The sequence below is a fragment of the Dromiciops gliroides genome, chromosome 2 (assembly GCF_019393635.1).
Source record: "Dromiciops gliroides isolate mDroGli1 chromosome 2, mDroGli1.pri, whole genome shotgun sequence".
Classification (NCBI taxonomy): Eukaryota; Metazoa; Chordata; class Mammalia; order Microbiotheria; family Microbiotheriidae; genus Dromiciops; species Dromiciops gliroides.
The window spans coordinates 658,043,412-658,114,366 of record NC_057862.1 but is presented as its reverse complement, the minus strand read 5'-3'; the positions used below and the strand labels follow the sequence as shown (position 1 = coordinate 658,114,366).

General features: G+C 44.0%; 2 protein-coding genes across 5 annotated transcripts; both read right to left on the bottom strand.

Annotated features, from left to right (window-relative positions):
- Positions 1–448: 448 nt before the first annotated feature.
- On the bottom strand, positions 449–11,788 carry SLC38A7 (solute carrier family 38 member 7). 4 transcript variants are annotated; one of them, XM_043986564.1, is made up of 12 exons: positions 11,647–11,788; positions 10,340–11,138; positions 8,410–8,832; positions 7,999–8,197; positions 7,593–7,737; positions 6,724–6,822; positions 4,860–4,917; positions 4,623–4,737; positions 4,127–4,274; positions 3,583–3,782; positions 3,145–3,199; positions 449–2,799 (listed from the first exon to the last, which is right to left on the bottom strand). In XM_043986564.1, exons 3-12 carry the CDS (start codon positions 8,680–8,682, stop codon positions 2,697–2,699), a joined length of 1,395 nt encoding a protein of 464 aa, XP_043842499.1. In that variant the 5' UTR covers positions 8,683–8,832; positions 10,340–11,138; positions 11,647–11,788; the 3' UTR covers positions 449–2,696. The 4 variants fall into 4 exon arrangements, with proteins under 4 accessions (XP_043842499.1, XP_043842502.1, XP_043842501.1 ...); XM_043986567.1 differs by having other exon boundaries at positions 10,977–11,138; XM_043986566.1 differs by having other exon boundaries at positions 10,340–11,109; positions 11,647–11,746.
- Positions 11,789–45,556: 33,768 nt separating this feature from the next.
- GOT2 (glutamic-oxaloacetic transaminase 2) lies at positions 45,557–68,256 on the bottom strand. Its single transcript, XM_043983704.1, has 10 exons — positions 68,074–68,256; positions 54,968–55,124; positions 54,002–54,130; positions 51,675–51,734; positions 51,336–51,497; positions 50,938–51,042; positions 49,270–49,420; positions 48,442–48,607; positions 47,271–47,421; positions 45,557–46,784 (listed from the first exon to the last, which is right to left on the bottom strand). Exons 1-10 carry the CDS (start codon positions 68,157–68,159, stop codon positions 46,662–46,664), a joined length of 1,290 nt encoding a protein of 429 aa, XP_043839639.1. The 5' UTR covers positions 68,160–68,256; the 3' UTR covers positions 45,557–46,661.
- Between the last annotated feature and the right edge of the window lie 2,699 nt (positions 68,257–70,955).

The following is a 70,955-nucleotide window of genomic DNA, read 5'->3' as shown; positions in this document are numbered from 1 at the left end:
CCAGTGCTCTATCCACTGCGCCACCTAGCTGCCCCCAACTCTCTCATCTTCTGCTCCATCTCCTGGCTTCTTTCAAGGATCAGCACAAGCCCTACCTTCTTACAAGGAGACTTTCCCAGTCCCCCTGAACCTTAGTGCCTTCCTTCTGAATCACACATGTCCATGTCTGTCTGTTTATCATTTCTCATTTGCACATACACAATAGTCGGTATGTTGTCTCACCCATTAGACTGTAAGTTTGTGGAGAACCAAAGCTAGTTTTACGTTTCTTTGTATTCTCAGGATTTGGCTGAGTGCCTGGCAGATGGTAGAAGCTTAAATACTCTTCACCTTGAAGACCCCACTTGAGGAAGTCAGATTTCCAGGGCACAGTCCCCGCCTTCCCACCTTTCCAATTCAAATAGTAATTGTCCCTTTGCCCACAAAGTTAGAATCACACAAAGACAACTCAGCAGCAAAGTTCCCTTTTATTATATATTTTCATGGCCAAGGGTACAGGGGAAGAAAAAATACCATTAAAAATCACAGATAGGGAGAATATCAGGAGGTATGAACCAGTCTCCCCTCTTTTCCGCTTCACACACTTAATCTGGGGTTGGAATCTCCTCAAAAGCAACTGCTGCTGGCCTCATCTCCAATCTCTCTAAAGGGATGATGGGGTGGCTACAACTGACAACCTCCTCCATTGACAGAGACAAGTGAGAAGATAAACGCCCAGACCTTGGCAAGAAGCTGGGCCTGTATTACCAGTTATGGGCAAGAGGAAACAATGGGGAGAGATCCAAGGCTTGCTATCCAATCTTGGCTTCCCACACAGTTGAACCCTCAAGGTCCTGGTTGTTTACATGGGAAGAGGGAGGGGCCAGGTTCCTAGCTAGACCTCCAAGGACATAGCATCCTTGAGGGAAAGAAATGTACTTCCTATAAACCAGAGCCTCCTTCTGGATCCATCAACTGGTGAGATGGAAAGCTCCTAAGGGTGGAGGCCTTGGCCTAGAAGAAGCAAGATGGTAGACCCATAGTTCTAGTTTATTATCCTTGGTCTTCCTGAGATTGTCCAAAGTGAGCAGGGGCTGCTGAGAGGCTTCATGGAGGTGTGGACACCGTGATGTCGGTGGAGAAATGGAGAACCTTAAGATTCTATGACCTGATACCTGCTTCTGACCCTCTGGGGACCTCATCTTCCATCTCTCATTCCAAAAGAATAAAATATGATGTTCTTGACACAATTTACCTTGTGAGTATGGCATGGGGGATGCCAGACCAGAATCTGTTTGCCACTGGGGCCTGATGGAAGGCAGGGCAGTTGCTTAAAAACTAGTGACTGCCCCTTTTCACCAGGTATAAGAGAAGAAGAAATCAAATGATGTAGGGAAAGAGGATCATGGCACAGGAAGTATCACTAGGCATGGAAAATCACAACTGTCTTGTAATCTGCTAGGCCGCAGAGAGATGGGGTCCAATCCTCTCCTACTCCCCAGTGCTACAGTTTCCATCAATAGTCTAATGCCAGGTGGGTCTTTCCCACCCAGGGACTGAACTCACCCTTAAATGAAAATAGCAAATGGAAGTTTGGACAGAGAACAGCCAGCACAGGCTGGGAGCTTCTGAGAACGTTCAAAAGAAGACAAAACAGCCATCTTGCCATCCTCTCCTCCCCATTTTTAAGGAGGCGCCATTTTGGAAATTGAGAGGGAAGAGGATTCTTAATCTGGAGGTAACAAATGGATACATGAAGCACCGTGACATGTGTTGGTCCCCTCTTGCAGACAGGGAAGCCCAACAGTCTCTGTAAACATTAGACTTAGTGAGATCCTGGGGCCAGCTGAGACCAAAAAGGCTGGCCAAGCCCCACTGGAATGTAGTGAGATGGAGGTGCCTTGGGGCCATGGAGTAGTGGTCTGGACTCTGCATTGGTCCCAGCCAACATGATGCTGGGAGGAAGAGACGAGGTTCCAAATGGCTCTGGGTATAACCAATCATTAGCGGAAACAAAGTGGGACCAAATAGGGTCAAGGGATCCAGGAATCTGGCAACACAACTGGCCTGGGGCTGATCCCTACCATCTGTTGGCCAGAGCTTGCTCGCTCTCCCTGGGCAGGGAAGAGTCCTCCATTTTATAATGGTCATTTGCATGATTTTGGAATAACACTGTGCTTCAGCTACTGCATTCACATCTGAACCACATGCCTGAAGTTCCAAGTGGCTTTAGTTGTTGCATGTAGTGTCCCCAGCAGGAAGACCACCCCAGAAGTGCCGGGCTCTGCTCCCCGCCTAGGGCCAGCTTTCTGTAGAAGGTGTTTCCCAACGGAGGGAGGATTTACCCCTCAGGTGAAAATAGGTCATCTCTTCAGAGCTTTTCCTGCTCCTCTCTACCAATGGGTAAAAGAAATGGGGTCTGAATTTTGAATGTGGAGACAGTGGGAGATCCTTACAAAGATTCAGTGGCAGGTGATGATTCTTTGCCACCATCCACAGCACTGCTGGGGACTGGGGAAGTCCCTGGGCTTGTCCTCTGAGCAGAAGAGCCCCTTGCAGAGGAAGCTCCAACTCCCTGACGAAGGGACACAATCAAATAAGATGCAGACGCTGGGGTCCTCCTGACAATGGCCAGGGCCTAGTGCGTGGATAGGTTTCAAGGTCTCAAGAGAAAAGGCCACTTTTCCCCTTTGGCCGTCCAGTCCCAAACAGAGAGCTTAGGCCACAAGATTCATAAAGATGGCGTTGGTTGTGGTTTGGCCGAAGATGAAGGCTCCAAGGGTGACCAAGAAGACTCCGTAACTGACCAGTGCCCACCAGCTGTAAACAGAGAGGACAGGGGAAGGCCTCTGTCATGGGGTCCCAACCATCTGAGGAAAGAACCCCACTAGCCAGCCCTGACAATAAGTGTCTAGATGGAACACACTTTCCATCTGTAGCCATTCTGTGGTCTTCACCCTCGTACTTTCTGAAGCACTTCTATTCCAAAGTGCGAAAGGACAAGTGCTATTTCCATCTGATAGGTTAGATTGTCAGGCTCCAGGAGGTAAGAGGCTCTGGTAAGAGCCAGCCTTGCACCCCTGGCTTCCTCCTCCTTCCCCTGCCCTGTGTCACATCTCCCAGACAGCCCTGAGAACCAGGGTCATGAGACAAGACTGACTTTACCTGCTGGATTTGACTTCTTCAATTTCAGAAAGTTTGGCTTGAATCAGGCACAGTCCTGGGAGAAACCAAACCTCTGATCAACCAATCGGCCAGCTCAAGCCGAGCAAGAGCCCACTCTTACACATGTGCACACACGTGTACACACATGCACACGCAAACAACACCCCCTGTCCCCCCATGACTCAGGACAGGAGAGCTCAAAAATATTTCCCCTTTCCAAGACTGACCACGTGAGGAAACCTAGATGTGTGCTGCTGCTCCTTCTTATGCCATGGAGTGACCAGGACAGTCTCTCTGTGCTCTGGAGCAGGACTGGAGGCACCTGAGCAATGGGGACTCTCAGGCTGGAGGCCGTGAGGACGAGGAGGGAGGGGCTTTCCCACATAGCAGGGCCCTGTGGGCCTGGTTGGAGGCGGGTGGCAGGGGAGCCCGGGGTACCTGGGAAGACGAAGATGAAGCAGGCCGCCAGGCCGCCGATGATGGAAATGACCTTCCCGATGTCTGGGATGAAGAGGGCCAGGACCAGGGTCAGCAGGAACCAGGCGACCGTCTGCAGCACCCGCCGTCGCCTCTCCCTGGCCACGTCTTCCTCCACCGTCTCCCCCTTGTACCGTAGCCACAAACCCTCCAGGACCGCCCTGCACACAAGCTCACAGCTTAGGAAGGGGGTGTGCAGGGGACGCCCTCAGCCCACCTGCCCTGGAGCCTCCCAAAATGAGGCAGGCGAGAGGCTGGACAGACAGCACGTATAGACAAGTTTGGGGAAAGGAGGAGGGGTAGAGCAGTAGGGGAACAGAGTGGTGAACTGAGGGGTGGGGCTGGGGGTGGGATGGCCCAGTTCTGTGCAGGGAGACTCAGCACCTACACTGCGTGCTCCTCTGGGGCGTGGAGACGTCTCCTCCCTTGGGAAGAGGCATCACTCAGAGGGATGTGGGGCCTCCTCCCCACGGCTGGCCCTGCTCAGCCCAGACCAGAGCCTCACCGTCCACAGAAGTGCAGAATGGGGTAGGAGGTCAGCACACTGATGATGATGAAGACGCGGGCAATGGCGACGAGTATGTCATTGGAGGGGTAGGAGAGGAGCACATCGGGGTTCACACTGACTCCAAAGGTAAGGAAGCCACAGATGCCTGAAGGGCCGGAGGGGAGAAGAAAGGTCAGTGGGAGAAAGGCAGGTTAAAATAGGAAGGTCCTTGGGAGGAGAAATTCGAAGAGCTGTTGGGAATGGCTCTGAGTTGAGGACAAGGCGGCGATGGGGCTGGAGAAGGCTCTAGGGCAGAGGTCACGGGCGCTTGAGTTCTAGCTACTTCTAGCAGGAGCTGCTGAAGAGGCAGAGGGCGTCAGGCCTTGGGCGCCGCCCAGCTCTGCCCAAGAGGGGGTTGTGATGGCACAGGAAGAGCCCTGGCCGATGGGTCTGCCCCAGCTCTTTCCCCCACTGGAGAGGGGATGGACGCTCCGCTCTGCCAGGGCTGCCTTACCTGTGCCCATGTAGACGAAGAGGGCTATGACCATAGCTGCCGTCACCACCCCGCCCCAGGTCTGCACCTTGGGCCGCTGCATGCTGTTGAAGACGGGCACGCTGCTTACGTGGCACTGCCAGAGAGAGAAGAGACGGGTTGCAAAGTGCCACCCGTGGGTGGGCTCACTGGACCCTTTGGCCCACCCCACAATGCGGGTGATCACCGCCACTGTGAACCCCATTTCATAGCTGATACCTGAAATCCAAAGCAGATGGTGGGCATGGCGTTGAACACGGCCATCCAGGAGGTCGGCCTGCAAGGAGAGCACAGCCCCATGGGGGCTCAGGATGAGGGCCAGGGCCAGGGCCAGGGCTCCGAAGCGGGGACCTCCATCTATTCCCCCAACCCTGCCTCACCCAAGAGTCACCATCCTAACATCAGCACATAACCTGAAAGGGTTTGGGGTGTTTTCTGAGGGGGCCTTTCATTTCAGAAGATGTATTGTTTGTTTTTATGTATATAGTCACCAAGAAGAGGGCGGAGAGGATGAAAATGTGTAAGATAAAGAATATTATTTCAGGCTACGCTTAGGCTTTCGAGAAGCCAGATTTGGCCCTTACTCATCCACCTTCCATGGCCCAAATGAAATGACTTTGTCCCAGTATGGTAATGACCCCCGTGGGAGAGCGCTTCATGCTCTTCAAAGGGCTTCCATGGCCACTTTCTCATTCAATCTTCATGGAGAAAAACGAGGTGGCTCTGACCATGAGCAAGCAGAGGGTCTGAGGGGCGATCTGGCTTGGCAAGGACAGCTGGTCCAAGGATTCTGGGCCCGTTTTCCTCTTACTGTTCTATGCAGGCTTCTTTTTATTTTTTTTAGTGAGGCAACTGGGGTTAAGTGACTTGCCCAGGGTCACACAGCTAGTGAGTGTTAAGTGTCTGAGGCCGGATTTGAACTCAGGTCCTCCTGACTCCAGGGCCGGTGCTCTATCCACTGCGCCACCTAGCTGCCCGTCTATGCTGCCTTCTTACTACACTGCCCGCTGCTCCCAGGAGACCCTGGTGGAGATCTAGTGAAACTGGCCACCCTGAATTCACCTCCAACGCTGGCAGAGAGGGACAATCACGTATACAGCTCCGGGCCGCTGATCAGGCGGCCTGGCTTCTCCTTCATCTACTTCTGAGGATTTTGCTGGCCAAGTTTTGTTCTGGGTCTCAATTGGCTCACCTGTAAAGCGGGGATGGGCAGCTAGGTGGCTCAGTGGATAGAGTGGCTGGGCCTGGGGTCAACAAGACATGGGTTCTAATCTGGCCTCAGACACTTATTCGTTGTGTGACCCTAGGTAAGTCACTTAACTCTGTTTGCCTCAGTTTCCTCATCTGTCAAATGAGCTCGGGAAGAAAATAGCAAACCACTCCAGTGTCAGACAAGAAAACCTCAAATAGGGTCACAGAGAGTTAGACACAATTGAAAAACAATAAAAGTGGGCAGCTAGGTGGCACAGTGGATAGAGCACCGGCCCTGGATTCAGGAGGACCTGAGTTCAAATCCAGTCTCAGACACTTGACACTTACTAGCTGTGTGACCCTGGGCAAGTCACTTAACCCTCATTGCCTCACCAAAAAAATTAAAAAAAATGAAAAACAATAAAAGTGGGGATATTCTGGCCTGTTTATCTTTACAAATTCCGAGAAACTAGGTGTATATTTTCCTTGGCAGAAAGGGCACAGGATTAATACAAGGAATCCAGTTAGCAGACCCATCAAAAGGAGGGTAGGATTATGGCTCCTTCGAGGAAGATTTTTTTTTTCCTCTCAAGTGGAACAAACACTGCCTTAGTCCTCCTTACCGCAACTAGCACACGCACAGGTAAACTGAACCCTAACCGTTACAGGTGTCCAATGGAATGGCTTCCTTTGGGAGAAAGTGACCTCCCTGCAAGGAGGGTGTTCACACAGACACCTGCAGGGGATTCACGCTTCAGGGTGGGCTCCGAAGCCCCTCTCAACTCTGTGACTGAATCTGAGATGCTGCGATTCGAAGCAGAAGGACCTGCTGGATGCTCAACCGGATGAGGACAAAGCCCACTGTGAGGGGCTCTCCAAGTCTTTCACCTACCTGGTGGGTACATCCTCAGGGGACATCTCCTTATCCGGCCAGATGTATTTGATAACAATGATGGCTGTGACGTACCAGGTGCCAAGGACACTCAGGGAGCTGCCAGTGAGGAGAGGATTGGGTTTTGATGAGCCATGGCCATGTCTGCCCCCACCCCCAGCCATGTCCTCCTGCCTCCTGTATTAAGAAACAACATCCTGTCTTGTCTCCAGGGATGAGTCTGTCTCTGCGAAAGGAGCTGGGAGCGATAGAGATCATATTTGGCGCCATGAGTCCCCTTCCCACACTCCTTCATCCTCTCTCTCCCCCCAGCCTTTGAATAAAACCAAACTGAACACATGCAGCTAGACATCCAGCATGTCAAGAAAACGCCATCATTGAGGTGGAGAGAAGTTACCGACTGTAATCCAGTGGAGATTCCTCTACTACAGATTAGAGCTTTATCTGAGAGAGTATGAAGGAGTCAGGATAGAGAACGAAGCTTGCTGATGCCATCTAAGCTGGCACAAGGCCAAGAAGAAGTGGGCATCAGGGTCTCCTGCCAGGCCAGGAACAAGTCCCTGCTTATGGGAAGGAGACATTCAGGGAGAAAGAACTTGGAGAAAAATGAGGAAGAGACCCTGAGGCTGACTCTTTGGCAGGTGCTGAGATGCACCATGTTCTCTGCTGTAATTGAGAAAAGTTGTGATTGACCAAAGTGGGACTTTCTACCTTCCCAATTTTTTCTCTAGCCTTTAGGTCCCATTCCCAGAAAGCTAGTGAGCAAGAAAGAGGAGGGGGCTACAAGACCATGGGCCTAGAAGAGGAGCCCTGAGCCCTCCCAGCCCAGGGCATACCCTTGACCTTGAGGACAGGCCTAACTCTCACACCTGGCGTACTTCTGGAAGCCGATCTCCCTGGGGATGGAGAGGGGAAGGATAAAGAGAAAGGCAGTGAGGCTGATGGTGAATTTTCGGTCTGTGTACCAGTGGTTGTCCAGTGCCTCCTCTGAGTCCTTCACCAACACAGCAAGAACTGGGGGGAGAGGCGGGGCAGGGACATCAGAGGGCCATTCAGAGTGGACACCTCCCCTCCTTCCCACAGGCCCATTGTGGCTCACACCTTGTTCTCCATGCCTGTTTCTTGTTCCATAGAACAGACCCAGCACTTCTGATATTATGGGCTTGACTGGTCAATGCCCCAGGGTTGATCACAGACAGTGACAGGAATTCCCTTCTTCCTCCCCTCCTCCTTCACCTCCTTCCCCAAGCCCCACGGGGGATGGGCAGGGCTTACTTTTGTCTTGCTGGTCTCCAATGATGATGAGAAAGGCAATGCAGGTACCGAAAGTGTACACAGCGATGGCAACCTCACACAGTACCCCCGTCAGTTTGCCGCACACTGCCCATATCACCTCCTGGTAAGTGCGCTCGTTACTGGCCTGGGAGCAATATGCCAGGATGACCAACCCACTGATGATGAAGATCAACATGCCCTGTAGCAGAGAGAGGGACACATGCCCGGGGAGGCTTAGGAGGGGATGCCACAAGGCAAGGAAGCAGGTGCTGCCAAGGGAAGTCAGGTTCAAAGCCCCCTCCCTCTGGGCAGTCTAGTACGCCCTTCCACTGCACACACCCAAAGCCCTCTCCTCCTTTGAGACCAAGGGGTCTGCTCCATCCCCCCTCCCCCCAATTCTGCCTCACTCACAATCTGCAGTCCGACTCCAGCGGCTACCCCTCCAGCTGTGCTGAAGGCAGCAGGGAAGTTGAGCAGGCCAGCACCCAGGCAGGCATTCACCACGATAAAGATGGCTCCCAGAGTGGAGGTGGCCCCCCCGTTGGTGGTTCCCCGCTCTTCTTCCTCCTCTTTGGGGGTTCCATCCACGATGGGGCTCTGTAGGAGGCGGGCTCGCTCACCGGCGTCAGAACTCCAACCCCAGTCACCATAGTCACTGTTGATGACCATATTGGTCTGAGCCATGGCCACATGGGATACTTGCACACGGTGCTCGTCTCTGCCGCTCGCTCACCACCTTCCTTCCCAGCCAGCCATGAGAGGAATGAGCGTCCAGACAGTGGTCGGGATTGGCATGACCAAGGGCTGCTGCCCGGGGAATGACTCTGTGGGGCTCTGAAAAGGATACAGAGAAGCAGCATTACCCTTCCACCCACCAAGACCTTTCCTAAGCCTGTGCACCATGAGGGATCAAAGACAGAGGAAGAGATATTCTCAGCAGCTCATTTTAGAATGGCAAAGACCAAGGGGAGCCCCTCGGCAGGGGGACGGCTGCACAAAATCAGCTGTATGAACGTAATGGAATTCCATCATGTCACAAGCAATGACCAAGGGATGGTTTCAGAGAATCCCGGGAACGTCTGTATGAACGGACGAAGGACGGAGGGAGCAGAACCAGGAGAATGACTTACTTATACAATGATAACCACGAGGAAAAGGCAAACAACCCTGGAACACTGATCCCTATTATGGCCACTCATGAGGAAGCCTGGGAAGACTCGAGGTGCATTTTTGGACAAGGCCACGAGGGAATCGCTGTACTAAAGCCTACTTTTTATGAGGGTTTGGGTTTTCTTTTTGTCAACAGGGTAAGAGGTGGAAAGGAGGGAAAATAAATGCTTTTGTGTGTGTGTGTGTGTGTGTGTGTGTGTGTGTGTGTGTGTGTGTGTGTGTGTGTGTGTGAGGCAATTGGGGTTGACTTACCCAGGGTCACACAGCTAGTAAGTGTTAAGTGTCTGAGGCTGGATTTGAACTCAGGTACTCCTGACTCCAGGGCCAGTGCTCTATCTACTAGGCCACCTAGCTGCCCTAAAATGTTTGTTTGTTTGTTTTTTGGTGGGGCAATGAGGGTTAAGTGACTTGCCCAGGGTCACACAGCTAGTAAGTGTCAAGTGTCTGAGGCCAGATTTGAACTCGGGTCCTCCTGAATCCAGGGCCAGTGCTTTATCCACTGTGCTATCTAGCTGCCCCAATAAATGCTTATTAATTGAAAACAAATTTAAGGCATAAAAACCAGGTTGAAACAAAGAAACAAGGAAATAAGTATTGGGGTGGCCATGGGATTGGGCAGCGGGTCTTGAAGGTCAGTCATACTCTCAGAGCTGGAAGAGACTCTCCAAGTCATTCAGTACAACCAGAATTCACCCCACCAAAAAAAAAAAAAAGGTCATTCTAGCCACCAGCTCCAGGGGAAGGGGCTGGGTCCACTCCACTTCTGGAAGGCTCTAATGGCTGGTGGCTCCTCTGTGACTTTCCCCCTCTAACCAGAGCTACCAGCTCTGTTCTCTGGGGACAAACATAATCCCTGGGGATATTTTTTAAATACCTGAAGAGAGTCATTAAGTCATTAAGCCCTCCCCACCAGGCTGGGCATGGGCCATAAACTCACTAAAATGCTCATTTCCGCCAAGGCAATGGACCCAGGCCTGGCCTTGGAGTCACGAGGACCTGAATTCAGTTATTACCAACCTGTGTGACTCTGGCTGCCTGGCAAACTACTCCAGCAACCAGGAGGTGGTGTTCTGCTGTGTTGAGTGGCCCTCTCATTCTCGTTCTTTCTCTCTCCCTCCTCCCCTCCCCTCCCCCTCTGCAGCTCATAAGGAATATAATCAGAATCTGTCACCTGACTGGCTACTCCTCACACCAAAGGAGCTCAGAATTGCTCAAGAGAACCAAGAGAGCTTTTCCCTTTCCTTCTGATAACAGGCCACAAGGAAAGACCAGGAGGCTCAGACATCCCTTGGGGGGTGACTGGAAAGAAACATGAACTGAAGTCTGGCTGCTTTTCAATCTAAGATGCCTGGAGAATATATCAACATCCCCCAATCACAAACGGGCAACGGGGAGTGGGTAGGCTTCCCTTATGCAATCTGATCCGCCGGGGTCAACGACTGAGCAAAGATCAAAAGTGAGCCAACACCTGGACTACAGAGCAAGCTGGGCAAAGCTCCAGCTCGACCGTGCAAAGGTAACAACAGTTTTGTTTTCTTCCTTTATTCAAAAAAGGGACGAAGGCAGGAGTTAGTTGAAAAATAAGTCACATAAAAATGTGCAAAGTTGCCCAGCACAGGGGGATTTCTGGGCTCTGGTTTCCGCTCCAGAGACTTCTCTCAGCTGTTCAGATGTGTGTGGGGGGGCAGTTCTGCAAACTCTTGGCTCAGCTTTAAGTAATAAGGACAACTCGGGTGACTCAGGTCACATGCTCGAGGAAGGGGGTGAAAGGGCATCATCCAGCCCCTCCATTCCAAACTGCCCAGCACCTCGGACTCCGCTCCTCCGGAGGCTTCCCCTCTCTGGGTCACTGTGAGCAGGTGAGCAGCAGGTGGGCAGCCGGTGAGCAGGTGGTTTCTTCTTTCTTCCCGTTTCCCTCCTGTGTCCCGTCTCCCTTCAGTTCTGGGGAGGCAGAGGTTCAAGCGCGGCCACTGGAGTTAGGAAGACCCAAGTTCAAATCCTGCCTCCCTCATTTAAATCCGCCTGCCTCAGTTTCCTCACCTGTACAATGTGGGTGTGTGTGCGGGGGTGGGTTTGGACTTGATGATCTCGGAGGTCCCTCCCAGCTCTGAGCCTGTGGCCCAGAGCCCCCCCCCCCAAACCCCAGAGGGGCGCCCCTCCCCAGACATTTCTCCTTAAGGCTACGAGGGGGGAAAGCGGGCCGAGGCAGCCCATGGAGGGCGGGGCAGGATGCAGAATCCCCTGCGGGAGGATAGGAGGCCTGAGTTCGAATCCCTACTCTGCCATTGCCTCGCACAGGAGGGCGAGTTCCCTTCCCTTCCCCAGGCCTCAGTTTCCCGTTCTGCAAATGACCCCGCTGGTCCCCGACGGCGGCCGCCGATGGGGAGGCCAGGGAACCTCCCGGTCCCGAGGGAGAAGGGAGAGGTCGGGGCCCCCACGGGCTCAGCCCACGCAGCCCCCCACCCACCGCAGGCTCACCTCAGGTTGCTCAGCGGCTGGGGCTGCTCCGGCTCCGCGGCTCCGGCTCTGGCTCCAGATGCGGAGCCAGCTGACTCGCCGGACACGTGATCGCGGATTTTCGCGCGAGGCACGCTGGGAGTTGTAGTCCGGCCCATCATATGCCTGCGCTCCAAGAGACCCGCTCCGGGCGCCCGGCTGTTCTGAATCTGAGAGGCGCCTCCCCTTAGCCCAGCTTTGGCAGCTTCAGACAAGGGGCAGGCAGGATGTTTTCCCCGTGTCACTGACTCTGCCCTGGAAAACAAGCAGGTTCTGCTAACTGACCCCTGGCACATCATCAGCAAGCGTTCATTAAGCTCAATCCAAGCCAATTTCACAGATTCAGAGCTGGAAGGAACCTTAGCCTTTGTGGGGTCCAACCCTCTCATTTTGCTGGTTGGAAATACAGGCTCAAAGAGATCATAGGATATTGAGGGCTGGAAGGGACCTCAGAGGCCAGCCCCTTCGTTTTACAGACGGGGAAACTGAGGCACACGCAGGCCATTAACCTCAAAGGCGGGATCCGAATCAATGGGCTTCGCAGGCAGCCGGGCCGACGCTGTGGATATAAGGGGCTGGACTCCTGGTCGCAGAAGATGAGATCCTCCCTTGTCTCAGACATCTCCCAGGTTGCTTAATCCCTCCCTGTCATCTTTTAAGATAGGGATAATTATAGGGCAGGGTTGTCCTTGGGATCAAATGAGAACGTATATACATACATTGCTTCTCAAACCATGCGTTTTGTGAATGCTAGAAATTATTGGCCCTGTAGCTTTACAGCAGGAAGGGTCCTGAGAGGTCGCCTACTCCAACCCTGTCATTTGACAGAAAGGGAAACTGAGGCCCAGAGAGCAGCATGCCCAATGTCACAGGGTGACACAGTTGGGATTTTCATCCAAGCTCTCTGATTCCATATCCAGTGTCTTTCGATTAGCTTCCAATGGAATATTTTAACAGAAAAGAATGCAGTGAAATGAGGTTCTCTGGAAAGTTCCATCAGACATATGTCAGAATCTGCTGAGTACCGCTAAGTCCCCTGGTTCTGCCCGATACCCCAGGGTGGGCCCCTTTCCTCGAATCTCATAAGCTTTTCCTGTGTATGTTTTGTAATGCATGTGAATGAATCTCTGGTGTCATTATGTGTGCTCTCACACATATATTAGGGCTAATAAAGCTTCTTAATTAATAGGTACTTAAAAGCCAATACATCTTTGAAAACTAGAATGCAGTTCCTGTGACTGCACAGAACAGCTCACCCCTCTGCTAGCCTGTATTTAGCATTGATGATATCATCTGGGGTGTTGCTGATGTGGCACCAACTCAACTTATCTTCATCACAAAATCAAAAATGTGCGACTTTGGAAAAAAATTTATTTTGGCCTCAAGGTGGGCCCAGTCCTTGCAGAGGATTAGCAGAGGCATAGATAAGGACTCTGCCTAGTACTTCAGCATCCTGCAGGATACAAAACCTCGGGCAGAAAGAACTTAGTACTGGCTCATTTTCCATCCCTTTTTTTTTTTTTTTACAGGGCAATGGAGGTTAAGTGACTTGCCCAGGGTTACACAGCTAGTACGTGTCAAGTGTCTGAGGCTGGATCTGAACTCCTGAATCCAGGGCCGGGTGCTTTATCCACTGCGCCACCTAGCCGCCCCATTTTACATCCCTCTTGCTGTTTCCACTGTCTGGCAAAGGTTACTGGCTTTTTCTTGTCAGGTCCCTTACAGTGTGTACCTGCTTTTTCCTAGGTGGATCTCTGTGGCGTAATTTTGGACCTGGTAAGACGCCTTGACTTGGTGGGAAGGGTCAGTAGAGGCCAAGATGATTAATTCGGTGGCCAAATATTACAATTTAATGACATTATATTGAAGAAAGCAGCAAAACTTTTGTTGGGGGGGTGGGGCAATGGGGGTTAAGTGACTTGCCCAGGGTCACACAGCTAGTGTCAAGTGTCTGAGGGCGAATTTGAACTCAGGTCCTCCTGAATCTAGGGCTGGTGCTTTATGTCACCTGTGCCCCTTAAAAATCTCATTCTTATAAGGAAAACAATTTTCAGATTCTGGGTAACTAATCATCCTTAAAATAAGCAAAACTATGCATGCTAAACAGTAACTAACACCCCATTTTACAGATGAAAAAAACTGAGGCTTAGAGAGATAGTGACCTATTCATGTTCACACAGATTTTTAGCAAAACGAGATGCCCAGGGGGCAGCTAGGTGGCACAGTGGATAAAGCACCGGCCCTGGATTCAGGAGTACCTGAGTTCAAATCTGGTCTCAGACACTTGACACTTAAGAGCTGTGTGACCTTGAGCAAGTCACTTAACCCTCATTGCCTCGCAAAAACAAAACAAAACAAAACAACCCCCCCCAAACCCGAGATGCCCAAAATGGCAGTCAGACCCAAGTCCTCAGTCTCCATAATCTAGTACTCTTTCCACAAGACCACACTGCCTCAATCTCTTTGTTTTCACAGCAAATTATTCTACAGCAAAACTTAGGATGTCTTTTTTTTTTCTTTTTTGGTGAGGCATCTGTAAAGAGCCAGCTGCACTGGAGGAGAAAAAAAACATTCAATACTAATTTCAGGACCAGCTTAAGTATTTTTTGGTGAGATCTCATTGCTAGGGCCTCAGTTTCCTCTTCCACAAACAGAAGAGGTTGCACAGCAGATGTTTGGTATTATTATCTTTGAAAGAAGTTATGGTAGGGGCAGCTAGGTGGTACAGTGGATAGAGCACTGGCCCTGAATTCAAAAGGACCTGAGTTCAAATCTGGCTTCAGACATTTGACACTTACTAGCTGTGTGGCCCTGGGTAAGTCACTTAACCCTCATTGCCCTGCCAAAAAAAAAAAAAGTTATGGTAGATATTTGTGTATGTGTCTTAAGATTTCTCAAGGGCAGGGACCTTGTCCCATCTGGGCATCACATAGTAATTGTTTCTTTGGCTTTGCTTTTTTTAGAGTGGATCATTCCCTCAAGGGCCTAGGAGTACCTTGAGGGTTTTGGGGGTTATCATTTATCTATTGCCATTGTGTTGAGCCCCTACTAGTTGTGTCACTGCCACTGTTAGCCACCAAGGACTAGCACCCCATTTCCTTTTTTAAAAGTATTTTATTTTTTCTAATTACATGTAAAAACAATTTTTAACATTCATTAAGGGGCAGCTAGGTGGTGCAGTGGATAAAGCACTGGCCCTGGATTCAGGAGGGCCTGAGTTCAAATCCAGCCTCAGATACTTGACACTTACTAGCTGTGTGACCTCGGGCAAGTCACTTAACCCCCATTGCCCTGAAAAAAAATAATAAAATAAAAATTTAAAAACATTCATTAAAAAAATTTGAGTTCCACATTTTCTCCTCCCCTCCCCCCTCCCTAAGAGGGTGAGCAATTTGATATAGGCTATATATTAGCACCCCATTTCCATTTAACCACTTAACACAAATAAGTTTTTACAAGGGATATTTATTTGGAAGATAGAGCAATGATAAGTACAAACATTTCCCTGTCCCCCATCCCACCTTGATGTGTGAAGCAAGTGGGCTCCAATTAGTTCCTACATGGATTCATCAAATTCATGTCAGGATGTGGCCCTACTGCTAAATGAGTCCTTGTCTCAGCCAGGGCTGGGCTGGGTCCTGAAGGTCACTTCTGAAGGTCATTCTTTGTTCCTGCATTATCAATGCTGGGCTAGGTACAAAAAATCTGGATTCTAGCAAGCCTACAGGCTCACTCTTCTGACTTTTAAAGAATTCAGCAGGTAGAATCTCCAAGCCCTTCACCTAAAACAGAAGAGAACAAACCCAGAGGCAAAAGGATGAAGGCTCATTTCCCAGTGCCACATGGCCTCCCTGAAGGCCTCTCCTTCTATAGCAGCCCAAGGGCAAGCACCAAACAGAATGGCCAACTCTGTTTGCTCGTGGCTTTCTGAAGGCCCCTCAGTTCTAGCTATGAAATCAATGGAGGGGGCTTCTCCTGACTATGTGGCTTACAGAATGAAAGCAGTTACGGAATGTCTCCACAAACTCTAGTGCTTCCAAGGTACTTCCTTTTTGGCAGCTTGCAATATTTTCTCCTTGACCTGAGAGCTCTGGAATTTGGCTATAATATTCCTAGGAGTTTTCCTTTTGGGATCTCTTTCTGGAAGTGATTGGTGGATTCTTTCAATTTCTATTTTAGCTTCTGCTTCTAGAATATTGGGGCAATTTTCCCTGACAATTTCATGGAAGATGATGTCTAAGCTCTTTCCTTGATCATGGTTTTCAGGTAGACCAATAATTTTCAAATTATCTCTCCTGGACCTATTTTCCAGGTCAGCAGTTTTTCCCAGAAGATATTTCACATTGCCCTCTATTTTTTTTATTCATTTGGATTTGCTTTATTGTGTCTTGGTTTCTCATAAAGTCACTAACTTCCATTTTTTTCAATCCTAATTCTTAGGCAATTATTTTCATCAGAGAGCTTTTGTACCTCCTTTTTCATTTGGCCAATTTGACTTTTCAAGCTGTTGACTTTTCTCATGTCTTTCCTGCATCACCCTCATTTCTCTTTCCATTTTTCCCTCTACCTCTCTAACTTTATCTTCAAAGTCTTTTTTGAGCACCGTTATGGCCTGAGACCAATTCATATTTTTCTTGGAAGCTTTAGATATAGGGGCCCTGACACTGACATCTTCCTCTGAGGGTGCACCTTGATCTTCCTTGTTACTGAAGAAACTTTCTATGGTCCTCACTTTTCTCTGTCTGCTCATCTTGCCTTTCTTTTACTTGACTTTTTAGCTCCTTAAAGTGGGGCACTGTTTCCAGGCTTCAGAAGTCCCAGGTGGTATGATTTAAGGAGGAGCAGGCTCTTCACTCACCTAGCCTGTTCCCTGGTCCATAGATAATCCCAGACCAACTTGCTAATCAACCAGCTTTGTGTGTTGTGGTTGTCAGCTCTGATGAGCCTGTGCCTCTCCCCCAACTGGGCCACTGCTACTCAAGCCTACCTCCTGGTTCCCAGCAGGGGTGAAAAACCCAAGTTCTGCCTCAGCACCAGCATAGACCCCTGTGGTCTCCCTCCTGCCAAGGGTTCAGCCCTCTCACCAGACTGTGAGCTTAGTTCCAGACAACACTATTGCTTCAGCTGATTCAGAGGCTGTGGGGGTCTCCTTCTCTGGTGAGGCCTTCCTGAGACTGGATCTGTGTCACGGTGACTGTGGGGTTGGGCTCCACTCCTGTCTCGGCACAGCAGCTCCCTCCTTCTGACCTTCCAAGCCGTTCTTGGTTAGAAGATGATTTCAGCACATTCTTCTGTGGGTTTTGCTGCTCCAGACATTGTCCTATGGCATTATTTGGATGTTTTTTGGAGCAATCATGTCATGAGTTTGAGAGCTCACTGCCTTTCCTCCCCCATCTTGGCTCCGCCCCAAGGTACTTCTATTACAGATGATTGTGACTCTCCTGAACACAGGTTCTTCAACCTCTTCACATGGGGAGACAACATCAGAGGTGATCTGTAAATATTCTGGCATGACTTGGAACTTGGTTCCAAGCTGCTCTCCAGAATGATTGGATTAGTTCTCAACTCCAATAACAGTGCATTAGTGTCCCAATTTTCTCACATCCCTCCAACTATTGCCATTTTCCTTTTCTGTCATATTAGCCAAACTGATAGGTATTAGGTAGTACCTCAGAGTTGTAATGTGCATTTTTCCAGTCTCTAGTAATTTAGAATATTTTTTATATGACTATATGTAGCTTTCATTTCTTCTTCTAAAAACTGCATGTTCGTATCCTTTGACCATTTATCAATTGGGGAATGACTCATATTCTTATAAATTTGACTCAGTTCTCTATATACTTGAGAAATGAGGCTTTTATCAGAGAAACTGGCTGTAAAAAATTTCCCTAATTTTCTGCTTTCCTTCTGATCTTAGCTATATTGGTTTTGTTTGTGCAAAACAAAATTAATTTTATGTAATCAAAATTATCTTTTTTAAATGCTGTCATTCTCTCTATCTCTTGTTTGGACATAAATTCTTCCATTATCCATAGATCTGACAGATACGATTTCCCATTGTTCCCCTAATTTGCTTATGGTCTCACCCTTTATGTCTAAATCATGTACCCATTTGGACTGTATCTTGTTATACAGTGTGAAATGTTGATCTATACCTAGTTTCTGCCAAATTGTTTTCTAGTTCTCCCATAATTTTTGCCAAGTGGTGAGTTCTTGTCCCAAAAGCTTGGATCTTTGGATTGATCAAACACTAGATTAATATGGTCATTTATTTCTGTGTATTGTCTACTTGATCTATTTCACTGATCTACTACTTTATTTCTTAGCCAGTAGCAGAATGTTTTGATAATTACTGCTTTGTAATACAGTTTGAGATGTGATACTACCAGACTATATATATATATATATATATATATATATATATTTTGGTGAGGCAATTGGGGTTAAGTGACTTGCTCAGGGTCACACAGCTAGTGAGTGTCAAGTGTCTGAGGCTGGATTTGAACTCAGGTCCTCCTGAATCCAGGGCTGGTGCTTTGTCTACTGTGCCACCTAGCTGCCCCCTCCATTACATTTTTGTTCAATGATTCTCTTGATATTCTTAACCTTTTGTGCTTCCAGCTGTTTTGTTATTACTTTTTCTAGATCTATAAAATAGTTTCTTGGTAGTTTGGTATGGCACTGTAAAGTTGCTATCTGTAAGGTGGCTAAAATTCTAGCTAAACCGTCTAAAAATCTAATGAGTGATTGCCATAAATTATAAGCTTTAGCAAGAGTTTAGACTTTTAAGTATTTATTAAGGAGCATAAGAATTTGGTGAGGAAAGAGAAAGAGGCCAAGATGTCTTCATCTATCTATCTAAGGGAGCCAGCATCTCTGCTCCACTCCACACAAGGTCCTGGTGAAAGAGTGACCCCTTCACTCCTTCCTCCTCCCAGAGACCTCCTCTCCAAGAGGAAACAGGGCTGTACACACACACACACACACACACACACACAGAGTTCCAATCTAATTGGCTGATAGCTCTGATTGACAAGTCCCACAGGTGGTTCTATACATGTAACTTCTGATCACATGGTCTCTACATCACATGCTTTCTCCTCATGGTGGAGTTTCTCTACAGTATCTCTCCAGCAGGGGTGCCATTCCAATTCTCACAGCACTAAATAAGTAAATTATTCTAGGTAGAATTGTCATTTTTAATATATTGGACCAGCCTATCCACGAGCAATAAATATTTCCAATTATTCAGAAATGACTATTTATTTGAAAAGTGTTTTGTAATTGTATTCATATAGTTCTTGGCTTTGTCTTGGCAGGCTGACTATCAAGTATTTTATATTGTTTGTATTTATTTTAAATGAAATTTCTCTTTCTGTCTCTTGCTGCTAGACTTTGTTGGTAAATGCTGATGATTTCTGTGGGTTTATTTTATATCCTGCAACTTTGTTAAAGTTGTTAATTATTTTCATTAGTTTTTTTAGTTAATTCTCTAGGATTCTCTAAGTATACCATCATATCATCTGCAAAGAGTGATAGTTTTGTTTTCTCCTCGCCTATTCTAATTTCTTCAATTTTTTTTCTTCTCTTATTGCTAAAGCTAACATTTTTAGTATAATACTGAACAATAGTGGTAATAATGGATATCCTTGTTTCACCCTGATCTTATTGGGAATCTTCTAACTTATCTCCTTTACATGTAATGCTTACTGATGGTTTTATATATTACTTATCATTTTCAGAAAAACTCCATTTATTCTGATGCTTTCTAGTGTTTTTAATAGGAATGAGTGGTGTATTTTGTCAAAAGCTTTTCCTGCATCTATTGAGATCATCATTGTGATTTTTCTTTTTTTAATAAAAATTTTTTTATTTATAGTTTTGGGTTCCAATTTTTGTCCCTCTTCCCCCCCCCACAACCCCCTCCCTGAGGCAGCAAACAATAAGATATGGGTTATACATGTATGATTATGTAAAACATTACCATGTTTGTCATTTTGTACAAGCAAACTTGATTAAAAGAAAAAAATGGAAGAAAGTGAAAAATAGCATGCTTTAGTCTGTTCCATCAATATCAGTTCTTTCTTTGGAGGTGGATAGTATGTTTCATCAATAGTCCTTTGGGATTGTCTTGGATCATTGTATTGTTGAGAATAATCAAGTCATTCACAGTTCTTTATCAAACAATATTTCTGTCTCCGTATACAATGTTCTCTTGGTTCTGCTCTTTTCACTATACATCAGTTCATACAAGTCTTTCCAGGCCTTTCTGAAATCATCCTGCTTATCATTTCTTATAGCACAATAATATTCCATCACTGTCATATAGCACAGCTTTTTTAGCCATTCCCCAATGGATGGGCGTTCCTTTGATTTCCAATTCTTAGACACCACAAAAAGAGCTGCTATAAATATTTTTGTACAGATAAGTCTTTTTCTCTTTTGGGGGATGTCTTTGGGTTATAAACCTAGCAGTGGTATTGCTGGATCAAAGGGTATTTACAGTTCTATAGCCCTTTGGTCATATTTCCAAATTGCTCTCCAGAATGGTTGGATCTTTTCACAACTCCACCAACAGTGAATTGGTGTCCCAGCTTTCCCACATCCCCTCCAACATCCATTATTTTCCATTTTTGTTATATTTGCCACTCTGATAGGTGGAGAGTTGTTTTAATTTGCATTTCTCTGGTCAATAATGATCTAGAACATTTTTTCATATGATTATGGATAGCTTTGATTTCTTTGTCTGAAAACTGCCTGTTCATATCCTTTGACCATTCATCAATTGGGGAATGACTTGTATTTTTATAAATTTAACTCAGTTCTCTATATAATTGAGAAATGAGGACTTTATCAGAGATATTCATTTCAAAAATTCTTTCCCAGTTTTCTACTTCCCTTGTAATCTTGGTTACATTAGTTTTGTTCGCACAAAAGCTTTTTAATTTTACATAATCAAAATGATCTATTTTACATTTAATTTTATTCTCTGTATCTTCTTTGGTCCTAAATTTTCCCCCTGCCCTTAAATCTGACAGATAAACAATTCCATACTCCCTTAATTTGCTTATGGTATCATCCTTTATGTGTAAATCATATACCCATTTTGACCTTATTTTAGTATATGGTGTGAGATGTTGGTCTATACCTAGTTTCTTCCATGCTGTTTTCCAGTTTTTCCAGCAGTTTTTGTTAAATAATGAGTTTTAGTTCCAAAAGCTTGCATCTTTAGGTTTATCATATACTACATTACTATGGTCATTTACTTTAGTGTAATTTTTTTTTTTGAGTGAGGCAATTGGGGTTAAGTGACTTGCCTAGGGTCACCCAGCTAGTAAGTGTTAGGTGTCTGAGGCTGGATTTGAACTCAGGTCCTCCTGACTCCAGGGCTGGTGCTCTATCCACTGCGACACCTATCTGCCCCTATAGTGTAATTTCTATCTATTCTATTCCACTGATCTACCTCTCTATTTCTTAGCCAGTACCATATTGGTTTTTTTTTTTTTTTTTTTTAGTGAGGCAATTGGGGTTAAGTGACTTGCTCAGGGTCACACAGCTAGTAAGTGTTAAGTGTCTGAGGTCGGATTTGAACTCAGGTACTCCTGACTCCAGGGCTGGTGCTTTATCCACTGCGCCACCTAGCTGCCCCCTAGTACCATATTGTTTTGATAATTACTACTTTATAATTCAGTTTAAGATCTGGTACTGCTAGACCACCTTCTTTCGTATTTTTTTCATTGATCCCCATGATATCCTTGAACTTTTGTTTTTCCAGATGAACTTTATTATTTTTTTCTAGCTCTATAAAATAGTTTTTGATAGTTTGATTGATATAGCACTAAATAAATAAATTAACTTAGGTAGGATTGTCATTTTTATTATATTGGCTCTGCCTACCCATGAGCAATTAATATTTTTCCAATTGTTTAGATCTGACTTTATTTCCATGAAAAGTGTTTTGTAGTTCTGGTCATATAGTTGCTGTGTTTGTCTTGGTAGGTAGACTCCCAAGTATTTTTTATTGGCCAGTTATTTTAAATGGAATTTTTCTTCCTATCTGTTGCTGGACTTTATTGGTCATGTATAGAAATGCCAATGATTTCTGTGGGTTTATTTTGTATCCTGCAACTTTGCTAAAGTTGTTAATAATTTCAAGTAGCTTTTTAGTTGATTCTCTAGGATTTTCTAAGTCTAACATTATATCATCAGCAAAGAGTGATGGTTTTTTTTTCCTCATCACCTATTCTAATTCCTTTTATTTATTTTTTTCTCTTATTGCTATAGCTAACATTTCTAATACAATATTAAATAATAGAGGTAATAATGGGCATCCTTGTTTCACTCCTGATTGTATTGGGAAGGCTTTTAAGTTATCCCCATTACAGATAATGTTTGATGATGGTTTTAGATAAATAGCACTTATCATTTTAAGGTAAGATCCTTTTATTCCTGTACTCTCTAGTGTTGTTGTTTTTTTCAACATATTTTTATTTATTTATTTATTTATTTATTTATTTATTTATTTATTTATTTATTTATTTTGTGGGGTAATGAGGGTTAAGTGACTTGCCTAGGGTCACATAGCTAGTAAGTGTCAAGTGTCTGAGGCCGGATTTGAACTCAGGTCCTCCTGAATCTAGGGCCAGTGCTTTATCCACTGCACCACCTAGCTGCCCCCCTTTCATTTTTTTTTTTTTTTTGGCGAGGCAATTGGGGTTAAGTGACTTGCCTAAGGTCACACAGCTAGTAAATGTTAAGTGTCCCAGACCAGATTTGAACTCAGGTCCTCCTGACTTCAGGGCTGGTGCTCTATCCACTGCACCACCTAGCTGCCCCCTTTCATTTTTGATACTAGTAATTTGGTTTTCTTCTTTCCTTTTTTTTGATCAAATTAACCAATGGTTTATCTATTTTATTGGTTTTTTTTTCAGAAAACAAGGTTCTAGTTTTATTTATTCATTCAATGGTTTTTTTTACTTTCAATTTTATTAATCTCTCCTTTGATTTTCAGGATTTCCAATTTAGTATTTAGTTAGGGATTTTTAATTTGTTCATTTTCTGTTTGTTTTTTTTAAGTTGCATGCCTAATTCATTGATCTGCTTTTTCTCTACGTTATTGATGTAAGCACTTAGGGATATAAATTTTCCCCTAAGAACTGCTTTGACTGCATCCCATAAATTTTGACATGTTATCTCATCACTGTCAATCATTATGATTTTTGTTGTTTTTGTTATTGATATAGTAAATTATGCTGATAGTTTTCTTAGTATTGAACCAGCCCTGTATTCTTGCTTCTGTACTTCTTTTTCCATTTGACTGATTCTGCTTTTTAAGGAGCTCTATTTAGTGAATGTTTGTGTCTCTTTTTTACCATTTGGCTAATTCTGTTTTTAAGGTGTTATTTTCTTTAGTATTTTTTTGTGCCTCTTTTACCAAGCTGTTGACTCTCTTTTCATGATTTTCTTACATCACTCTCATTCTTTTCCTAACTTTTCCTCCATCTCTCTCTTTTAATCATAAAAGTATTTTATTATTTTCTAGTTACATGTAAAGACAGTTTTCAACATTTGTTTTCAAAAGATTTTTAGTTCTAAATTTTTCTCCCTCCCTTCCTTTCCTCCCCCTTCCCCAAGACAGAAAGCCATCTGTTGTAGGTTATATATGTATAATCACATTAAACATATTTCTGCACTAGTCATATTGTGAAAGAAGAATCAGAACACAAGGGAAAAACCTCAAAAAAGAAAAAATAATTCAAAAAGTAGAAACAGTACAGTTCAATCTGCATTCAGAATCCACAGTTCTTTTTTCTGGATGTGGAGAACATTTTCTATCATGAGTTCTTTGGAATTGTCTTGGATCATTGCACTACTGCTCTCTCTTTCATTTGATTTTGAAAAGCCTTTTAAAATACTCTTCCAGGATTTCTTTTTGGGCCTAAGACCAAGTCACATTTTTTTTGTTGAAGCTTTGGATGTAGCAGTTTTGACTTTGTTGCCTTCTTCTGAGTTTATGTCTTAAGCTTTCCAGTCTCCATAGTAACGTTATGTGATCAGGTTCTTTTTTGCTGTTTGCTCATTTTTCCAGCCAATTTCTTGACTTCTATTAAAGTTGGGTTCTATTCTCAGTGTACTCTCCCAAGCTTCAGATTTTTAATGCTCTTGTTGTCAGAACTAGTTCAAGGGTGAGGGTGAGGGGTGTCTGTAAGTTTTCAGTACTTCCAAGGTGGTATGATCCAAGGAGAGGTGTGGTCACTGCTCTCCTCTCCTTTATCCAAGAAGGGCCCTTTCCCCATGTGGTCACAAGTGCTAGCACTCCTCCTGCCTCTGAAACCAGGTTTCTTGCTATTCTGCAGCTGCAGAGCACTATGAAGAAATTAAATTGATTCTGTATCATTTTATAATTGATTCTATTCTTTAATCAAATCTTTTCTGTGTTACTGCCCCATTTTGTAATGATTGCTCAAGACACATTTCCTTGTCTCTGCCTGTGAGCTAAGTTTAGAAATTCAGTTCTACTGCTAATTATGGTTCTATTCTTGCCTCAAGGAAATCTGTTATTCTTGAAGGATGGAAGTGGACACTAGGGAGTCTGGTCTAGTATCTTGTTTTTGTTTTCGTTTTTGTTTTTGGTGAGGCAATTGGGGTTAAGTGACTTGCCCAAGGTCACACAGCTAGTAAGTGTCAAGTGTCTGAGGCTGGATTTGAACTCAGGTACTCCTGACTCCAGGGCCGGTGCTCTATCCGCTGCACCACCTGGCTGCCCCTGGTCTAGTATCTTTATATTACTAAGGTATCCTTCAAGGACATCTTTATTATCCAAAGAAATCTGGTCCATTATCTCTAACCTTACCTTATGCATAACCTCTTAAGCATAGCCATTTGAGTTTGCTAACCCAGTTAATAAACTGATAAAGTTAGGGCTTTTGTAACTTTATGTTGTTTATCTCTTTTCCTTCTTCACCACAACCTTTGGAGATAGCTGTAATTATTATCCTCATTTTACAGATAGCGAAATTGAGTCTGAGAGAGGTTTTGAAGCTTGCCCAGAGTCACACTGCTAGTAAGCCCTTGTCTGAGGCAGGATCTAAATTTCGGTCTTTCTGACTCTTTGCCAGGTCACCTAGCAGTCAGAGTTCAAACTTCAAAAACAAAAATCCCAACAACCCTATAGTCTTTCTCATCTATTCCCCAAATTTACTTTTAGAGGGCTTGTGCTCTAACTCACCTTAGCCTACAAAGTTTACTCTTTGAAAAGATGAGGAACCTAAGAAAGGGCTACTTTAGCAACTTATACCCCTAGTATACTCAGGAGCATGAATGTTCCCTTCTGAAGTACCATTAAGGAAAACTAGTTTTGTTAACTACTATCTGGGCCCTGTAAAACTGACCCAACCTGTCCAGTGCCAACTCACCATGGTCTGGCCACACATGAGGGCCACAGACAGCACAACCACTTAGAAGAGTGACGGTCTATCTTCTCTGCTGGAATGTAGGGGGACTCAGTCTGGAGATGCCCACTGTTGTCTGTGCAAATTCTGGAGGAGGATTTGAAGGATGGGCACACAGTAGGCTGGACTGCTATGAAGCTACTCCAGGCAAGGCTCCGCAGAGTGGGCACACAGTAGGGGCTTTGAGTGCACTGAGGCCTGCATGTGTCCAGCTCACTGTTGGGGAGGGGCAGCAAGAGAAGGTGGGGGAGAGAGGGGGAGCAGCTTTAGTCAGAAGCACTCCTCCATGCTCAAGAATCAAGGAGGGTGATGCGAATATGAGGAGGTTAAGATGGAGGTGATACCTCCTCGGTCCTGAGCAAATAGCCAGAACTGGAACATGCTTGGGGTGGCCTTTCCCCTCACCTTTCCAACATCTCACTCACTGCCTGTGGGTGGAAGTCCTCCCTACACTCCACCCCTAACCTCACACAAAGAGAAACACGAAGACCCCAGTTTTGGGGACAAGAACTCACTATTTGGCAAAAGCTGCTGGGGAAACTGGAAAGTAGTTTGGCAGAAACTAAGAATACACCAATATGTCACACTGCATACCAAGATAAGGTCAAAATGGGTACATTACTTAAACATAAAGGGTAAACAAATTAGGGGGTGCTTAAAATTCCTCTGCTTGAGACTGAGCCAAGATGGTGGAGAGAAGCCAGGAAGTTTCCTGAGTCCTCCCAAATTTCCCTTGGAAACAACATTAAATCAAGCTTCTAAATGGATTCTGGAGCTACAGAACCTACAAAAAGACAGAATGCTCGTTTTTTGTGTTTTTTTTTTTGGTAGGGCAATGAGGGTTAAGTGACTTGTCCAGGGTCACACAGCTAGTAAGTATTAAGTGTCTGAGGCCGGATTTGAACTCAGGTCCTCCTGACTCCAGGGCCAGTGCTCTATCCACTGTGCCACCTAGCTGCCAAAAAGACAGAATGAAACAATCTTCTGGCTTAAGATAATTTAGAAGGACTTTAGGAAAAATTTTTCTCACTTGGGTAAAAGGGGAGTGCAGCGCAGTGCAGAAAGTGCCTGGGCAAGCCAGTGGGAGGTTCGGCCACAGCACAGATCAGCAGATGAGGCTCCTCAGTACTGGCTCAGTAGGCTAGTGACACAGCAGGCCAGGTGTGAAGCTCCCAGCCATAATGCAAAAGTCAATATGCAGGGGCAGCTAGGTGGCACAGTGGATAAAGCACCGGCTCTGGATTCAGGAGTGCCTGAGTTCAAATCTGGCCTCAGACACTTGACACTTACTAGCTGTGTGACCTTGGGCAAGTCACTTAACTCCCATTGTGCCACCACCCCCCAAAGTCAATCTGCCAGCTGGGGTATTTGCTATACAATAGGCACAACTAGGATGGGACACCCCAGTGTAGTGAGCAAGCCAAGAACCGCTGAGGTCTCAGAGCAGAAAACAAGTGATCAGGTCCCTGGCTCCCCAGCACAGGAAGATTGGGACAGTGTCTCCTGTGCTCCAGGAGAAGAGCTCGACTTTAAAAGTCACAAAATAGGCTAAAATATGACTAAGAAACAGAAAAGAACCTTCACAATGGAAAGCTACTATGGCAACAGGGAAGACTAAAACACAAACTCAGAAGAGGACAACACTATCAAAATGTCTACATTTGAAACCTCAAAGGAGAAGAGAAATTTGGTCTCAAGACCAAAAAGTCCTCATGGAAGAAATCAAAAAGGATTTTATAAATCAAATAAAAGAGGTAGAAGAAAAATTGGGAGAAAAATGAGAGTTATGTAAGTCAATAGGTTGGAAAAAGAGGGGCAGCTAGGTGGCACAGTGGATAGAGCACTGGCCCTGGAGTCAGGAGGACCTGAGTTCAAATCCGGTCTCAGACACTTGACACTTACTAGCTGTGTGACCCTGGGCAAGTCACTTAACCCCAATTGCCTCACCAAAAAACAAAACAAAACAAATAGGTTGGAAAAAGGACAAACATTGACCAAGGGAAACAATACCTTAAAAATTACAGTTGGCCAAATGGAAAAGGAAGTGCAAAATCTGACTGAAGAAAATAATTCCTTCAAAATCAGAATTGGGCAGATGGAAGCTAATGACTCAATGAGACATCAGGGAGCAGTAATCAAAAGAATGTACAAGTAGAAGAAAACATAAAATACCTTATCTGAAAAATAACAGATTTGGACAATTTAAGATCTAGGAGGGACAATTTAAGAATTATTGGACTAAAAAGAAAAAGAATTATTGGACTATCTCAAAGCCATGATAAAAAAAAAGAGCCTGGACAGCATATTTCAGGAAATTATCAAGGGTAACTGCTCCAATATCCTAGAACCTGAGGGTAAAATAGTTATAGAAAGAATCCACTGATCACCTCCTGAAAGAGTCCCCAAAAGGAAAAGTCCAAGGAATATTCTGGCCAAATTCCAGAATTATCAGGTGAAGGAGAAAATACTGAAAGGAGCCAGAAAAAACACAATTTAAATATCAAGGAGTCACGGTCATGATTACACAGGACCTGGCAACTTCAACATTAAAGGACTGGAGGGCTTGGAATATGATATTCCAGAAGGCACAGGAGCTTGAATTGCAACCAAGAATCAACTACCCAGCAAAACTGATCATAATCTTTCAGGGGAAAAGATGGACATTCAGTGAAATAGGGGACTTCAAAACTTTCCTGATGAAAAGATTGAACAGAAAATTCAGTCTTCAAATACAAGACTCAAGAGAAGCATAAAAAGGTAAAACAGGGAGGAAACATGTTATTAAATAAGGTTAAAATGTTTACATACCTACACGGGAAAATAATACTTGTAATCTTGTAACTTTTGAGAACTGTATCTCTATTAGGGCAGATAAAAAGAATCTCTATATCTATATCTATATCTACATATCTATCTCTATCTCTATCCCTATCCATATCTCTATCTCTATCTCTATCTATCTATAGACAGAGGGTATGGGTATCAAGTTAATTTTGATGTGATGATATAAAAAAACGGATTATACTAGGAGAAGAGAATAGGGGATGCAGAATGGGGTACATGAAGAAGCACAAAAAACTTATTAGAGTAGAGGTTAAGAAGGGGGGAGTGAGCATTGTTTTTATCTTGCTCTCATCAGATTTGGCTCAAAGAGAGAATAATATACACACTCAATTGAGTATAGAAATTTATCTTACCCTGTAGGAAAGTAGGAGGGGAAAGGGGAAAGAAAAAGGGAGGTGGTGGTCAGAAGCAAAACACTGGTGAGAAGGGACAGGGTGAAAGGAGAGAGAAAAGTATAAATAAGGGGGAAAATAGGATGCAGGGAAATACACACTAATCATAACTGTGATGAACTCTCCCATAAAATGGAAGCAGACATCAGAATGAATTAAAAACCAGAATTCTACAATATGTTGTTTACAAGAAACACATCTGAAGCAGAAAGATACACACAGAGTAAAGGTAAAAGGCTGGAGACAGAAAGATTGCTTGCTGGCTTTGAGAGGGAAGGGTAGGGAAGGAGGAAGAAAAATTTAGAACTCAAAATCTTACAAAAATGAATGTTGAAAACTATCTTTACATGTAATTGAAAAAAGAAAATAAAATACTATTTAAAAAAGAGATAAAAATAAACAAATTAGGCAAGCATAGAATAGTTTACCTGTCAGATCTATGGAGAAAAGAATTTAGAACCAAACAAGAAATAGAGAAGATCAGAGGATGTAAAAAACCCCATAATTTTGATCACACAAAATAGTTTTTGCACAAAAAAAACCAATGCATCCAAAAATAGGAGAAAAGCAGGAACCTGGGGGAAAATCCTTTTTTATTAAGTTTTTTCTGATAAAGGACTCATTTCTCAAATATCTAGAGAACTGAGTCAAATTTATAAGAATAGGAATCATTTCCCAATTGATACGCAGTTAGAGGATATGAGTAGGCAATTTTCAGAAGAAGAAATGAAAGCTATGTATAGTTATATAAAAATGCTCTAGGGGCAGCTAGTTGGTGCAGTGGATAGAGCACCAGCCCTGGAGTCAGGAGTACCTGAGTTCAAATCCAGCCTCAGACACTTAACATTTACTAGCTGTGTGACCCTGGACAAGTCACTTAACCCCAAATGCCTCACTAAAAAAAATGCTCTAAATCAGTATTGATAATTGAGAGAAATGCTCATTACAACTCTGAGGTACCACCTCATACTATCAGATTGGCTAATATGACAGAAAAGGAAAATAACAAAGGTTGGAGGAAAGGTAGAAAAATTGAGACACTAATACATTGGGCAGTTAGGTGGCTCAGTAGATAGAGTGTTGGGCCAGAAGTCAGGAAGACGCATCTTTATGAGCTGAAATCCAGCTTTAGACACTTACCAGCTATATGACTCTGGCAAGCCATTTAACCCTTTTTGCTTCACTTCCTCATCTGTAAAATAAACTGGAGAAGGACACGGCAAAGCATTACAGCATCTTTGCCAAGAAAATCCCAAATGGGGCTGTGAAGAGTTAGATATGACTGAACAACAACAATAATGCATTGTTGGTGGAGTTTTGAACTGGTCCAATCATTCTGGGGAACAATTCAGTTCTGTGCCCCAAAGGCTATAAAATTGTGCATACTGGTTGACCCAGCAATTCCACCACGACAAAAACTTGAATAGATATAAGGAAAAGGAAAAGGATGTATATGTACAAAAAATATTTATAGCAGTTCTTTTTGTGGTGGCAAAGAATTGAAAATTGAGGGGATGCCTATTAACTGGGAAATGGCTGAACAAGTTGTGGCATATGAATGGATGGAATACTATTATGTTATAAGAAATGATGAGTTGGATGGTTTTAGAAAAACCTGGGAAGACTTCTATGAACTCATGCAAAAGGAAATGAGCAGAACCAGGAGAACATTATATACAGTAACAACAACATTGTAAAATGATCAACTGTAAATAACTTAGCTATTCTGATCAATATCGTGATCTAAGACAATTCCAAAGGACGTATGATGAAAAATGCTATCCATCTTAAGAGAAAGAACTAATGGAGTATGACTGCAGACTGAAACAAATTTTTTTCACTTTTTCGTTTTTTTTCAACATAGCTAATATGAAAATGTTTTGCATGATTTCACATATAGAATTGATATCACATTTCTTGTCTTCACAATGGGTGGGGGAGGGTTGAGAAGGAGAGACAGAACTTGGAACTCAAAAATTTTAAAAAGTGAATGTGGGGCAGCTAGGTGGCGCAGTGGATAGAGCACAGGCCCTGGAGTCAGGAGTACCTGAGTTCAAATCCGGCCTCAGACACTTAACACTTACTAGCTGTGTGACCCTGGGCAAGTCACTTAACCCCAATTGCCTCACCAAGAAAAAAAAAGTGAATGCAAAAAATAAATGTTAAAATTGGTTTTACATGTAATTGGGAAAACATTATTTAAAATGCAAAAAAAAGGGGGGGGCAGCTAGATGGTGCAGTGGATAGAGCACTGGCCCTGGAGTCAGGAGTACCTGAGTTCAAATCCAGCCTCAGACACTTAACACTTACTGGCTGTGTGATCCTGGGCAAGTCACTTAACCCCAATTGCCTAACCAAACCAAACCAAACCAAACAAAAATGCAAAAAAAATTACAAAATTTAAAATTATTTAAAAAATAAATAACTTCTATAATAAAATATTTTAAATCTCTAAAGGAGAAAAATGCAAGCTTTTAAAATGGCATCAAATATTGCATAAATAAAAGATAATCTGGAAGAATTTAAAAAATTTTGATTATGGCTACAGAATGGTTAAAGTGGTGGGAGATGTGGTGTGGAATAGTGGTTGGTGAGAAATCCGGGGAGTGAAAGGATTAAAAAAGTATTAGTGAGACTTTTATTAATTTCCATTAGTGTATTGTTGTATAGGTCAAAAAGTGGGGGGAAAAGGTCAAGTGGTAAAAGCATTCACAACTGGGGTCGTGAGAGGAGAGAAATCATTAATAAGCCACAACATAAACAGTGCCCAAGTATTACAAGAGCACTTGGGAAGATAAATAGTTGCCTAGATCAAACAGAACAGCAGTCACAACTTTAGGTATGCCTTCCGAGAATAACTTTCCTCAAACTATTCAATCTTTCTTAGACCACTCCCTATAAGGACTCTCAGGATTGTCAAAGGCAAGTCCAGAGATATGGGAAAACTGATCATTATTTGTTGTCCTTGAGTTGTTTTTCAGTTGTGTCCGACCCCATTCAAGGGTTTTCTTGACAAAGATCCTGAAGTCGTTTCCCATTTCCTTCTCCAGCTCATTTTATAGATGAGGAAACTGAGGCAAATGGAGTTAAGTGACATGCCCAGGGTCACACAGCTAGTAAGTATCTGAGGTTGGATTTGAACTCACAAAGATGAGTCTTCCTTATTCCAGCCCTGGTTCTCTGGTGATTATCCTAAGCATTTAAGAACTTGGAGAAAGGGGCTACCAATCTGAGGTGAATCAATTCAGGGAGCGCCCTCTGCTCTAATACCATTATTTACTTAATTATTTCAAGGGAGGAATCTTTCTTGGGCTTGAAATTGATAGTTAAAGAAAGATAAGTTTTCTCTTTCAGATCAGTCCAAAAGGCTTCAGTTATTTTTCAAATACTTTCTTTCTTTTCTTTCTTTTTTTTTTGGGGGGGGCGGGGTAAGGCAATTGGAGTTAAGTGACTTGCCCAGGGTCATGCAGTTAGTAAGTGTCAAGTGTCTGAGCCCATGAATCCAGGGCTAGTGCTTTATCCACTGCGCCACCTAGCTGCCCCTCAAATACTTTCTTAATATTTCATTTTCTCTCATTTTTTTCAGTTAAAAAGAATTTATTTTTCTCTCTTTCCCACCTCCCCAACACGGATGACAAAAGCCTTGTAACAAATATTCAGTCAAGCAAAACAAATTCCCACATGAGGCAAATCCAAAAATGTGTTTCTCATTTCACATGAGACACATTTCACAGTCTATTACATCTTTGTCAGGAGGTAAATAGCATTCTTCATTATCTATTCTCTGGAATCATGGTTGGTTGGTCAATGAAATGATCAAAATTCTTAAGTCTTTCAAAGATATTCCTTTATTATTATTATTATTTTTTTTTTTTTAGTGAGGCAATTCGGGTTAAGTGACTTGCCCAGGGTCACACAGCTAGTAAGTGTTAAGTGTCTGAGGCTGGATTTGAACTCAGGTCCTCCTGACTCCAGGGCCGGTGCTCTAGCCTCTGCGCCACCTCGCCGCCCAAGTTCTTCCTTTTTACAATGTTGTTATTGCATAAATTGTTCCAGTCAAGTCAACAAGGGCTACTATGTGTCAAGCATTGTGCATTGAGGTAGTACAATGGATAGAGCACTGGCCCTGGAATCAAGAGGATATGAGTTCAAATTTGGCATCAGACACTTGACATTTACTAGTTGTGTGTTCACTTAACCCGATTGCCTCAAATATCTGGGGCATCTCTGCTGTGGGAGGAGCTTAAAACCTGGCTTACTCACCCAAAGAATTGGAGGCTCACAGCAAATCTTGTAAAATCGAGAGATTTATTAGGAGAGAGGAATACATGGCTGGGAAACAGAGTCATGATGGAGACCTCTTCTATTAAGAGAAGAGTTGACCTTATACACAGTCTCAGACAAAGAAGGCTTTGTGCCAAGTGAGGAGATTGCAAAACTAGTAGAAAGGGCTATCTGGGGGTACGCATCCTGCCACTCTGCAAGAAATCCATATCTTGGTTATGCAATTTGCTTAGTGTTATTGTAGATCTTGCTATGCTTATTGGTGCTTATATCATAGATGGAACTGTTCCTAAATATCCCAGGGTCTGCATGTCCTGTTCCTGACAACGTCACATTCCTGAGGTAGGAGACAGAGTTGTTTTTCATTTCTGAAATCTTTGGTTTTAGTGTCTAAAGTTTAAGGATTCCTTAGGGGTTAGGACCTTTAGGTTTCTTGGTGTCTTTTGTCCCACTACATCTCCAGTCGTATATCTTGTCACTGGACCCAGATGGCTCTGGAGGAGAGAGTGAGGCTGGTGACTTTGCACAGCCATCCCTCAATTAAATCCAATTCAGTGCAAGTCATGATATCACCTCCTGATGTCATGGTCCTCTTTGAGAAGGAAGGACAAAAACCAAGGAAATAAAGAAAGGCAGGAAAGGATCCAGTCTTGACTCTCAAGAAACTCAGTTTTTTGTTTTTTTTTTTGTGAGGCAATTGGGGTTAAGTGACTCGCCCAGGGTCACACAGCTAGTGTCAAGTGTCTGAGGCTGGATTTGAACTCAGGTCTTCCTGAATCCAGGGTCGGTGCTCTATCCACTGCGTCACCTAGCTGCTCGAAACTCACAGTTTAATGGGGGAGACAACATGTAAATAATTGTGTAAAAATAAGATATACTGTATACAGGATAATTTGGAGATAATCTCAGAGTGAAGGCACTAACGGACTTTGAGAAGAGACCCAGAAAGGCTTTGTATAGAAGTAGTGGATAGAAAGCAAGAATTAGAAAACCTGTTTTCTCTGGAGAAACTTGCTGGATGATGTAAAGTGAGTTCCTTGATCTCTCTTCCTAATCTACAAAGGGAGGAGCTCTAAAGTTTATTCTGCCAGCTCCGAGAGTCTATGATAATGAATGCATAGGTCTCAGAAACCAGAAATCCACCTTTGAAATTCTATGGCCAAGACCAAGGAACACGTCTGCCAGCTTGCAGTTGGCCTCACCTTTCTCCATCACTAGGTGTCGCTGTTACCTCACAAAAAGCCCAGAATGACATTTCCCGAGTAATCCTTTTGTAAAATTAGGGGGAGATTCCTTCATGTTAGTGGCTCCCCCAAACCCTTGGGGTCAAGTTATTACAACCCTCCTCAAGGGCAACAGGATCTAGAGATCGTTCAGTTCTGTGAACTTTTACTGTGGGCCCACAGTAACATGGCTTTGGAGGGGCCTAGAATTTAACAAGTCTGAATTTCTAGTCCATGCTTCTACAGCGAGTTTTATGAACCAGGAAAAGACTCAGAGAATTCTTCCAGAACCTCTCGTGAGATTCTTCTGGTTAACAGTAATACATCACACACACACACACACACACACACACACACACACACACACACACACACACACACGAGAAGCAGGAGCTTTTTTACCAAGAAATTGCTGAGTTTGCCTTTTAGAAATTCCCCTGTTTTTAAGGGCAGCTAAGTGGCGCAGTGGATAGAGCACCAGCCCTGGAGTCAGGAGGACCTGAGTTCAAATTTGGCTTCAGACACTTGACACTTACTAGCTGTGTGACCCTGGGCAAGACATAACCCCAGTTGCCTCACCAAAAGAAAAAGGAAATTGCCCTATTTAAAAAAAATTACCATTTTTATGGATAAATTTTGTTTTTGTATCACCTACATTTCTCATTGTTTTATTTCCTGCCTCCCCCCTGCAGTCATCTCTTATAATAACACTATTAGTTAGCATTTTTATAGCACCTACTATGTGTCAGGCACTGTGCTAAATGCATTATATATCCTCATAACAACCCTGGGAAAGTGCTATTATTATCCTCATTTTACAGATAAGGAAACTGAGGCAACCAGAAGTTAAGTAACTTGCATAGGGTCACACAGCTAATACGTGTCTGAGGTCATATTTGCACTCGGATCTTCCTGAGGGCTCTATCTTTCTAGGGCTCTATCTACTGTGCTACCTTGCTCCCAATATCACATTCGTGCACCACAATTTGTTGATTCCTTCCCTAGGTGATGGGCATCTACTTTATTTTAGTTCTTCGATGTTACAAAAAGTGATGCTATAAATGTCTTGGTGAATATGGGACTTTTTTTTTGGGTCATTGACTTTCTTGGTGTATGCCAAACAGTGGAAGAAACTGTCCCACTTTATTATTTTTTTCTTTTACAAATTGTTAATTTATTTTTTACAAGCATTTATTATCTCTTCTTCCCACTGCCCCCTTACATTGAACAATAAAAAAAAAAAGGAAAAAAAGAACCTTTGCTGACAATGTAGTCCCACAGAACAAATTCCCCCATTGGTTGTGACCAAAACCTTATGTCTCATTCTGCATTTTAAGTCATTGACCTCTCTGGTACATGAGATGGCCCCACTCTATAAAGAATATGAAAATACAAACTTCATTGTTTCAACAACGGGACTTGTTAAGAGCTATGGTAGTTTAGCAAAGAGTTGACCAAAGTCATACAGATTGATATACATTCATAGCAATGGAAAGTTACATTGCATGATTTGAGATACACTCACACTTACATAAATACACATATAACATGGTAGTAGCCACTTCGTTTTGTTCACCAAAGGGAGTTTTTTGGCCCTGCTTGGTCGAAGTTTGGATATTTGATCATTGTCCTTGACATATTAACTAGTAACCTGTGGCCACAGGTGGGTAGGAAGGATCCTACAGGGATTAGTTGGTGACCTACGAGTTTAGAGTCCACAAAAGTACCCTCGCTGCAGTTCAAATGAGCAGTGGTTGACTGCCAATTCTGAACATTAGGGCCATTTATATCTATAGTTGACCGTTGCTCACTGATTCTCCAAATGCCATTTTTATAAGTTTCGTTTTGGAGAAAAACAAAACAAAACAAACATAACGGCATAGGAAACATCCTGTGGTGTTTTTGGACCATTGTCTGTTTTCTTGTAAAAGATGCCCAGCTCTATCCATCCCTCCCCCTCCCTCTTCTTCAAAGCAAAGGTCTGGGGCTTCCATCAATATAACCCTTAGAAGTGATTGCTCTTCTATGGCTAGGCCTATAGGGAGGCAGTAAGATTCAGAAGCTTTGTGATCAATGGCTGGCGTTCCCTGCCCATCATCACGGTACTTGTAGAAGGCCAGCAGGGATGGATTCGAAAGGGAAATTGGCTTTTGAGTGAAGACTTCCCATCCCTGCTATTTCTTTCTTTCTTTCTTTCTTTCTTTCTTTCTTTCTTTCTTTCTTTCTTTCTTTCTTTCTTTCTTTCTTTCTTTCTTTCTTTCTCTCTCTCTCTCTCTCTCTCTTTCTTTCTTTCTTTCTTTCTTTCTTTCTTTCTTTCTTTCTTTCTTTCTTTCTTTCTTTCTTTCTTTCTTTCTTTCTTTCTTTCTTTCTTTCGGCAATGGGAGTTAAGTGACTTGCCCAGAGTCACACAGCTAGTAAGTGTCAAGTGTCTGAGGCTGGATTTGAACTCAGGTACTCCTGACTCTAGGGCTGGTGCTTTATCCACTGCGCCACCTAGCTGCCCCCCATCCCTGCTATTTCTAACCCAGACTCCCTAACCTGTGGCACCAGCCTGAATGAAACCAACTTATGTTCAAGTAAAGCCTCTCAGCGGGTGGCCTTTCCTTCCTCCCAAGTACCTCAGCTCTCAACGTGGGGTGCTTTGGATACATGACTCTCCTTTGGTGGCTACCACCTAACATTAGTGCACAAGTCAGGTCTCCCACTGCCCTGAAGTGCCCATGAATCCTCTGAAGGCATGGTACATGGGGCAGGTGAGTTCTGAACATGGTAGGAATTGATTCCATTGGAATGCTGGGTTTCATATCCTGAAATTTTCCCCAGCTTCTTTCTAAATTGTATTGCTATATGATCCAACCCTGAAGGACTTATGAAAATGGCAACCCATCTACAGAGAAAGAAGTGATAGTATCTGAAAATAGATGGAAACACATTTTTTCTTTCTTTCTTTTTTTTTTTTTGGTGAGGCAGTTGTGGTTGGGTGACTTGCCCAGGGTCACACAGCTGGTGGGTGTTGGGTGTCTGAGGCCGGATTTGAGCTCAGGTGCTCCTGGTTCCAGGGCTGGTGCTCTGTCTACTGCACCACCTAGCTGCCTGTGGAAACACATTTTAAAAAATTATTTTTTCCTCTTTGACAATTCCTCAATCTGAAGTTTTGGGGTTTTTTTTGACTATTTTCTCTCACAACCTAGCTAATTTGGGAATGTTTTCCATGACTACTCATGTATAACTTATTTTGAAATGCTTGAGTTCTAGTGAGTGGGGGGTGGGAATGGAGGAGGAAGAGAAGTTGGAACACAAAGTTTTAAAAAATTGATGTTAAAATTTGTTTTTACATATATTTTGGAAAAAAATTCTATTCAATTAAATTGTATTGCTATTTAGTCATCTGCATACCTCTGGGTTTTTTTTTTTCTTGATGCAATGGGTTTAAGTGACTTGCCCAGGGTCATATAGCTAGTACAGCTCTGAGGCTGGATTTGAACTCAGGTCCTCCTGAAGAGCACCTCCTGGTGCTCTATCCAACTTCTGGATATAAATGACAACAAATGTTGGGTCAAATTTAGCTAGCCTCTTTAAACCCACCAGACTCGAAGCCAAGATGTTAGTGACTCCTCAATGCTTTTCTGATATATCTGCTTTATGAGGGAAAATGGTATTGTGGAAATGGCACTTGGGTTAGGGAGCCTGAGGATAAAACCCAGCTCAATGACTGAGATGGACCTCAAGGTTCCTCTCTTGGCAGCTGAAGACCTGTGTTCAAATCCAGATTTGGACCCTGGGAGCTGCGTGACCTCAGTGGAAGTCACAGCCTCAATTTCTTCTGCTGCAATATGGGGATAAATAAAGCGCCCACCTCCTGGAGCACCTGCTACAAGGATCTGATGAAATAATATCCGTAAAAGTGCCGGGCACACAGTAGGTGCCCTAGAAATGCTTATTTTCTCACCTCTTCTGCTGGGCCCTCTGCATAGTCACGGAGGCCCAGCTTCTCATAGACAATATTGCATCTCTGACCATCCAGTCTTGGTTGCATGTTCTTTCCTAGACCTCAACTCACCCATTCTAGTGGGGAAGTTGGCATACCCCTTGCTCCTCATTGCCATTTCCAGACTCTTGTAATCTCTCAGCATCCTCTCCTATGAGATTCACTCTATTATAATTTGTCACTCAGTCCAGATCATGGAATAGTAATCCATCTCCAGGTACATAGCTCACTCTTTCCTTAAGGATTTAATGCCTGGATCACAGTCCCTTCTCTGCCGCCACCTGTAGTTATACTACAGAATTCTAATACACACATACATATATTCCTATATGTATGGGTATAAGAACACATGTGCATATATAAGTGTGTGCATGTATACAGGTATACATGTATGTCCACACACATATATGGGTGCATATGTATATATATATGTGTGTGCATGCATGTACTTGTGCTCCCTCAAACACCCTAAACTCAATCTCAGCTCCCATCATTCTTTCCACTCCACCTCATCTCTTTATGGGGGATTAACTGATCTCACCATCGCCCACAATTGTTCCACTTCCATGATACAGAACTTTGTTTCCTCACCTGATCCTAGTCTCCTTCTTATTCCATTTCTCTCTGCCCCGCATTCCTCAGCCTATGCTATCAACTCTGCTCTATCTCTACTCTGGAATCCTTTGTTCTCCTGTCCTATCCCCGGATTACTGCCAACATCTGCCCCTTTCTGCTCCTACTTGCATGTTGCTGAATGGAGCTGAAGACAGTCACTGATTGGGCCCCCTACACGTTGGTTGTCTCACTGGGTCCTTGCTGCAGCGATGTGTTCTTTTTACTCCCTGCCTAATTGTTTCTTTGCCCGACTTCTTGTAGCAGCTGTATTTTATTTTTATTTTTTTTTATTTTTAGCTGCTTTTCTCAAACCTCCCAAATCTTGGACCACCCTTGTAGCTGAGGATCTTGATAACATTTGACTGAGCAAATAGCCATTTTCCATGTTCCCATTCTCCTTTTTCTCTACATTTCACGTTATCTCCTATTCTCTCCTTTACTCTAGTATCTAACAATGAGGCGACCCTTCTCATGGAGGTTAACCCTTTTATGCGTATCTGTGACCTTATCCCCTCCTGTCTTTTACAGCAGAGAGGTCCCCACAATTATCCTCCTCTTTATCATTTTGTCTTTCCTATCGATTGGTTCCTCCTGTTTGCTTCCTTTGTTGGATCTTCACCTATGTCACTCCCACTAACCCTGGCTGTCCCACAAGGTCCTTCCCTGGGCCCTCTCTTCTTTTCCCTCTATACTATTTTACTTGGTGATCTCATCAGCTCACATGGATTCAAGTACCACCTCTATGCTGATGATTCTCAAATCTACCTATTTTGCCCCAATCTTTTTGTTGGCCTACAGTTTCTCAACTCTGACTGCCTTTAAGACATCTTAAACTGGATGCCAGATATCTTAAAGCCAACACGTCCAAAACCAAACTCCCCACCTCTGACCTTCCTAACGACTCGATGGCATCGCCATCCTCCCAGTTCCTTGGGCTCCCAATCTAGGAGTCATCTGTACTCTTCATTATCTCTTTCTCCCCATCCCAGCTGTTGCTAAAGCCTGTCGATTCAACCTTTGCAGCAACTGTTGAATATGCCCCTTTCTCTCCTCTGACACTGCCCCCACCCCGGTTCAGCTCCTCATCACCTCATGCTTGGATTAATGCACTAGCCTGCTGAGGGGTCTGCCTGCCTCAAGACCCTCCCCACTCCAATTTATCCTCTATCCAGCCACTAAGATGATTTTCCTAAAGTTTAGGTTCCGACCATGTCAACCTCCTGTTCCATAACCTGCCAGTGATTCCCTATCACCTCCAGGATCAAATACAAAACCCTCTGCTTGGTGCGTAAGACCCTTCATAACTTAGTGCCCCCTTTTCAGTTTTCTTATACCTTACTCCACACTGGCCTCCCGGCTGTTCTATGAGCAAGGGATTCTCTTGGCTGCAGGCCATTTTCTCTGGCTATCCGCCATGCTTGGAAGGCTCTGCCTCCTCTTCTCCAACTACTGGTTTCCTTGATGTCCAGCTAAAATTCCACCTCCTAACTTCATTTCTAGTGCTTTCCCTCTCTTAATTATCTCTTGCTTATCCTACATATAGCTTATTTGTTTGCATACATGTTTGCTTGTTGTCTCCCTTATTAAATTGGTAGCTCTTTGAGGGCAGGGATTGTCTTTGGCCTCTTTTGGTATTACCAGTGCTTAGCACAGTGTCTGGCACATAGTAGAGGCTTAATAAGTATTGATTGATCGCCTTGAGTCTCTTATTAGACGTCTATCCTCTACTCAGATGTCGAAGTGATCTTAAAGCACAGATCTATGTCTCTCCTGCCTCCCCCCTTCAATAAACTCTGGTGGCTCCAGGATCAAATGCTGTTTGTCATTCAAAGCTTTTTGTAATTTGCCTCCTCCCACCCATACCTAACTCCCCTTCATAATCCAGTGACAATGGTCTCCTGGCTGTTCCAAGAATAATACATTTGTTTTTCAGCTTCCCCCCGCCCCTTGCTGTTCCCCATGTCTAGAATACTCTCCCTCCTCATCTACTGGTTTCCCTCAACTGCCAGTTAAAACCCCACCTTCTGGGGGCGGCTGGGTGGTGCAGTGGATAGAGCACCGGCCCTGGAGTCAGGAGGACCTGAGTTCAAATCTGACCTCAGACACTTAACACTTACTAGCTGTGTGACCCTGGGCATGTCACTTAATCCCAATTGCCTCACTTAAAAAAAAACAAACCAAAAACTCCCACCTTCACTGTGTGACCCTGGGTAAGTCATTTAACCCCAATTACCTCACTAAAAAAAAGAAAAGAAAAAATCCCACTTTCTACAGGAAGGCTTCCTCTTAATTCCAGTGCCTTCCCTCTTTTAATTATTTCCCCTTAATCTTGTATATAGCCTGTTTGTATGTTTGTTTGCTTCTTGTCTCCCCATTAAATTGTGAGCTTCCTGAGAACAGGGGCTGTCTTTTAACTCCCCTTTGTAGCCCTTAGTACAGTAACAGGCATATAGACACTTAATATTTATTAATTAAATCACTGGGTCCTTCCATTCTGCCTACAAATATGCCCAGGTCTCCCCATCCATTGCCTCAAACAGCTATTGTCTTATACCTCTCCTCTTTTTCTGTGAAACTCGTAGGACAAAAAAACTGTTGACATTTGTTATCTCTACTTCTAATAACTTAAAAAACAAACTAGATCTCTAATATCATAGGTGTTGGGAGCAGCTCCTGCTGGGGAACTTCTACCAGAGATAGACCCCTCTTCTTGCCCAGGGTCACATAACCAAGACATGTCAGAGGTTAAAACTGAACCCATGTTCCTGACTGAACTCAGCTCTCTATCCACTACCACTGTGAGTGACTAAAATTAGTTTTGGACACCCTGAACAGGGCCGCCCCTCCCCCATCGCAACGGCTCTCCCCAAACCACCCCGCACAGAGGCCTTGGGAGCCCAAGCCCTGCTCAGTGGGGATTCACATGTAAGCCTCATGCAAATGCCATCTTCCTCTGCCCAGCCCCAGCTCCAGGCATACACAGCACGAAGGATTAGTGCCCCTGCTGGCCTTAGACACCTGCCCTGGGAGCAGCCAGCAAATTAGCTTGGCGTTTGGGTGGGTATGGTGTGGCCTGAGGATCTGGTGAGAAAGAAGGGTTTATGTTCAGGAGCAGAGGTAGTGAAAGGGGGGGGGGCTTTCAGTTAGAAGGTAGCGCAGATGTGGCAGGGGGTCGCTATGATGAAGTGGGGGTTGCTACAGAGAGAAATTAGTAGAGGGGTCGCTACGGTGAAGCGGGGGTAGCTTTAGAGAGAGAATTTAAAGAGTGAAAGGGAGAGGACTGAAGGCGAACCAGTCTGAGCAAGGTGTGGCTGCAGGCCTCCGGGCATCAGGGGCAGGAGAGAAAGCTAAAAGAGAGTCTGTTTTGGCCAAGGTTTCAGGTCCTTATCTCTTACATTTATTTTAATAAACTCTTGTGCTTTAATTGAAAAAAAGAGGTGATTGCTTATCAATTTGGGAGAAGCAGTGGGGGAATTTTTGAACGGCCCTTGCAGACTGGCTTAGGCAATTAATAGCAGTCAGATAGCCAGCCAGCCAGCCAGTTCACAGGTTAGGCCCACCAGTTAACAGTTAAAATATTTTTTACAGAGTATATTACAAAATGGAAAATGGATGATTTTGATTATATTAAATAAAAAAATTTTGTACAAACAGAAGTAATGCATCCAAAATTAGAAGGGAGGCAGAAAGCTGGGAAACAATTTTTATGGCCAGTACTTCTGATAAAGGCCTCATTTCTAAAATATATAGGGAACTAAATCAAATTTATAAGAATCCAAGTCATTCCCGAATTGAGAAATGGTCAAAGGATACGAACAGGCAGTTTTCTGATGAAGAAACCAAAGCAATCTATTCCCATATGAAAAAATGCTCTAAATCTCTAATGATTAGAGAGATGCAAATTAAAACAACTCTGAGGTACCACCTGACACCTATCAGATTGGCCAAAATTACAAAAAAGGAAAATAATAAATGTTGGAGAAGCTGTGGAAAAATTAGAACACTAATGCATTGTTGGTGGAGCTGTGAACTGATCCAACCATTCTGGAGAGCAATTTGGAATTATGCCCAAAGGGCGATAAAGCTATGCATACCCTTTGACCCAGCAATACCACTTTTGGGTCTTTTGCCCAAAGAAATCATGGAAAGGGGAAAGGGACCCACATATACAAAAATATTTGTAGCTGCTCTTTATGTGGTGGCAAGGAATTGGAAGTTGAGGGGATGCCCATCAACTGGGGAATGGCTGGACAAGTTGTGGTATATGAATACAATGGAATACTATTGTGCTGTAAGAAATGATGAGCAGGAGGAGTTCAGAGAAACCTGGAGGGTCTTGCATGGGCTGATGATGAGTGAGATGAGCAGAACCAGAAGAACATTGTACACAGTATCATCAACATTGAGTGTTGATCTACTGTGATGGACTACATTTTTCTACCAATGCAATGGTACAGAAGAGTTCCAGGGAACTCATGATAGAAGAGGATCTCCAAATCCAGGAGGAAAAAAAAAAAGAACTGTGGAGTATAGATGCTGAATGAACCATACTATTTCTTTTGTTTTTGGTGCTGATGTTTTTCTATTTTGAGTTTTTTCGTCATTGCTCTGATTTTTCTCTTATAACATGACTAATGCAGAAATAGGTTTAATGTTATTGTGTGTGTGTATATATATATATATATATATATCACCTATATCAGATTACCTGCTATCTAGGGGAGGGGGAGGGAGAAAAATCTGAAATTGGAAAGCTTGTATAAACAAAAGTTGAGAACTATCTTTACATGTAATGGGAAAAAAAATACTAAAAGAAAAAAAATATTTTTTACACCACACTTCCTCTCCTCTTCCTTCTCAACCTTTGTTTGACTATTTCTTCTTTCTCTTTGGCCCTTTCTGATTTTCACCAAGTCTAATTCTTTGATAAGGTTTACCTATTTTTTAGATAATATTTTTTAAAAGACTTAATATTTGTATATATTTTAGGAGATATTTTACCTATCCTAAATGTATTATTTGATTCTAAACTAATTAGATCTCCTTGCCATTCTTTCCTTCCTAGGTGTCATTTGATAGATCATTTTGTATTTCCTTACTTCCTTTCTTCCAAGGGATTCTTGTAGCTCACGTCAGTGTGATCCCATCTCCTCCAGGATCAAATATACACTGCTGTTTTCCATTAAAAGCCCATCACAACCCAGCTCCTTTCTGCCTTTTTACTCCTCCTTAAATGCCCACTACAGTCCAGCCAAACTGACCTTCTTCTTCCTAGGACATTCTGTGCCTCTGCCTTGGCTGTTCCCCTTGGCTGGAATGTATCTTGTCTCCTCACCCCCACTTCTTACAATCTCTAATTTCTCTCAAGGTTCAGTTCATCTGTCACACTCCTAAGTAAAGTCTTTCCCCCTAAGATTACATTATGTCTCCCATCTTCCCATCGTTATGTTGTTAACTCTAGGTAGTTGGTGGCTCAGTGATACAGTGCTGGGCCTGGAGTCAGGAAGAGCTGAGTTCGGATTTGCTCATAGATTCTTAGCTTTGTGACCCCTATATGGAAAAGTCATTTAATCTCTCATCAGTTTCCTCATCTATAAAATGGGGCGTTTTCCCTCCTACCTTACAGGATTGTTATGAGGAAGAAATATTGTGCTTAACAGTGCCTGGCACATAGTAGGAGCATAATAAAGGCTAATCCCTCCCCCTTCCCTACTTGGCACATAGTAGGCCCTTGATAAATGCTTGTTGAGTGAAGGGAAGGACATGGTAAAATGGGAGAAGGAAGGGATATGCATTTCAGATAGAAAGGTTTGGGCAGAGAGGAATATCACAGGGCTTTGGGAAGAGGAGATACTAAACGGTCCCTGAAGAACATAAAAGGCCAAGGACAGCTTGAAAAGGACCTCTAATGTTGGGCCAGGGAGTAGACCAATAGTATTTTACAGGCAACAAGAAGTAGGGAAGTGATTTATGCAAAAGAGTATTTGTACAAATATGAGTATTTCTATAGCACCCAGGATTCAAGACACTTATACAATCTTAAGACCACAAACACTCCTGTGACATTAAGGGCACCTGTGAAATGGGAGTGGGTATGATCACTGCTTTGTAGGTGGGGGAGGCTCAGGAATAACTAGCTAAAACTCAGTTGAGTTGGTGTTAGCGCCCCTGACCCAGATCTGAGGTGGGGTAACTCCCACAGTTTGAGAGGTTAGGGAAGAAGCATCGCAAGCAAAGATTCTAACCTCCAGGGAAATGTAACAAGATCAAAATACCATGTAACTCCTTTCAGAAAAAGGAAAAAAAAAAGGGCACCAGCCCAAGATGAACACATGTACTTAAAAATAAGGCTCTCAGGGTGGTCAAGTTTCTTGCCAAGTTGGTGAGGTGGAAGCCAGTTTTCAGCTGCTCCCACTGTGGGTTCTAAAAACACCAACTGACCACTCAGAGGAAGGGGTCTAGCTCCTTTGGATGTAACTTTAGGGAGGGAAGGGGAAGGACAGAATAATTATTTTCCTTCAGGCTTATTTTCCAAAAACGTTTTGGTGAGTCAATCCCCAAGAAAAGAAACATTTCAACAACACTTAACAACATTAAGCAGCTTTAAAGGCAGTCGAGGGGCTGAGAATTAAGGTTGTACTTTTGCTTCTTGAGTTGAGTCCTGAGGAAGGCGGGATCAATGCTGGTCCAAGGGCAAGAAATAGCACCCTGAAATAACATTATCCAAGTCTTGTTTCCCCTTGGTTAAGGGCCAATTGGTTACTGTGCACACAACAGGCAGCAATAACTGCCAAGGAAGAGTTTGAAAGCAGGGCAGGGAAGCTACTAAACATTGTGCCCAAGACCCTTCTTTACTTTTCCCTACATCCAGAAGGATGCTAGCAGCAATATCTCTTTCCTTTCTGATGGTTAGATCCTGCAGAACCAGTATCTTTGCAAAGGGCAGTTTGCACAAAGATGAGCACAGGTTTTGTTTCAACTTTGGTCCAAATTATCATTGTCTAAGGGCGAGCTAAATACAGTTACAGGCCACTGTGGCTAACACCATTTCCCACCCCTGCTTCTTCCCCTTAAAAATAGCCTTGGAGACAGTGATCCAATCTACAATAATTTTATTGTAACAGAGAAACCAGGCTGCATAAAGGCCTACGTGATTACATTGGAGGGTGATCTTTTCAAGGTTCAAGTTTGAACTCGGCTCGCAACACAGAGAAGCTTACAACCACAGCTCAAAATACTCATCTCCCAGGACTGACTGCCCCATACAGACTTGTCATGAGACAGGCTATTTATTGCACAACCACACTGATGAGGTCTGGTGGGGTGGTGGCAGAAAGGAGGAGGATTAAAAACTTGACGATGATGCCGATATTAAAGTGCAGTCATTTGACCGAGTTCTCCTCCTTCATCTTTTGCTGACAAAGGGGAGGAGAGAACACGTTCATTTCTTAAATTACATTTTACTTAATTCTCCAAGTGTATGCATCCTGATAGAAAGGGTCTAAAGGTTGATTCAAGCAGAGGGAGGGAGAGAAACTAGGGCAGGTTTGGATCTCTGGGTCAAAGAGGAAGGACCGCAATAAGAACAGGGGAGGAGAAAGTTTAAAAGGTCTTAGGTGTCCGATGAGTGAGAGCCACCTTCTCTTTTCTGTGGTTTCTTGAAGCTGTTGTGCAGTATCTGGCACTTTGAAAAACAAACTCTGATCTCAGCTGCCTCCCTCAGTCAAGGGAGGCCAATAAGAGGTGGGAGTTAGAACTGAGTAAACCTTCTTTGGAAGCTTTTAGCACCACAGAGATTTCTGTTATGTGGGCTAAGTGATATTTATTACCTAGATTAAAGCTCTTGAACGACATTGTAAAGCCAGGAGACCTAAGACTGGGGGAAAGGGGAGAGGAATTCCGGTTTCAGGGTAGGATTTTTGGTAGAGTTTCTGTAAACATAAAATGTTTTGTAAAAGTTGTGGAGGATGGGTTGGGGAATTTGGGTTAGACCCACAAAGCTCTTTTAAAAAAAAGTTTCAGATGCTTTTAGCCTACTCACAAGTCTTCTGAGATACTTTCAACAGCTGAGCATTAAGCACTGTGGTTGAAAGAAACTCTCACACAACTCCTATCTTTGCCAGCTCAATCATCTCTCTGAATCTCAAACAGCAGAGTCTGAAGGTGGGGAGGTCGTCTCTGCTCCATCTCACAAGGAGAATTATTTGGTTACTTGGTGAATGGAGTGGGCAAGGTACCCTACATTGCCTGACGTGACCCCTGCTACGGAAATCCGGCCGTCTTTTGTCATATAGATGGAGAACTCCTTGATCAGCCGTTCCACCTGCAAAGAGAAGAGAAACTGAGCATTTCCTACAGCTTAGGGAAGACCCCCCCCTCTCTTACTCAACACTAAAATGCAAAGTACTTTTGTACCTGTTTCTCTCTTATACATACTCTGAAATGTCTAGCATTTTATATGCTGCTTTAAAATGGCAAAGGAAGAAAGGCTATATAGAGACTCTGGAAGTGAAAAGGGGAAACCTTGCCCTCACTCACATAGGCTAAAAATCCTAAATTGACATTAATAGAAAATTCAGAAAGAACCCTGTTCTCCTTGTAAATAATCACCCTTGTTTCACATTATCATTCTAAGGAAAAAGACTCAGTCTTCTCCTACCCTCTCTGGTTCCTGTCTCCCCCCCCAAACCCCCCCCCCAGCACCTCCCTTTTAACTGAAGAACATCTCAACAACCCTCATGAAAATCCCACCTGTGATTCTGGAAGAAGTCTTTTAGCTTATGATGAATAACATAAGCAGCCCACTCACCTGCTCAGGTTTCAGGCCTGTGAAACAAAACATGCCAATCTGGTCAGTGATGTGCTGCCAATTGTGGGAGGAGCCCTCTTTCTTGAGGTTGGACACCAGCTGGGTCCGCATGCTGATGATGCGGTCTGCCATGCCTTTTACCTCTTGCAGCCTGTAAAAAGGAACCAATGCCCTCAGAAATCCCACAGATCACACTCTACTCCATCCTAGGGGTCCTTCCTCTCAAGTTCTGACTTCTGCTAGAAGTCACACACTTCTCATTCCCACTGGAGCAGACTATCTCACAGCTTTCTACTCGGTGTGGGAAGATCAGGGTAGCTGCTGTAACTCACACAGCTAGTCTAAGAATGAACCCAAGTTATTCAATGAAGCTGGGGAACTGTTAATTCTTCCTCCACTAATTCCGTAAGCTCCAGATACTAGTTATGGAGACAGGGCTCTCTTCATTTTAGTTTTCTCCCCCTTACTAACAAGAGAAAATCTATATATAGGAGATAAGATCTTGTACAAGCCATTTACTTCCTTTACACGGTCTGAGCTAATTGGGGTCTAGGCCCTTTGAGAATTTTAGATGGCTTATTTAATGTATTTCTAGAGAGTATCACTTAAAGTCAACCATAGATGTTACCAAAGGTCCCTGCAACATTCACTGTGTCAATTTGAACTCTTTCCCAGGGGCCTTTGGGTTTTAATGTTCAGTTGGCACGAAAAACGTTTCACGGATTTTTGTCTCTTCTAAAAAGTCCCAGTATGGGAAAAGGTGTCATTTGATTATAGGGACAAAGTGAGGTAATGTGGTATATTGGAAAGGGATTTTTTTTTTTTTTTGCAGGGCAATGGGGGTTAAGTGACCTGCCCAGGACCACACAGCTAGTAAGTGTCAAGTGTTTGAGGCCAGATTTGAACTCAGGTCCTCCTGAACCCAGGGCCGGTGCTTTATCCACTGTACCACCTAGCCGCCCCCTTGAAAAGGGATTTGTAATCAGAGGTCCTGGGTTCAAATCACTTTGCTTCTCTGAGCCTCTAAAACGAAGGGGTTAGAGTAGAGGACCTCCTGCTTTCAAACGAAGGTCTGAGATGACTCCACCTCCCACAAGGTAACTGGCCGTCTCTGAACTGAAAAGGCAGCTGGAGGAACAGGGAAGGGAACAGGAAGTAGCACTGGACATACCACTGGCCCCTCAGATCAGGGCTAGTCAGGATCGTGGAAGCAATTCGGGCTCCATTGAGAGGGGGGTTGGAGTACATGGGACGAATCAGGATTTTCAACTGGGATTCTACCCTTTTGGCTTCATCAGCATCTTTACAAACCATGGTAAAGGCTCCCACACGTTCGCCTGGAAGACAAGGCAGGTTACACATCAGCCAGGCCTTTGAACTGACCTCACATACACTGCGTTTGCCCTACAGTTTTCTGTAGGCAGAGGTGCCAAGAAACAACCTGTCCTGGGTGGAAAAAAGTCATTCTGACCAACAAGGGATAAGTGACCCAGGCATGAAAGAAGCCTGGGTGGTGCTCCCCTTTTTTAAGGGATTCATCACCTTCTACAGGACACAATGATGAAGATCACTAGGGCAATTCTAATTATTCCACTTAGGCCAGTTTACTGAACAAGAGAGGCAGCTGGTTATCTTTACTAGATTAGATACTTGGGAAGATGTTTACTGTTCCAAAGTTAAAAGGACATGGAAACGATGACTTGTCTGACAAAACTGTCAGTTAATTCCTCTAGATCCCAAGTTATTTCTTTCTTTTTTCTTTTTTTTTTTTTTAGTGAGGCAATTGGGGTTAAGTGACTTGCCCAGGGTCACACAGCTAGTTAAGTATTAAGTGTCTGAGGCTGGATTTGAACCCAAGTTATTTCTTTTAGGTAAAATGTAATATGGAAAACAGGGTTAAATCAAATGAATTCCAAGTCCCCCTTTGTAGATTATCGGCCAACCCCACTCCTTCCTAGAACCCAGTGGGAAAACCAATGGGGCAAGTTTCCCTGCTTACCATACAGGCCCATGTTCTTGGCATAGGACTGACAGAGAGAGACATTAATGCCCTGATCAATGAAGTGGCGAACAGCCCAGGCATCCTTGTTGCCATCTCCACTGGCAAAGCCTTGGTACGCCATGTCAAAAAAGGCGAAGAGTTTCCTTTGCTATGAATGAATCAAGAGAACAAAGTTTTAATTAGTCACTTTGAAGATTCCACAGAGAAATTTCACCTGACTGCACTTCACTAAGTGGTCTCACTAGATACCCCAAATGGGTACATTTTAAATACTGTTACATTAGAAAATTAAGGTAAACTGAGAGACAATGGTCTGAGCACGACCAACTTATTAGTTAGGTTGACAGTAACCAATAAATCGAGTCAATGGCCTCTCTCAGTGACCAAAAGATACTGAGGTAGGGCTCATCAGCCTTGATATAAGTTTTGGGGAGCACAGAGTTGGGTAGGTGAGGAAGACAATGTGATTGGTTACAGGGTAGACAGCATTGTGTGTGGGGGGGCATGACTGGTTATTTTAAAGAAAGGCCGGGCAGGGCTCATAACCACCCCTCCTTGACAATTAAAGAATGTTCATTGTTTTACAGGACCTGTCCCATCTTGCAGATCTTGTTAGTGGACTCCCAGTGCCTAAAAGGGCTTGTTAGGGAGATTAAGACCCTCCTTACTTGAATAAGGACAGACAATGAGACTTGTGGAAATTTACCAGATCAGCTTGTAGGCCTTTAAAGATAAGCTGTGGTAGATAACCGTTTTTCTTTTCATTATACCTTTAAACTAACTCCAGGGAAAATGGGGCAGTAATACAGAATAGGACCAATTATAGAACAGAATCAATTAGAAAGTGATACGGAATCAATTTAATTTCTTCAATATCCTAGTCAGAGCCCATTCTATGCTTTTTAAAAAATTTTTTTATTTTTTATTTTTTTTTGCGGGGCAATGAGGGTCAAGTGAATTGCCCAGGGTCACACAGCTAGTAAGTGTCAAGTGTCTGAGGCCGGATTTGAACTCAGGTCCTCTTGAATCCAGGGCCGGTGCTCTATACATGGCGTCACCTAGCTGCCCCCCCCCTTCTATGCTTTTTAATAATCATGGTCTATAGAAATATGAGCTATTAGAATTTATACAGAACTTTATGGACATGATACCATTTGATCCTCACCACAAATCTGTCAAGAGGTACCATTATCCCAAGGTCACACAGCCATAAAGTCTATGAGGCGGGATTTGAACTTGGGTGTTCCTGACTCTAATTCTAGCTGCTTCCCATAAAAGTACTACCAGGGAGGGGGCAGCTAGATAGCGCAATGGATAAAGCACTGGCCCTGGATTCAGGAGGACCCGAGTTCAGGTCTAGCCTCAATCGACACTTACTAGCTGTGTGACCCTGGGCAAGTCACTTAACCCTCACTACCCCCCCCCCCCAAAGTACTACCAGGGAACATGCTGGTATGTTGTCAGGCTTTGGCTGGTCTAGTCCTCATGAGAGGGAGCCAGAGATGAAGGGACCATAGTCTGCTGCCCACTAGAACCATAAACTGGGCTACTCTCCTTTGTACCACCTCCAAATCCCGCTTACTTCACCCAATGCAAGTTCAATGTTAATCAGTTTACACTATGATTCTTTTGCCGCGTGTTGCCACTCCATCCTAACCAGCTCACCTTTACCACGGATGCTATTTCTTTCCACTGCTCAGGACGAGGATCGACTCCAGTGGGGTTGTGAGCACAGGCGTGCAGAAGGATGACACTCTGTTCTGGGATTTTCTACAGGGAAGATTGAAAACAAACACTCCATCAGCTCTTTTCTTTTTCAGTGGAAGGACCATGTTGTATTGGCTACCCAAGCTCCCTCAAAGGTGTAGAACACCAGTTCCTTGAAGGCAGGGGCTGCATCCCAATCTGTAGCTTCATATTCTCGGGGTACTGCATCTAGGAGGCATTTAATATATAACGACTGGTTGGACTGAATGCGACAGGTCAGTGTGTTCTGCGAAGCCCACGCCCACTGTCCATCACTCTTCACGTGCTTCCTCCCCTTCCCTGAAATCCATACTTACTGAAATGTCTTCTATGGCTCCAGTGAAGTCAAAGCCACAAGTCTTGGGGTCATAGTAGCGGTAGCCATTCAGCTGCATGCCAGCATCTCTGAAGATGGGGGTGTGATTTCCCCACGATGGTTTGGGAAGATAGACATCCCGGCTGAATTTGAAGAATCGTTGCTAAAAGATGTGGGGAGGAATGGGCAAGAGAGAAAATAAAAAAAGAAAAGTTTATATATATTATAGTTGTTGCTGTTTGTCTTCTCTGAAAAGATTCCCTTCTACTAACAGGTAATTTGTAAAACTCTAAGCTAAGAAGAAAAGCAGGGTTATCAAATCCAAGAGTTCCAGACTCACCAGAAAACTGGCTCCCACCCTCAATGCTCCGGTTCCAGAAATGGTCTGTACAGTGACATACTAAGAAAAAGAGACAAAAAATCCCGTCAGAGAGAGAACCTCTGGGTGCAGTACACAGAACATGACTTAAATGGAGCAGAACAGTTAGCCCTAACACCTAATCTCATTTGAGAAGCTGAGATCATGTTTCCAAGTGAGGCCTTGGACTAAGCCACTCCACCGCCAGCTCACCTAGCAATGAGATGGGCTCATGAGCCAGTCTGTCCTGAGCACAAAAGCAGAATTAATTTCAGAAGGCTCTTAAGTTTGTAAAACTTTTTATGCCATACACGGCTTAAGGAGGTATATAGAGGCCAAAACCTTTCCTACAGAAAGAAATAAGGTGCTAAAAAGGAGGTCCACATCAGCCTCTTATAGGAGAGCCACCTAAGAGGCAGCAAGCAGCCTGCTTCCCGCCCCCCGGGCCCTGAATCTAGGCTTGGCTACCAGCTACTTCTGTGCCCTTGGCCTCATCTTTGTAGCTGTTTGGAGACTATTCTTTCCATATTCCAGGTCGGGAAACAAGCTCAGAGTTTCAAGGGTTTCTCCACGGTCACTTGTTTGTCCTGGACCTGTGCTATCATTTGCACTCCCCCCGCCCCCCCCGACACAGACCCTAGTTTTCCTACAGCTAACGAATGGTTTTTTTGAGTTGACTCTTATAAGACTCATCACCCTATAGCCAACTAGATCCCAGGCCCTCTGAAACTGTGCCAGGTGGGGTCCTAAGATGAGAGCAAGAGCCTGTTCCCGGACACACAACCAAAGACTTTCCAGCTCGGTTGGACCTGCCAGAGCCCGTGTTTTGCTGCCTCTAGCTTTCAGAACCTGGGATCATTTCTGTGCCACAATGAAACAAGACAAGGGGCTGAGCTCAAAGACACAAAGCCAGCAATCTGGCAAATAGACAGCTAAGCGCTCAGTGGATGGAGTGTGGTCCCTGGAGTCAGGAAGATCTGAGTTCAAATCCAGCCTCAGACACTTCCTAGCTGTGTGACCCATGGTAAGTAACTTAACCGCTGTCTGCCTCAGTTTCTTCAACTGTAGGATGGGGATAATATCTGCACCAACTTCCCAGGGTTGTTGCAAGGATCAAACAAGACAGTATTTGTAAAATGCTCTGCAAGTATTTCAGGTGTTATATAAATGCTAGCTATTATTATGAAAAGACACTACAAAAATGGAAGAAAATTTCAACCCAATTTTAATAAACTTAATCTACTGAGTTCCCTGGATTAAATGAAAAACAAGAACAGAATCCCCAAACCATTCATCTTTATTTGGCTCTGTCATCTTTGGCATGCTGGAAGTTACAGAATCATCCTTCAGATTACGTTAACTGGAGATGGAAAGGCACAGCAATCTCTAAATGCTGGTGAAGTCCTACTGACTATTCCTTGCAGCTAGGACAATTTTGCATCCACCATGAAGATAGAAAAACTGGCATAGACGCCAAGTTGGTGGTAACATGCAAACTGGGACTCCAAGTGTCTAGATTCATACCAACAGGTCTGTGGTCCGGAAGATGCTGTTGGCTGTTTTCCTGGGCTTGTGAATTCTAACCTTAGGTCAGTCGACCTTGCAAACAGGACTTGTACACTGCCAGCCATTATTTACTTTGGCCCTGTGGACTGGTCTTGTTTACTCTGCTTAGGTTAAACTGCTGTCAAGCCCGTTTTATTTACCTGGTTGGCACCTCTTTTATTACCTGGCTATATACCCACCTGCCACATGTGCCAGGCTTCCGCCAGTCTGACTAATATAATTATGCCTAGTAGGTAGGGTACGTTAACTTACAAGATACAAAAGGCAAGCAAGTGACTAGCAGACCTTTAAGAAATCTCATCTCTTCCTCCATTTCCCCTTTGGGGAAGGGATAGTGAGAGAGGCAGGCTGATGCCTTCCACGAGTGACTGACAGTTCCAGCAGCTCTCAAATTCTCAGGGGAGAAAGGGCAGATGCAAGAGGAGAGGGCCAGTCTTTTCTTCTTCAGCTCCCAACCTGGCCTGAGGAAGGAAGGGTAGGCCCATGTTCCTCAATGGTGTGACAAGTCCCTGACTAATCCTTTCTTAATATCACAGGGGTGTGTAACCCGATCCTCAGGTCTATACCGAGATTTCTCAAGTACACTCTATATAAAAGCAATGGAAGCACAGGGTTGAAAGAAGACATGGAACTGCGTAGAATTTTTAACTGGCAGTCCCCTGAACCTCTGGTTGTGACCGCTTCTGAAGCATCACTACAGACACTCGTGGACACTCACAGATATGGAAATTTCCTTGACTTACTCGTTTGCTTTTCAGAACCTCATTACTTTCACCCAGGGCCAGCTCTGCTGAAGCCTTGCAAAATTCAGCCAGTCCGCCAATGGGCAGGTATTCTTTGTCCATGTTCTTCCCTGCAATCAGGGCCTCTGCCTGCAATGGATGAAGATGACAGATATTTTCTTAAACTCTCGTTCCCACCCTCATTCTCCGGCATGTAAGATAATCTTCAGCATATAATCTAACAATCAAAAAGCTGGTTCTGAGCAGGGTGATGTATCTATGAGCCCATGGAAGGTGCTGGACATCTTTCATACAACAAAAAGGTATGTTTGGACCTGTGAGTTCATCAGTGTGTGGAGACTCCCCTCACCAATACAGAGGGGCAACTCTTCTGCAACTCTTTTCGTCTTAAGACTGGCCTGGATGGGGGCAGCTAGGTGGCATAGTGGATAGAGCACCAGCCCTGGAGTCAGGAGGACCTGAGTTCAAATCCGGCCTCAGACACTTAACACTTACTAGCTGTGTGACCCTGGGCAAGTCACTTAACCCCAATTGCCACACACACACACACACACACACACACACACACACACACAAAGACTGGCCTGGAGCCCTGAGGTCAGCCCCCTTCAGTTTACTGTCAGGGTGCCTCTCCATGCATCCTAATCCCCCAAATTCTACACCATATGTCACAGAGAAATTTACTCTGTGGTTAGGTTAGGCTGGAAATTTTAAATCTCTGGTGGAGAGTGACAACCCGGAGGTGCCATCTTCCAGTGTCCCCATGGTACACAAATGCTTTCACTGTCACTCTGCTTAGACATCTGTTAGCTCACTCCCTTCCTTTTAAAAATGGGAAACTAAAAGGCCCAAAGAGACTAAGGTTAGAACTAGAACACAAGATTTCTGATTCCCTTCAATGCCCCATACCAGAGACCTTCCCCATCCTTCAATTGACTCTGACCCTACAGCACACGCCAAGCTCACCTTACGAACACTTGGAAGAACATAAGGCTTCCCATTGTCATCTCGGTAGGCCCCAACTCCCAGATTCATCTTCTTGGTGTTGGTGTCCCTCTTAAATGCTTCTGTAACCCCCAAGATAGGATCGGGGGGGCCCATCTCTACGTGGGTCCACCAGGAGCTAAAATGAGAAATACAGGACATCAGTTAAGTTATCCTCTCTTTCCAAACTCAAGCTGCGGCCCGGTGTTCCCAAACATGGAATAAGAAGAACCTGACTTGAGTAGCTCAATTTCCAAGTGAGAAGGCAGGGAAGGGATGCAAGTATAGGCCTTGTGGTCTCATGACCAGCATTGGGATAAAGGAGGTCTAATTGTGTAGCAAGACATAAAAATTGGGAAATGAGAAAGCTTTTTATACCACTGTACAGTCAAGACTTCAGTCTTTAATATCCAGTTGTCTCAGGTTTCCAGGTGACTCTAGATGAGAGAACCCAATCTCGGTTTGCATGGTAATTAGCTACCAATGGGAGATCAAACATTCACTCAATGCCCACTAGAGAAGCATCGCTCCAAGTATGCTATCATCTTCTGCTCACCACACTGACCAACCCCCTTCATTGTTCTCCTAAAGAAGTGTGCTATTTGTTCTCAGTGGTTTACTCTTCAAGCATGAGGTGGGTTAAAGCACAGTGAGTTACTGGGTTAAATGGGACTATTCAGTGCCAAGTCTGTGCTCCCACCACTGGGTACACATTCTTGATGTGGCAGAAAAAGTACTGGAATTTAAACCCCAGCTCTGTCACTTATCTGCCCAAGGCCATCCAGGAGGCCAGTTCCCCTTCCTGGGCCCCCGTTTTCTCATCCGGGAAATGAGGTTGTTGGCCTAGATCAGAGGGCTGCCCCCAACAGACTAAAATGTAATTGGGAAATGTTTAACAAAACAAGTAGAAACCAATAACACAGAAGATGTTAATTTGTGATTTTCTATGTCAATATATCTTGGAAGGGAGCCCTTTCTCTTTGAGTTTGAGACAACGGGCCTAGATTACCTCTAAAATCCTTCTCAGCTCTAAATCCTTTGCTACCAATATGGAGGTAAGTCTGTTATTTTGGGGCAGATTCATTTAATTTCTGGATTTTCCAGGCTTTTTACTTTTTGCCCTTTTCCTTTCTCCTTGGCTCTGGGCAGTTTCACTGCTCATTCATACACCTGCCAGAAAGTAGTTCAGGAAAATATGCCAAATGATAGAAAGAGCTGAACAAACTGTTATACAGATGTGATGGTACAGTAACCGCCCTGCACGGGATGGGGAACATGACGAATTAAAAGAAACACGGGATGGTTCACGATGAAGCACAGGTAACACAAGACGCATCACATATAAGACAAAGCCAACAAGAAAGCCCCCAAGGGCGCTATCCCATTCAAATGGAAGGACATATCCTCTGGCTGCTCAGTGGTAAACTACAAAAGCAGAAAGCAATACCGCACTACCCGATGGTTTTGTGTGGAGGGGTCTGGAAAGTACCTTTTCATTTTGACATGAAATAGGATTCTATTTAAAAAGAAAAAGGGGGCCGTTAGATGTTGGGGTGGATAGAGCACTGGCCCTGGAGTCAGGAGGACCTGGGTTTGAATCCGACTTCAGACACTTGACACTTACTAGCTGTGTGACCCTGGGCAAGTCACTTAACCCTCACTGCCCCGCCCCCCCCCCCCAAAAAAAAACAAAAAAAGAAAAGGGAGGAAACAGGCAAATTCCATTTTGGCTTTATTGGGATTGCTAGTAAATTTTGTGTAACGATTGGAGTGATGCCATCTGCTGGAGAGTTACTGTAGGAAAGCTCCGCCATGAGGAAGTGTCTGAGGGCAAGCCATGTGGTCAGTTCCTTGGTGTCAGGAAGTGACATTTGCTCATGAGTACTGTCTATCAAAGCCATCAGCCAATCAACTTGAGGAGCCTCCCATTTCTGGGAGAATATGGAGTAGGAAGCAGACGCTGGAGGAGTTCTTCCTCTTTGGGTTCAAGACATGGGCTTGGTGGCAGGACTTCACATGGGAGGTCAGGAAGGCTAGGATTTCCATTCTATAAGAAATCTGTTCTCAATCTCTCTCTTTACTATCTTATATCTTTTTTTTTTTTTTTGGTGAGGCAATTGGGGTTAAGTGACTTGCCCAGGGTCACACAGCTAGTAAGTGTTAAGTGTCTGAGGCCAAATTTGAACTCAGGTCCTCCTGAATCCAGGGCCAGTGCTCTATCCTATCTTATATCTTTTAATAAATCCTTAAAAGCCTAAACTCTTAGTGAATTTATCAGTGATTTTAGCCAGTTTACCCCCAAAACTGGGGGGGGGGGACAGATTAGAACCCACATTTAGATTTTTTTTTTTGGTGAGGCATTTGGGGTTAAGTGACTTGCCTAGGGTCACACAGCCAGTAAGTGTCAAGTGTCTGAGACCAGATTTGAACTCAGGTCCTCCTGAATCCAGGGCTGGTGCTCTATCCACTACACCACCTAGCTGCCCCAAACAGGTATTCTTTTTTTTTTTTGGAGGGTCAATGAGGATTAAGTGACTTGCCCAGGGTCACACAGCTAGTAAGTGTCAAGTATCTGAGGCCGAATTTGAACTCAGGTCCTCCTGAATCCAGGGCCAGTGCTCTATCCACTGCACCACCGAGCTGCCCTCACCACATTTAGATTTTTAAACAACACAGTTGGAAGGAAATGAGGAAGAAACTCAGCTTTCCCAAGGGATGATGTCTCTTGCTTCTCTAACTTCTATAGCACATAAAAAGCATTTAATATCTGTTGGAGTCTGCTCCCCTAACTAAAACTACAAGTTGTTTATATCGAGTAGCCATAATATATGTAAAAATCTACTAGATGCTAACAGTTTCTGGTATTTGAGAATGTAAGCTATATTCTATGCCTAATTTTGTAAATTTTCAATGAAATACCCTACCATCAGAACCAATTCTTTTGAAGAAATTTTGTGGTTTCCCTAGCTTCCTTCCTATCCCAGTTAAAACCTCACCTTTTACAAGAAGTCTTTCTCACCAACACCCTTTAATGTCAGTATCTTCCATCTGTTGATTATCTGTCTATATCTTGTTTATACATAATTTTTTGCATGTTGTCTCACCCATCACACTGTGAGCTCCTAGAGATCAGGGATTGTTTTTTGGCCTTTCTCTGTACATACCCCTTGCACTTAAAGTGTGTGCCACATAGTAACTGGGGCTTAAAAAAATGTTTGTTGATTTGACAATACCTGAAAGCTGTTTTTCATCTTCCAACCATTATTACTAAATAACCATTCCAGATCCTTTCCTACCTGTTACTTTCAAAACTGCCCTGCTCCTCTGGGCTTCCTTCTGTGCATTTGAAAAGGTATGCTGGTCTTTTTTTTTTGGCATCCCTATTGCTAACTCGCCCTCCCCCTTGTGACAAATGAGCCAGGAGAAGGCATCCAGTGCCCACATCTAAAGACGCTGCCTTAGCACCTTGTCCATCGTGTCTTTGAGATGGGTCCTAAGGAGTCCTTCTGTCTCCTGAAGTTGTTACCTTTATGATACTTGTACAAACTATTCTGGTTCTGCTCCCTTCACTCAGCATCAGTTCTTACTACCCAAGATTCTCTGAGGTTCTCTTTCACTATTTTTTATGGTGCAACAAAATATCCCACGGCATTCACATACAATTTGTTCGGCTACTCCCCAGTGGTCTAAGAAGCAATCTAATGCAACCCTTTAGATAGTTCTTCCCCCTCTTTGTTGCCCACCCCTGCCTTCAGGATCAGGAAGTTTGTGGCCATTCCCTTCCACTTACCTACCCTAGTTTCCTTGTTGAATTTGATGCATTTCTACACCAAACTTGGTGTGTATGCTCACAGATGCACACACTCAACCTTCCACTGTTCATTTCACTCAAGAGTGAGATTTACATGATTCCTATTCCCCCCAGTCCTTTCCTCATGTTTGTACCATCGTATTCTCATGGATTCCAATGGTGTGGTTATATTCCTTCCTTCTTTCCTTGTGTATGCATACTCATGTCTTTCTTGAACTCTTCCCCGCATCCCCATTCCCATTTTCCTCATTTAAGTCCCTCAATACACTGGGAAAGTTAAGGGACATTTACTTCTTCTCCCTTTACTTTATGATAAAGATCCTTTTAATTGGTCACCCCCCACCCCCGGTTTCTCTGGACTCCTGTATTTTAAAAGAAAATTTCCAATATAATCTGCCTTGTATACTGTGCAATACCACCCTCCCCACTAAGAAAAACAAAACCCTCATTACAAACATGTAGAGTCATACAAAACAAATTCCAACACTAGTCACGTCCAAAACATATGTCTCAATCTGCAGAGTCTATCTCCTTTCTGTCATGAGAAGCAGCAGGTAGCATGAAGGGCTTGTAACAAGTTATATTTCAGAATTTATACTCAGGTCTAGTCTTGCCATCAGAATTTCTTGAAGCTTTTCTGTTCATTATAGGACCCCTTTTCTCTCTTTAAGGGTTGTACTCAGCTTTGCTGGGTAAGTTATTTTTGCTTTGTTTTTATTTTTTTGCAGGGCACTGAGGGTTAAGTGACTTGCCCAGGGTCACACAGCTAGTAAGTGTCAAGTGTCTGAGACCAGATTTGAACTCAGGTCCTCCTGACTCCAGGGTGGGTGCTTTATCCACTTCGTCACCTAGTTGCCCCCTGGGTAAGTTATTTTTGGTTGTAATCCTGTCTCTTTTCCTTGTGGAAGTGTATTCCAGGGTTTCCCATCAGTCAGCATGCATTTGCTAAGCACCTACTATGTGCCAGGCACTGTGATAAGTTTGGAGAGGTGGGGCCTTGAGGCCATCATAAAGAAAGGCAAAAGACAACCCCTGCTTTCAAGGAGCTCAAAGTCTGATGGAGAAGATGATGTGCAAATAATCATGTACAAATGAGATATTCAGGGTAATTTGGAAGTCATCTCAGAGAGAAGACCTTAGTATTACGGAAGATCAGGAAAATTTCCTGCAGAAGATGGGACTTTATTGGAGATGTGAAGGAAGCGAGGAAGCGGAGATGGACAGATGGGGAAAATGCTGGGAGGGACATGGGAGTCTTTTGTGAAAGGAAGATCAGAGACTAGTGTCAGTAGATAGCACTGTTTGTATAAAAGTGGAAAGATTGGAAGAGTTTAGGGTAGAGGGTTTTATAAACCCAACAGTAATTTTCTATTTGATTCTGCAGGTAATAGGGTCTCACCCGAGTTTATAAAATGGGGGGGGGGATATGGTCAGACCTGCATTTAGGAAGATGGATCTGATGGATGGAGTGGGGAGAGCATTCTGACATGGAGACCAAACAGCAGGCTAAGCTTGAGGTGATAAGCGCCTATCGCTGGGTGGTGACACTGTGTGGAGAAGGGAGCATAGAGTGGTGGTGTTGTGAAGGTAGAAATGATGACCAGACAACCAGCTAGATATGGTGGATGAAACGAAGTGAGGAGCCGAGGATGATAACTAGGCTGTGACCCTTGACAGTAAATGGGGAAGTCAGAAAGGGGAGAAAGTTAATAAGTCCAGCTTGGACACCGTGATTTTAAGAGGTCTATGGGCCATCTAGGTTGCAATGTCTAACAGGCAGTTTGAGATGCAAGACTGGAGGTCAGAAGAGGAGCTGGGGCTAGACAGGTAGATGTGAGTCATCTGGACAGAGATAACTAAAAACGTGGGAGCTGATGAGATTACCAAGCTAAATGGGATAAAGATAAGGCAGCCCAGGACACAGCCTTGAAGTACCACCAAAGTTACCGGGGTGACCTGCATGAAGATCCAGCAAAGCTGGATCATGAAAGGTCATGAAAACTTAGAGGAGAGTATCAAGTGGAAGAGTGGGATCGACAGTGTCAAAGTCTGCAAGGAGGTGAAGATGCATGAGGATTGAGGAAAGGTCATTAAATTAGAAAATGACAAAGCTTTAATAACTTTGGAAAGAGTAGTTTTGGCTGAATGAAGTCAGAAGCTAACCTGTAGAGTTAAGAGAGGGAAAAGGAAGTGGAAACACCTATTGTGGACAGCCTTCTCAAGAAGTTTAGCCACAAAGAATAGAATATGTCATAAAGACTTCCAGAAGCTTGCACGGTTCTCCCTGCAGTTCCTTTGTGCTTGAGACGATTCTTGTTGGATGCTACTTGTATTTTTTGACACGGGAGCCTTGGATTTTGGCCATTATGGCCCTGGGACTTTTTCTTTGGGAGTTTCTTTTAGGAGGTCATCAGTGGTTTCTTTCATGTTCACTTTGTCTTTTGGCTCTTCTGGATCTGAGCAGATTTCTTTCATGATCTGTTGAACTATTATGTCCAAGATTTTTAAAAATCATGGTTTTCGGGGCAGCTAGGTGGTGCAGTGGATAGAGCACAGGCCCTGGAGTCAGGAGTACCTGAGTTCAAATCTGGCCTCAGACACTTAACACTTACTAGCTGTGTGACCCTGGGCAAGTCACTTAACCCCAACTGCCTCACTTAAAAAAAATCATGGTTTTCATGAAGTCCAATGATTCTTGAACAATTTCTCCTTGACCTCTTTTAAAGGTCAGTTAAAAACAAACAAAACCAAACATCATCTTGTTTGTATTTTCTTCTATTTTTTCCAACTTTTAATTTTGTTCTAATATTTATGGTTGTCTCACAGAATCACTGATTTCTATCTGGCCTATTTTAGTTTTTGGTGAGGGTCCATTTGTTGGATATGATTTTTGCTCTGCCCCCTGCTGTGTTTTGAGGTGGGGTGGCTGGTCTTATACCATGAGTTCTTGTGGGGACCTCAATCTCCCAGGGTGAGGTCCCTTGGCTCTTTGAGCTTCATTCTATCTTCAAAGATCTCAGGATAGAGTGTTATAGACCTCAGATTCCTGAGCCCAGCCTGAGTAATGTGGCACCATACTGGTTGGCACTAGTTGTGCTGCCTGGAGTTTCCAATGCCTACCCTGAGGCCTTTTCAGGGAACCCTCCATTCTATATCTCTGGATTCAGTAGCCATCTTTGAAGGCACTGGTGGCTACCCTTTCCTATTGCACGCAAACTACTGGCTAACTTTTTAATGTAGTTCTGGGGAGGAAATCGTTTCTCATTGGAATTCGATCATTATTTGGTCTGGTGAGAACTTGAATATTTTGTTAGAGTCCATATTGGGGAGTTGGGCAGCCTTGTTTTCTCTCTTGGCAGGAAAGCTGAGACATCACCTTAAGGCAGGGTCAATAAGAGGCAAGTAGAACGAGATTTCAGGTGTTCAATAAATGAAAACTTTCATATAGCTGTTTTAGCTTTGTATGCCTTAATAGATATTTGAAGGGACTACACCAATTATTTTGTGTATATGAAACTCAGTCTATAAATAGTAGAACTGGTAGACAGGGAAGGTCTTAAAAGCTGAGGGGAAAAAAATCCCTATAATATCTAGTATAAAGACTCAGAACTTGGGAGGACTTACATTATGTGCTTATGTAGTTAGCATAGTTATCCAGAAATGAACACACATTAGGTACCAAGAAAAGAGGCTAAAGAAAGTTTTCATTTTTTTAATCTCAGAGATTTAAATGACGAGACTAACAAATCACATCTAGTCCCTATCCTATTTTATTGTCAACTAGCTGAGGAAGGACATTAAAACTACTTTAATATCAAAGATAAACTAAACTAGATTATAACTATCTGTTATGGAGAAGCTAGATGGTATAATGTTGGGTGCTGGACTTGGAAGAAAGATTTGGTCAACCTGGTAATGACAATTACCAGGTGTGTGCAAGGGCAAGTCGCTCAACCCTTCTGAGTCTGTTTCTTTATTTGTACAATGAGGACGTCACTGTAACACCTGTCTCACAGGGTTACTGTGAAGATTCAAATGAACTAATGTAAAATGATCTACAAGACTGTTAGGCAAAACTCTGTATCTTAACAGAGAAAACAATTCTAAGAACTCAACTTTTGAGCAATTTAAAACTAGGAAAGAACAGGTCGGAGGCCTTCACATCATTAGATGCATGTTGATAAGCACATTTATGTCACTGGCCTGTGTCCTTGGCTATCCCCTTGTTTAAAGGGGAAAATTCCACATACAATCGAGTTATTTTAGGTTCTTGAAGTAAAATGCTCTTTAAATGAACATAGCTTTAAGTAGGTTAGTATTTAAGACTTCATTCCTTTAATATTATGTGAAAATATAAACATAAGTCACACGTGTTTTGGACAAATATTGTTGTATGATCACCCAAAAAGCAATTAGGTAAAAGGGTTTTTAGTTTTGTTTTCTACCCCCCCCCCAAATTTTGTGTTTAACAGTCCAAAAACTGAGATTTCTCGAAGTGACTTAGGTACTTGGCAAAAACCCCATTGTTAATTTATATGACAGAATTATGTCCAAGCTGTGTGAATAGGGAAAAGGCCCAGAAAGATATATAATGAAGCCTATCAGACCATATGGAAAGGTAGAATATCACCTCATTTATCAAGATCACAGCCAAGGACCAAAAAAGCACACCGAAAGGGGCCTCAGTAGTCAAATTAGATTTCAGAGGTGGAAGGATATTAGAGGAAGATACAGGGAAAGCAAGGAGAAATGACCAAGTTGAGTCAAAAAGTACAATAGTCTGGGACCATTCAGGGAAAGGGAAAACAATCCATATTGACCTCGATAAGTCCTTAATCACATCACTGCATTACACTCAGCACAGCACATTAAAACTCTGGTTTCCTGAGCACTCTGGCTAAAATGAAGTTTAATGCTCATGTGGCTTCTAAAAGTAACTCACACATGCACAATGATAAAAATCTTGAAGCATTCAAGGTTAAATTACATACTTTTTTGGGGTGTGTGTGTGAGGCAATTGGGGTTAAGTGGCTTGTCCAGGGTAAGTGTTAAATGTCTGAGGCCAGATTTGAACTCAGGTCCTCCTGACTCCAGGGTCTGTGTTATATCCACTGCGCCACCTAGTTGCCCCAAATTATATACTTTTAAAGAAACATTCTATGAAAGTATATAATCTATTTCAGAAATATCTCTATCCAAAATGATCAAAATAAAAAAGTTTTGCTGTTTCAAGTATTTTGATAATATTTGGAAAACTCAGCCTCCTAAAGGCAGCCAGGTGTGCAGTGGTGTAGTGCATGATTTGCCAGACCCCAAGTCTGAAAGCCCAGAGTCCAAATCCAGGCTCAAACACTTACTGAGTTACCCTGGGCAAGTCACTTAACTGCTGTCTGCCTCAGTTTCCTCAATGGCAAAACGAGGATGAAAACAGCACCTTCTTCCCAGTGTTGTTGTGAGGATCAAGTATTAGTAAGGCACCTGGCACTTTGTGAGTTGAGGCTGCTCTGTGTTTGAGTAGATGGCCAGGGAAGAATATTAAATAATGTGAGAAAATAATTATTAATAATGGATTTTTTGGGGGGGGAGCTCAGAGATCAGTTTCTCAGTCCTCTTCCCCCTCCCTACTCCAGAAAGTCCAGTTCTCCTAGAGAAACGTTATCAAATCTCAACTGGGACAAACCAAGTGGGAACAAAAGAAATAGAGAGATAAGACTCTTTTTTCTAGAAGTGAGGACTGATGGGATCAAACCACACCTAGATAATGGGACTTTGCCTTAATCAACTTTTGCATTGTTTCCCCCAGAAGTCACTGGGTAGAGTTCAAAGTATAATGATCTGCCTCTAACAGTAAAGGATAGAAACCCTAGGAAGAGCCTTTTAGGTTTTTGAGATGCTCTTGGCCCTCTCTTTGAGGACAGCTTAGGTCTTCTGAGCTCTTAGGTCTCCTTGAGACCGGAGACCACGGGCTGTCTTCCTGGGAGACAGCAGGGTTATTTTGGGACTTTTATCCTGCTCGTGCTAACTGCCATGCTGAGCTCTCTCCCTGCTTTCTCTACCCTGAGACCATGAGAAGTTAGGGAGACACGCAGTCAATACTTTGCTGGTGTATAATATTAATAATTAAATATGCTTACCCCAAACTGGTGTCAATAGCAAAATTATTATTAAAAATACAATAAACAAAGAATTGTAGAGACAGAGTTTATCCAAGATCATGAATGTTGAAATGTTAATACATTGTATACTCACTATCAAGGATTTGCATTTGGATTTCAGAGTATTTGCCAGCCAAAGTGAAGCTAAGAGAAGGATTTCAAACTTCTAACTTTACCCTTTGGGTGTCAAACAATGCTACTTCTGGAAGTACTGCAAACCCCATTCTGCATTTGATGTGGATTGAAGATTGGCAATGATATAAAAAAAAAAAGATTGGCAATGGTCAACTATGGGGAAGTTTTAGTGAATGGCTCCATATTGTAAAGCTGAAAATAACCACTACTGACAAGTTTTGGATGAGATTATATTAATTTATCAATATTATGCCAGTAAGGGATTGACCACATGCCTCCCTAACTTCTCATGGTCTCAGGCCATGAGATAGAGGAGGCAGAGAGAGCTCCAGCATGCCAGTTAGCTTGAGCAGGAGAAAAGCCCCTCCCCCTGACATGTGTTTTCCCCAGAGAGACAGCATGTGGTCCCAGATGAGATTTGATGAAGTCTCTCAAGGAGAACTCAACTTTTTGGAGTGGGGGGAGAGAAAGAACTAAGAAAGTGATCTCTGGGTCCCCCAATACATCAATTATTAATAATTATTTTCTCACAACATCTAATCTGAGCAGACTCTTACTGTTTTGAAACAATTCTTTGTAAGTCATTAAATGATGGCTTTGTATTCATCCCCTCCAACATATCATCTACACCCTTCCCCCAATTTATTTTGCCTGCTGCTGAGAGCTGCTTCTGAAAAAGCCCTGGTCCCCACATCCAGATTCACTCTGTGAACCTCAATGTCCCTAATTCTGTGCTAAGCAAAGTCTAGCTTTTATTTCTCTACAGCAGATTTCATGATGTCCATTAGAAATACCTGAAAATGAGAAAGCCATATAGTCAGGTCAGTTAGCCCTTCTGGCCTCCAGTTTCCCCATGTACCATATTAGGTTCCCCTAGGATTCTATTCCATCACACTCTGTAACAGAACAGAAAGATTAATTTGCTAGCTTTAAGGGGAAAAAATTACATCTAGTCAAAAGGAGCTATTAATTTTTCTCAAATAGAAATAATATGGCTACTGGACAGTAAAATTACCACAGTACCAACAAGAGCAATCTAGGTTCAAAAAAGTCTGATGAAAAAGACTGTACCACTGTTCAATCCTTTAACCAACTGTTTCTCCTATTTTGTAAGAATAAACTAAATGTGACTTCAATGCCTTGCAGAGAATGCCAGGCTATCAATAATTCTTGCTTTTGCTCACACAGCCAGTATCAAAAGTAGTTACTTAGCATTTTATTACTGTGGAGCTCAAGTTTTTCCATCTTCCAATAAATATATCTCAAATTAACTATTCCTTCTCAGCATTTCCCAGTCCCAGAGGTATAAGGTGCAGGCACACCTCTTTTTATTGTGCTTCAGATACTGATTTGGGTTGTCACAAAACCACACCCACAAGACAGTGGATTTAATGAGAAAAGTTGTGCATTCTGACTACACACACTACTAGTCAGTTTGAAATTTGGCCAATTAACCCTACAATGGCCTCTAAGTATTCAAGTAAAAGGAAGAGTCAACTATGTGGCAAACTTCATTGTTTTATTTTAAGAAATTGCCAGTCACCTTAATCTTCAGAAACCACCACCCTCATCAGTCAGCAGCCATCAACATGGGGCAAGACCCTGCATCAGCACAAAGATCACAACTCCCTGAAGGCTCAAATGATAGGTTAGCATTTTTTAGCAATAAAGAATTTTCAAATTAAGGTTATGTACATTTTTTTTAGACATAATACTATTGCACACTTATAGACACACTTAATGGTATAGTGCGAACTTAATATTTGGGAAACCAAAAAATTCGTGTGATTTGCTTTATTTCGGTGTTTCTGGGAGCTTGTACCCATACCAAAGAACAAACCTTGACTATAGGTTAAGAGAAACAAAAAATCATGGCAAGGAAATGTGTGTGTGGGTGAGAACTTTGCTTTGGGAATCCCCTGACTGCGTTGGATAACCTGGGGCCTGTAAATTCTTTCTTTAAAAAATACGCTGGTCTTCCAGCTTCCTTTGTAAGCCTTTCTAACTCATCTTATTTTCATTTTTAAGAATCTTACGTATTTTATCAACGTGATTCCGAGGAGTGCCACCCAGAAGGTCAAGGACCTCTAGAAGAGATGCCTTGCGTACGTCCCCTCCCCCTCTAAGTCCACAAGACCACCCGGTGTCCCGAGGGTCCGAGGCTTTCCTCTGGGAAGAGAAAGAAGTGCATCTGCTCCTTTTATACACCGACCCCTAAGGTTCGGGGCTCTAACTTTTCGGGCTCCCTTTATACCCTCCCCTCGATTCTCCGCATTAGAAGTGGAAATGTGTTAATGTCATCACGACAAACGTTCGTTCTCCAGGGCTCCGGAAAGGGTCTGGGGGTACAGAGGAAGTCCCGGGAGCCCACGCTCCGGGAGGCGGCAGAGCCGTGTTCACCCACCGGGGTTACGGAGGGAAGGGCGCCGCAGCCGCGCGGAAGCACCGGGGGGTCTCGAGGCCCCCGGCCCTCTAAGGAAGCCAGCCTAGGTCACGTCACTCTCCCTCCCGGGCCGGTTCGTTCCGGCTCCGGGGCCTAAACTAGAACAAGGCCCCGGAGGATTAAGAAACGTCCTTCCCACCGAGGGAAGGATTAAGTGCATTAATCCGGGGCGGCGCGAGAAGCCTGAAGACCCCGCCTCGGTTTTAAGGGGGCACTGAGGACCGCAGGGCAATAGTCGCTAGGGACCTCAAGGCAAGACTCCCTCCGTCCTGACCCTCCAGCCGGCCCCCTCGCAGCCCCGAGGGTGCCGGGGACCCGCGCCCCGCTGCCCTCCACAGGACCTTTCAAGGGCACGCCGCGTCCCCGCCGAGAGTCCCGCCCCCTGGGCCCTCCGGAGCCAATCGGCGAGCCGCCGGCGCGCCGCCTCGCGGGCCTCGTGTCCCGGCTCCCCAGGCCGGACGTCCCCATAGAGTCCGGGAGCCGCAGAAGGACAAGTTTCTCGCCCACGGAGCTCTCCCGCGCCCCGCGCCCCTCCGCTCCTTACCTGGCTCTGGCGGCGGCGGCGGCGCCGAGGCCTGGGTGGAAGGGGGTGGCTCCGCAGAGCAGGCGACAGGACTTCAGCAGCGCCATGGCAGGTGAGAGACGGAGAGATGCGCGGCTGCTGGCGAGAGGGCGGGCGGACACGGGCACACAGAACCTCCTCTGCCGGTCAGCTGAAGGTAAAGATAAAGCCCGCCCCCAGAGCGCCGCAAGAGGCGCCGCCCCGGAAGCGCTGCTTCGTCGCCCCAGCTCCCCCTATGCACCAGGAGGACCCCGCGCAGGCCCTGGCGCCCAGCATAACCGAGGCGGCGGGGAGGGGCCAACTCTGAGCAAGCCCTGGCGCCCTCGCGCCCCCTGGGGACTTGGGGGACCCTGCGCAGGCCTCTCGGCGCCTCGGCCTCCCCCCGTCTCTCTCTCCTCCCGCTGACAAGTCCGTGATTGTAGGGTGTTCCCTTCAGCTGTGCCAACCACAAGGTCACGGTCTGTTCTTGTCTGCGGCCCTTCAATGCCATGGGGGTCCCTCCAAAATACTGTGGACCTTCTCCCCTTTTCTGGATGTTCTTGGTTGCCAGGGGAACGCCTGGATCATCCGTCAGTCATTCCTCCCTCTTGCACGTGGTCAGCCCATCTCATTTTCGGTCCTGCCTATCCTTGATGCTCTTCGTATTTTACCCCTTTTATGTGAATACCCTCTCTGTGCCCCTCCATTTACCTTTGGAGTGACGCTCGATTTTTGTTTTGTGTCTGGGTGTAGGAGATTGGAAGCCTATCGATTGTATTCATGAAAGCTGTATTGATGCCTTTGGATTTCCATCACATTCTATGGAAGTTTTCTTTGCCGGCAGATACTTTCATCATAAAGCCACTAGGAGAGGCCTTGCTACATCAGTTAAATCCGCATTCTTGGGTTCTTTGGGCTGATGGCTAGGTTTTCTGGTGAACCAAACCACTGCAAAGAAGGAGAGGGCTCCCTGTTTCTGCTTTTTTCCACCCATCTAAAAGTCGTTTGTAAATCCCTCTTTTTTGTTGTTCTCAGACATGGTAAACCCCTGGCAAAAGGCTCCACGGTTATTCTCACCTAAAAGATTTGGTGAAACAGCAAATACTCGAAGCATATTGCCTTTTCTACCCCAGCCTTAAGTACTGCCCAAATCGCCCTTACCCTTTTTTTTTTTTCATTTTTGTTTTGTTCTGTCACTTGCTATTCTTTCTCTTTGCATTCCCTCAGCCCCTTCCTTTTTCCATCCATCCCTTGGCTTCTCTCCTTACTACTCTTTTTTTTTCTTTTTACTAAAGTTTGTTGATGGTCACTTTAAAATGATCATTCCTCCTTCCAACTCTTCCTTAATAACAAATAAAAAGTGTATTCAGGCAAGAAAAATAAACACATCAACCATGTCTGAAAATATATGCCTCGTTTCACACTTAGTTCATTCCACCCTCTTTACTAGAAGGTAAACTGTCAGCTTAATGGTCAGTCCTCTGAAATCACTGCATTGATCAGAGTTCTGAAGTCTTGCTCTCTTGGTTCTGCTTACTTTGCTCTGTAGCAGTTCGTTCACATCTTACCTGGTCTCTCTGAATTCTTCATAGTCCTCATTTCTAATGGCATGGTAATATTCTGTTATATTCATATATCACATTTTGTTCATTTTCCGATCGGCAATCACCCATCCTTTCTCTTTGTTTTTTTGGGGGGTGGGGTGGGGAAATGAGGGTTCAATGGCTTGTCCAGGGTCACACAGCTAGTAAGTGTCAAGTGTCTGAGGCTGGATTTGAGCTCAGGTCCTCTTGAATCTAGGGCTTTATCCACAGTTCTTTGTTAATACAAAAAGGGTGATATAAATATTTGTCTAAATTTGGGACATTCCCTTTTGACCTCTTTGGGGGCAAAAAAGTCAATTACCTTTCCTAAATGGTTGATCCAATTTATAGGTTCATCAACAGTATATGAATGTGCCTCTATTCCCATAGTCTCTCCAATGTTATGGACCCAGGGTACCCCAGAACTTCACTGGGGCACATCAAAGAACCTTCTCCTTGAGAAACTAAACCAGAGGACAGACTCTTCTAGAGAGACTGAGTTAGCTCTGGACCCCCACCCTTCATTCTAGTCTCCCTCAACCCTGGGGCGATAAGATTAGGTGTGGCTGCTTCCTTTGTGTCTGGAGGAGATGGCTTGGGAGATCTTCAGCACCCCTCACCCAATTCCTCCAGCCACTACCTGTGGGGGGAATGGTCCTCCCTCACTAAGGGAACTTACCAGTCAGGTGCTCACCCCCATTGATGTAGGAGGCAAAAAGGGGTTAATAGAAAAATCTAAGACCCAAGCTTTAATTCAGATATTAGTTCCAAAAGGGAGTCAGATCCCAGTTAATGGATAACTTATACTAGGTGTTCTTGTACCCACAGGCCATGATGAACCTTAGACGAAATGACAAGGCTATAGAAATTCTAAAGAAAATGATTATATTTTGAAACTAGCCATGGAATCAGAAAGAGACCATGCTCAGAAAAGGCCAAATTTGTCCCCAGATTCACCTTATGATGTGTAAACCCACAAAACACACCTCCACTGAAAAAGGTACCTGCCTTAGGACCCCAGGAAACTCCAAATTAGGATAAGCCCTCCCTTGTAACATCCCTAGGTGGAGAATATTATAATGAGAAGGACAGGTCCTCCTCTGTACCTCCCTAAGGTGGAGATTATTATAATGAGACTGATAATCAATTTATCCATACTATAAATATAACTGTCTTTCCTTTCCTTATTTGAGAAATACCTTTCCAATATTCTGATTCTCTCCCTGTGGTCACCCACAGTATTGCAATAAAACTTGGGAAACTGAGTCACTGAGTCTTGTAATTCTTTTGGGATGACTCATG

What these genes read in the sequence shown, in the direction of transcription:
- SLC38A7 (XM_043986564.1), bottom strand. Translation starts at nt 8,682, where the DNA reads ATGGCTCAGACCAATATGGTCATCAACAGTGACTATGGTGACTGGGGT. An exon ending in CTGGAGTCGGACTGCAGATT is followed by an intron (nt 8,198 to 8,409) that starts GTGAGTGAGGCA and finishes TCTCTGCTACAG; the next exon opens with GGCATGTTGATCTTCATCAT. An exon ending in TGGAGACCAGCAAGACAAAA is followed by an intron (nt 7,738 to 7,998) that starts GTAAGCCCTGCC and finishes CTCTCCCCCCAG; the next exon opens with TTCTTGCTGTGTTGGTGAAG.
- GOT2 (XM_043983704.1), bottom strand. Translation starts at nt 68,159, where the DNA reads ATGGCGCTGCTGAAGTCCTGTCGCCTGCTCTGCGGAGCCACCCCCTTC. An exon ending in AGGTTCTGAAAAGCAAACGA is followed by an intron (nt 51,735 to 54,001) that starts GTAAGTCAAGGA and finishes TCTTTTTCTTAG; the next exon opens with TATGTCACTGTACAGACCAT. An exon ending in CAAGAACATGGGCCTGTATG is followed by an intron (nt 48,608 to 49,269) that starts GTAAGCAGGGAA and finishes CTTGTCTTCCAG; the next exon opens with GCGAACGTGTGGGAGCCTTT.